This window comes from Rhodamnia argentea, chromosome 2, assembly GCF_020921035.1.
Source record: "Rhodamnia argentea isolate NSW1041297 chromosome 2, ASM2092103v1, whole genome shotgun sequence".
NCBI classification, from domain to species: domain Eukaryota; kingdom Viridiplantae; phylum Streptophyta; class Magnoliopsida; order Myrtales; family Myrtaceae; genus Rhodamnia; species Rhodamnia argentea.
The window spans coordinates 16,966,441-17,031,950 of record NC_063151.1 but is presented as its reverse complement, the minus strand read 5'-3'; the positions used below and the strand labels follow the sequence as shown (position 1 = coordinate 17,031,950).

At 39.6% G+C, this 65,510-nt stretch overlaps 6 protein-coding genes across 14 annotated transcripts; 3 read left to right on the top strand and 3 right to left on the bottom strand.

Annotated features, from left to right (window-relative positions):
* Nucleotides 1-19,229: 19,229 nt before the first annotated feature.
* Nucleotides 19,230-22,748, bottom strand: LOC115757540 (F-box/FBD/LRR-repeat protein At1g13570-like). Its single transcript, XM_030697822.2, has 4 exons — nucleotides 22,744-22,748; nucleotides 20,668-21,493; nucleotides 20,392-20,547; nucleotides 19,230-19,753 (listed from the first exon to the last, which is right to left on the bottom strand). Exons 1-4 carry the CDS (start codon nucleotides 22,746-22,748, stop codon nucleotides 19,475-19,477), a joined length of 1,266 nt encoding a protein of 421 aa, XP_030553682.2. The 3' UTR covers nucleotides 19,230-19,474.
* A 4,903-nt stretch (nucleotides 22,749-27,651) lies between these two features.
* Nucleotides 27,652-29,159, bottom strand: LOC125313876. The gene is made up of 2 exons (XM_048274780.1): nucleotides 28,962-29,159; nucleotides 27,652-28,047 (listed from the first exon to the last, which is right to left on the bottom strand). The coding sequence occupies exons 1-2, from the start codon at nucleotides 29,109-29,111 to the stop codon at nucleotides 27,769-27,771; spliced, it is 429 nt and encodes a 142-aa protein (XP_048130737.1). The 5' UTR covers nucleotides 29,112-29,159; the 3' UTR covers nucleotides 27,652-27,768.
* A 4,858-nt stretch (nucleotides 29,160-34,017) lies between these two features.
* LOC115757527 (F-box/FBD/LRR-repeat protein At1g13570-like) lies at nucleotides 34,018-37,783 on the bottom strand. Of its 6 annotated transcripts, XM_030697790.2 has the most exons (6): nucleotides 37,575-37,783; nucleotides 37,305-37,314; nucleotides 37,018-37,059; nucleotides 35,285-36,148; nucleotides 34,773-34,928; nucleotides 34,018-34,585 (listed from the first exon to the last, which is right to left on the bottom strand). In XM_030697790.2, exons 3-6 carry the CDS (start codon nucleotides 37,018-37,020, stop codon nucleotides 34,304-34,306), a joined length of 1,305 nt encoding a protein of 434 aa, XP_030553650.1. In that variant the 5' UTR covers nucleotides 37,021-37,059; nucleotides 37,305-37,314; nucleotides 37,575-37,783; the 3' UTR covers nucleotides 34,018-34,303. The 6 variants fall into 6 exon arrangements, with proteins under 6 accessions (XP_030553650.1, XP_030553653.1, XP_048130681.1 ...); XM_030697793.2 differs by having other exon boundaries at nucleotides 37,146-37,783; XM_048274724.1 differs by having other exon boundaries at nucleotides 37,234-37,783.
* A 5,251-nt stretch (nucleotides 37,784-43,034) lies between these two features.
* LOC115757526 (type IV inositol polyphosphate 5-phosphatase 11) lies at nucleotides 43,035-45,459 on the top strand. The gene is made up of 7 exons (XM_030697789.2): nucleotides 43,035-43,376; nucleotides 43,565-43,695; nucleotides 43,903-43,979; nucleotides 44,087-44,212; nucleotides 44,530-44,723; nucleotides 44,903-45,040; nucleotides 45,275-45,459. Exons 1-7 carry the CDS (start codon nucleotides 43,176-43,178, stop codon nucleotides 45,440-45,442), a joined length of 1,035 nt encoding a protein of 344 aa, XP_030553649.2. The 5' UTR covers nucleotides 43,035-43,175; the 3' UTR covers nucleotides 45,443-45,459.
* Nucleotides 45,460-54,222: 8,763 nt separating this feature from the next.
* On the top strand, nucleotides 54,223-61,471 carry LOC115757525 (protein DA1-like). Of its 4 annotated transcripts, none has more exons than XM_048274812.1 (12): nucleotides 54,223-54,701; nucleotides 55,430-55,578; nucleotides 55,944-56,034; nucleotides 56,163-56,325; nucleotides 58,486-58,606; nucleotides 58,718-58,801; nucleotides 59,439-59,558; nucleotides 59,677-59,889; nucleotides 60,236-60,298; nucleotides 60,394-60,509; nucleotides 60,631-60,689; nucleotides 60,867-61,471. In XM_048274812.1, exons 2-12 carry the CDS (start codon nucleotides 55,468-55,470, stop codon nucleotides 61,169-61,171), a joined length of 1,446 nt encoding a protein of 481 aa, XP_048130769.1. In that variant the 5' UTR covers nucleotides 54,223-54,701; nucleotides 55,430-55,467; the 3' UTR covers nucleotides 61,172-61,471. The 4 variants fall into 4 exon arrangements, with proteins under 4 accessions (XP_048130769.1, XP_030553646.1, XP_030553647.1 ...); XM_030697786.2 differs by having other exon boundaries at nucleotides 54,223-54,703; nucleotides 55,426-55,578; XM_030697787.2 differs by having other exon boundaries at nucleotides 54,223-54,705; nucleotides 55,434-55,578.
* A 677-nt stretch (nucleotides 61,472-62,148) lies between these two features.
* Nucleotides 62,149-64,099, top strand: LOC115757543 (putative pentatricopeptide repeat-containing protein At1g19290). The gene has a single exon (XM_030697826.2). It carries the CDS (start codon nucleotides 62,343-62,345, stop codon nucleotides 64,041-64,043), a length of 1,701 nt encoding a protein of 566 aa, XP_030553686.1. The 5' UTR covers nucleotides 62,149-62,342; the 3' UTR covers nucleotides 64,044-64,099.
* Nucleotides 64,100-65,510: the final 1,411 nt, after the last annotated feature.

Sequence of the window (65,510 nt, the reverse complement as noted above, 5' to 3'; positions counted from 1 at the left end):
ACCGCCTCGGCTGAACCAGTTTCTGATCACTCCTTCCATTGGTCACTACTCACTTCCCAGCAAACCACTAGCTACAAGCTGACCACCCACTGAAAGTTCAGTCTCTTGCCGACCTTCTCCAATCGGAAGCACCTCATTTGGTCACCGGAACAGTTCCGGCCGGCCAAAAGAAAATCGGTCAACGGTTTTGGAGTCGGCTTAAGGTGAGTGGCATAACTTCTTCATTTAGCTCCATTTGGCATAAAATTTTCGGCCATGGCTCAAGGTCTGATAGGACTAGGTCTGGATGATTTAAGACTGATATGTTATGTTGGGAAAAATTAGAGTTATATGGCTGAATTAGAGCTCATTATTGTAATAGTTTTACGGCCGGTTGATGCTTCCCGATTTTTGAACTGTTAGAGGTCCCAAATTCAAATAAATTGCTGCCAAATTTTTGGTAGACCTCATTAACATGTAGAATGAGGGTTTGGCAAATGCAATTAGTGAAGATTGAGTTATTAGAATAGTTAAATGGATTGAAATTGGCAGATTAATGCAAAATCGGGAATGCCCCGTTTCTGAACAAGAGAAACCGAATTGTTTAAGGGCCAAATTGAAGTCTTTTGGTCTTGAATTTAGTTGTGAGATGTCTTAATATAGTGATTAAGGTGTGGTTAAAAATTGGGCGCAATTGAAGTTCGATTTCATTAAGTTTTGGATTGATTACCATAGGCACGACTTGAGTTGTTGCTGGCCGGTTAGAGGAAGAAGGAATCCATTTGGCTTGGGCACTTGAAACAATAATAGTAAGTAATTCTTACCCTTCCTAGAACATAGATATGTTCATGGATGTAATAATTGTTGGAATATAATACAATGTGATGGGATTTGTGACTAGAATTACTGGATTAGTTATGTATTGTTTGGGCCAATGAGGTGGCATAGGGGACCCGAGGCATAGAATACGTGGGTTCCACGAATCATTAAGCTTGAGGCGTGTTTACGCGGGCGAGTTTATTGACATTGAGATCATATAGCCTGAGGCGTTTTGACGCGGGCTAATGTATTGAGTTTGAATTGAGCCTGAGGCGTTTTACGCGGGCTAAAGTATTGAAATTGAAATGTAATGCCCGAGGCGTGTTTACGCGGGCAAATGAGAGTGAAACTAATATGATGCCCGAGGCCTTCTTACACGGGCGACTTGATTTTGTTATTGAAAGTCGTGTGATGCTAGTGCGACTACTTGGGTTTTCATTTTGATAAATTGTTATATTTGAATGCCATTCATGTCGAGTTCTACGAATTGTGTGATGTTACTAAAGTTGAGTTTTCTGCTATGCCATGCTATTGCATTTCTTTCCTTTATTTTGTTTTTGAACTGGTGGTCTAGTTAAGGTTAGGATTTACTCGCTAAGATGTCAATCTCACCCCTTTATGGGACCTCCCTTTTCGGAATCCCGACATTGAAAATGGTTCTAGTCAGATTAGGCGACCCAAAGGAGAAGATGGTAACTTTTGAGGAGTTTCCAAAAAGTAAAGGTATAGTATATGTTAGAAAGTGTACCAAGGTTTGGGTAGACTTAGGAGCGGGACAGATGCAGCCTCATCCATTTGAGTCTTGGTTCCTCCGCTTGGGAGATGGCGACCTACGGGGTCCTCTCCAAACCGAGGACGTTCCGGTGGAGGTTGTTCCGGAGTGGTGCCACCCGATCCGTCCCGAGATACGGGCGGGCATAGAGATATCCGCGGCTAGATCTAGGAACATATCATAGAGGAGCCCCACCCCAGTAGACGATCGGCATGTTGTGGTGATCTCGGATTCGGAGGATGAGGAGGACACCGACGGCGAGACAGAGGAGGAGATTGTAGAAATGGACCCAGATTATGTACCGACGACTGCTGAGGACGAGAGTGGCTGGGTTATTGGGAGTTCTTCCGTCTAGCTTGAATGTTCAAGTTCGCTTTGTTAGATCTTTTGAGGCCCAATGGTTCTCTTTTGGGGCTTGTTCTCTTATTCCTACTTTTGTTCTTTTGTGGGTGCTGCATCTGGTCTCGCTGATGTTTATCACATGACTGGTGTTGTATATATTTGTGAATATTTGGTTCTACTCTTTTATTCACTTGTTCTCTTGTCGGGGTTTTAGTTACCTTCTGTTTGCGCGTTACATGTTTTATCGTATGCCGTCGTTATGTGGTAACTTGGGTTAGTAGTTTACGGCTTCGGTGGATGTATGATTGAGGAGAATTGCGGGACGTGACATCCCCATTTTGTTGGTATCAGAGCAAGGTCGGCTTGATCCAAGGTGATTGAGGATTGGAGTAATAAGGAGGAGTGAAATGTGGACAGTGGAGTAGTGAGACCTTAAGGGGACTTCTTAGAGTCAAGTGTGCATGGCATATGAATTGGCACATGTGATTGGCATCCGGCATTGTATGGATGTGATAAGTTCGTAAAGACCAAGTGTCGCACTAGCGTTTGTATCGCTTGAGAGTGTTGGTTGATATGATTGTTTTTGCTTCTAATAAGTTGCGGATGCGTCCGGACTTGAGGTATGGTTGTGTACCCCGATGTTGTGCTCTCGTGAATGCTTGAGTAATTGACCGTTGTGCCGTATTGCTACTTTGATGTGTAGCATGGATTTGTTAGATCTAAGTCTCTAATTCCTTGATTGGAATTCGGGGTCTCCGAGAATCAGAAAGAATGACTCAACGTGGTAGAGGTACTAGGGAAGCTTCTAGCTCGGGGGCGGGTAGAGGTGCTAGAGAAGTATCTAGCTCGGGGGCGGGTAGAGGTGCTAGAGGAGCATCTAGCTCGAGGGCAAGAGTAGTACAGGATCCACGAGTTGATGGAATTTTGAGGGCGCTGGAACAAATTGGGGAGTTAATGGGAAAGGAGGCGCGGGATAGGGCAACTGCAGCTCTTCGATAGGCTGAAGATAGAGCTGAAATCATTGCTCAAGCTGCTGAAGCTGCAGTGGCTGCTGTGAATATGGTGCATGAAAATAATGCTCAAGACATTGAGGCTAGAAACGCTCAAGGTGATGCTAATGCTAATCGACGGATGGGTCTATTGGTTGAACAGTTCATAAAGTTAAAACCAACCCGGTTTGATGGCACTGGAGATCTTGAGCTAGCACCAAGATGGATTGAGAAACTTGAGAAAGCTTTTAAAGTGATAAAGTGCACCGATGAAGAGAAAGTATTATTAGCTGTATATCAACTAGAAGGGACTGCCAATGATTGGTGGAATGCTTCGAAAGATGGAGTGTTTTACGAAGGTACTGTCTTGACATGGGCTGCTTTCACATTTGCTTTTAATGATAAGTATTTTTCGGAGACGATACGTGAGAGGAAACGAATCGAATTCCAACAGTGAAGACAGAATCAGCTAACCGTGGATCGATACGAGGCTGAGTTCGCGAGATTGTCAAGATATGCGCCAAGATTGGTTAAGGATCCTTGGGAGAAAGCACAGAGGTTTCGGGATGGATTCGGACTAGAGATTCGCAGTTGAATCATAACTGTGAACTTGAGAACGTACAGAGATATCTATGAGAGAAGTCAGATGATTGAAAGAGACATAAAAGAAAGAGCCAATGTTTACGGATTACGGTTCACTCCTTCAAAAGATAGTCGACAATTGGGTAAGAGGCCGGTAGTAAATAACAAACGTTTCATTCCTCCGGTTCGAGGGAACATCGGAAAACCGTCGAATCGGCCGAACCGGTCTTGCCGCCTTTGTGGTAGAAGACATGGAAGGGGGCCCTATCCCGCTAAGACAGGTGCATGTTTCGGGTGTGGTCGGCTAGGCCACCGGATGAGAAACTGTCCGAGGCAAGACCCGAGAGCTGGACCACAAGGACAAAGGCCGTAGATAGGACCACCGGCGGTAGCATGGCGGGATGAGATGAACCGACCACTGGCCCAAGGATGGGTTTATGCTGTTGCACGTCGAGATGCTTAGGAAACACCGAGAGTGGTCACAGGTACGATCTCTTTATGTGATCAATCTGCGTATGCTTTATTTGATCCCGGAGCTACGCATTCGTTTGTGTCTACTCAATTTGCGGAGTTAGGCGGCATGGCTTTAAAACCACTGAATATGTTGCTGCATGTTGCCACGCCATTGAAAGATAAGTTACTAGTCTCGATGGGATGTCCCGATTGTAAAATAGTTGTGGGTGGTCGCGAAGAAAGAATAGATCCGATGGTATTATCTATGTATGACTTTGACGTGATTATTGGGATGGATTGGCTGGGTAAACAAAAGGCCCTAGTTGATTGTGGTAATCGGATGATTCGGTTTTGTCCTATTGGTCGTCCAAGTTATGAAGTGATAGGAAGTCGAGGTGGGAACTCAATTCCTTTGCTATCGTCACTTGAAGTGGAGAAGTTGATAGTGGAAGGATGCCAAGTGTATTTGGTTGCGGTTGTTGATACGACTGTTGGGGAACTTAAATTGGAAGATATTGCGGTGGTATGTGAATTTCCCGACGTCTTTCCCCAAGAGTTACCGGGATTGCCTCCCCAGTGAGAGATCGAGTACGTAATTGAGTTAGCACCTGGGACAGAACCAATCTCGAAGGCACCTTATAGAATGTCATTGTCGAATTAAAAGAGTTAAAGGTGCGAGACGCAGGAATTATTAGACAAGGGATTCATTAGACCGAGCGCGTCGCCCGAGGAGCGCCGAGTGTTGTTTGTGAAGAAAAAGGATGGATCCTTGCGGTTGTGTATTGATTACAAGCAACCGAATCAGGTGACCATTAAGAATAAGTATCCGTTGCCATGAATAGATGATTTGTTTGATCACCTGCAAGGAGCCTCTCCGTTTTCAAAGATTGATCTAAGGATTGGGTATCACCGGTTGAGGATTAAAAAGGAAGATGTTCCGAAGACTGCTTTCAGAACAAGATACGAGCATTATGAGTTCACGGTAATGCCTTTTGGATTAACTAATGCTCCAGCTGCTTTCATGGATCTAATGCATCATGTATTTAAGGAGTTTCTGATCGGTTTGTCAATGTTTTTATCGATGACATCTTCATTTATTCAAGAAGTAATGCAGAGCATGAGAGACATTTGAGAATCATTCAGCAGACTTTAAGGGAGCATTCGTTGTATGCCAAGCTTAGTAAATGTGAGTTTTGGCTTAATACGGTGGCATTTCTTGGCCATGTGGTTTCCGGTGAAGGAATATCTGTGGATCCTTCAAAGATAGAAGCGATATCGAATTGGCCACAACCTACAACTGACACCGAGTTCCGAAGTTTTACGGGATTAGCTGGATACTATCGACGTTTTGTAGAAAGATTCTCGTCGATTGCCATGCTATTGACAAGGTTAACAAAGAAAGACACGAAGTTTGAATGGATTGATAAATGTGAACGAAGTTTTCAGGAATTGAAGCATCGTTTGACGACTACACCTGTATTAACCATTCCTTCTGGACCGGGAAGTTATGAGGTATACGGTGACGCATCACTAAAGAGATTGGGATGCGTATTGATGCAACATGGGAGAGTTGTCGCCTATGCTTCTCGACAATTAAGACCTCATGAGATGAACTACCCAACGCATGATCCGGAGTTGGCGGCGATCGTCTTTGCTCTGAAAATCTGGAGACATTACCTTTGTGGAGAGAAGTTCCATATTTACACAGATCATCAAAGCTTGAAGTATTTATTCTCACAGAAAGAGTTGAATTTGAGACAACGTCGGTGGATGGAATTGCTTAAGGATTATAACTGCGACATCTTGTACCATCCTGGGAAGGCGAATAGAGTTGCTGATGCGCTTAGCCGAAAGTCTAGTATTGCGTATTTATTAGTCGGAAGATGGTCGGTACTTGAAGGACCGAGGGACTCCGAATTCAAATTAGAAGTGAGTCAATTGGCAAGCTTGATAGCGACTCGAGAATTGAACCGAGAGATTCAAGAAAGGATAAAAATTTCACAGTCTGCAGACCCCGAAATCCAAAAAATTCTTAGCGTGAATGTATCGAAAAGGAAAGAAGACTTTCAAGTGACAGAGGATAGAATTTTAAAATTTCATGGACGTCTATGTGTACCTAGTGATGATGAGCTTAAGGAAAGAATTTTGTCCAAAGCCCATCGAAGTAATTACAATATCCACCCGGGGAGTACGAAAATGTATCAAAATCTACGCCAGCATTATTGATGGACCGGTATGAAGGTGGATGTAGTTAAACATGTAGCGAAATGTTCGACTTGCCAGCAAGTAAAAGCACAACATTAAAAACCTGGCGGATTATTACAACCTTTGGAAATCCCAAAGTGGAAATGGGAACACGTGACAATAGATTTTGTTATGGGGTTACCGCAGAGTCAAAGAGGACATGATTCAATCTGGGTAATAGTGGACAGATTGACCAAGTCTACGCACTTCTTCCCCGTGAGAAAGGACTTTGCCATGGATAAATACACAGAGTTGTACATGCAAGCGATCGTACGATTGCATGGAGTGCCTTTAACGATAACGTCAGATCGAGATCCTAAGTTTACAGGAAACTTTTGGAAAAGTCTTCAGGATGCTATGGGAACCAAATTACAGTTTAGTACAGCATACCATCCATAGACCGATGGACAATCGGAAAGGACAATTCGGACGCTCGAGGACATGTTACGAGCTTGCGTAATTGATTTTAAATGTGGATGGGAAGACCACTTACATTTGGTCGAGTTCGCCTATAACAACAACTATCAATAGAGTATTAGAATGACGCCATTTGAAGCAATCTATGGCAGAGCTTGCCGAACTCCATTGTGTTGGGATGAAATGGGAGAAAGGAGTATCACGGGCCCAGACCGGGTGGAACAATCGGTAGAAGCGGTAAAACTAATTCGCGAAAGGTTAAGAACAGCGCAAAGTCGTCAGAAGAGTTATGCCGATAAGTGATGGAAGCCCTTAGAGTTTCAGATTGGTGATCATGTTTTCCTCAAAGTATCACCAATGCGAGGATTATCCCGATTCGGAAAGAAAGGGAAGTTGAGTCCAAGATATGTAGGCTTGTTTGAAATTTTAGAACGGATCGGAACCTTGGCGTACAAGTTTGCTCTACCACCCGGTTTATCCCAAGTACATAATGTGTTTCATGTGTCAATGTTGAGAAGGTATGAACCCGACCCGACTCATATATTGAATCACGAGACATTAGAAGTGGACGACAGAGTTGCTTATGTAGAGAGGCCGATAAGGAATGAAGATCGAAAAGAACAAGTGCTGAGAAACAAGACTATTCCATTGGTTAAAGTGGTGTGGGAGCATCATGGAACAGAAGGTGCCATGCGGAAAAGCGAAGAAGCAATGAGGCGTCAATACCCCCAGTTGTTTAAGTAATGTACTTTGTTGTAAATTTCGAGGACGAAATTTTTGTAAGGAGGGAAGAATTGTGACATTCCGAAATTCTCGTCCTTTTTGAGATTTATGAATGAGGAATGATCCATCAATGTATTTCAGTTAAATTTCACTTAGATCCGATCAATCATGAGTTAACTAACCAAAAGGGAAAGGTTAATGCGCGACAAAGTACGTGGACCTAGGAAACTCAAATAAGAATTGGCATTTTGACCACAAGGATTGCAGATGGAATATTTAGAACCAAGAAAGGGCGATCTAAAGATGATTATGGAATTCATTGCTAGTATTGTACGATTGGTACACGGGCGATTCCACTTAACCAATGTATAATTTGCGAGCTTTTCCTAAATCGATTTCTGAAAATCGAAACCTATGAACTAGTAATAAACCCTCGCAATTACATGAAAACCAAAATGGCCATGACTAGAGTATGCCGAAGAGTGATGAAAATCAATAAGTCGATATGCATAACGTTGCTGCAAAAGCCACCCGTCAGTTTGAAACAAACCGAAATTACATTTGATAGAAAATGAATCAAGAAATAAAATCTCAAAATTTGGACAAATGAATTGAAGAATTCAAATTTTGGTTTTGGATTAGATGTCGCCTCATTGAAAGCAACATATGGTGAAAAAATCAAATTTTCAGCGGACGGGAGTAAAATGACCGTTTTGCCCCTAGAGTATTAATTTTTGTTTAAAGTACAAGGAAGGGCAATATGGCCTTTTGGGAATACATCTCAGCCAAAATTACCCAGAAATTAGGATTAATAATGGTTGAAAGTAATTTATGTGGTGGAGGATTTACTTGCTAAGTGTCAAATGGGGGTGGTGTGTTATTGACTAATACTTTCTTGAAGCCAATAAATCAAGAAATTAAGGGATAATAACAAAGAAGAAAGCCTGCTTCAGCTCAGAACTTCCCGTAAGCCTCCCTTCCCCTCCAATTGCAGTTTCTTCTCCCCCTCCTTACGAAGGCGAGCAAATCAGAAATTGTCTCGGCTAAACCGGTTTCTGATCACTCCTTCCATTGGTCACTGCTCACTCCCTGGCAAACCACTAGCCACAAGCTAACTACCCCCTGAAAGTTCAGTCTCTTGCCAATCTTCTCCAATCGGAAGCACCTCATTTGGTCACCGGAACAGTTCCGGCCGGCCAAAAGAAAATCGATCGACGGTTTTGGAGTCAGCTGAGGGTAAGTGGCATAACTTCTTCATTTTACCTCCATTTGGCATGAAATTTTCGGCTATGGCTCAAGGGCTAATAGGACTAGGTCTGGATGATTTGAGACTGTTATGTTATGTTGGGAAAAATTAGAGTTATAAGCTGAATTGGAGCTCATTACTGCAATAGTTTTCCGGGCGGTTGATGCTTGCTGATTTTTGAACTGTTAGAGGTCCCAAATTCAAGTAAATTGCTGCCAAATTTTTGGTTGACCTCATTAACATGTAGAATGAGGGTTTGGCAAATGCAATTAGTGAAGATTGAGTTATTAGAATAGTTAAATGGATTGAAATTGACAAATTAATGCAAAATCGAGAATGCCCTGTTTCTGAATAGGACAAACTGAATTGTTTAAGGGCCAAATTGAAGTCTTTTGGTCTTGAATTTAATTGTGGGATGTCTTAATATAGTGATTAAGGTGTGGTTAAAAATTAGACGCAATTGGAGTTCGATTTGATTAAGTTTTGAATTGATTTCCATAGCCGCAACTTGAGTTGTTGCTGGCCGATTAGAGGAAGAAGGAATCCATTTGGCTTGGGCACTTGAAACAATAATAGTGAGTAATTCTTACCCTTTCTAGAGCATGGATATGTTCATAGATGTAATAATTGTTGGAATGTGTGATGGGATTTGTGACTGGAATTACTGTATTAGTTATGTATTGTTTGGGCCAATGAGGTGGCATAGGAGACCTAAGGCGTAGAATACGTGGGTTCCACGAATCATTAAGCCTAAGGCGTGTTTACGCGGGCGAGTTTATTGACATTAAGATCATATAGCTTTAGGCGTTTTGACGCTGGCTAATATAGAGTTTGAATTGAGCCCGAAGCGTTTTACGTGGGCTAAGGTATTGAAATTGAAATGTAATGCCCGAGGCGTGTTTACGCGGGCAAATGAGAGTGAAACCGATATGATGCCCGAGGCGTTCTTACGCGAGCGACTTGATTTTGTTATTGAAAGTCGTGTGATGCTAGTGCGACTACTTGGGTCTTTATTTTGATAAATTGTTATATTTGAAAGCCATTCATGTCGAGTTCTCCGAATTATGTGATGTTACTAAAGTTGAGTTTTCTATTATGCCAAGCTATTGCATTTCCTCCCTTTATTTTGTTTTTGAACTGGTGGTCTAGTTAGGGTTAGGATTTACTCGCTGAGATGTCAATCTCACCCCTTTGTGGGACCCCCCCTTTTCGGAACCCACGACATTGAAAATGGTTATAGTCAGATTAGGCGACCCAAAGGAAAAGACGGTAACTTTTGAGGATTTTCCAAAAAGTAAAGGTGTAGTATATGTTAGAAAGTGTACCAAGGTTTGGGTAGACTTAGGAGCGGGATAGATGCAGCCTCATCCATTTGAGTCTTGGTTCTTTCGCTTGGGAGATAACGACCTACGGGGTCCTCTCTGACCCGATGACGTTCCGATGGAGGTCGTTCCCGAGTGGTGCCACCCGATCTGTCCCGAGATACAGGCGGGCATAGAGATATTCGCGGCTGGATCTAGGAAAATATCGAAAAGGAGCCCTACCCTAATAGACGATCTGCATGTTGTGGTGATCTCGGATTCGGAGGATGAGGAGGACACCGACGGTGAGACAGAGGAGGAGATTGTAGAAACGGACCCAGATTATGTACCAACGACTGCCGAGGACGAGAGTAGCGGGGTTATTGGGAGTTCTTCTGTCTAGCTTGGATGTTCAAGTTCGCTTTGTTAGATCTTTTGAGGCCCAATGGTTCTCTTTTGGGGCTTGTTCTCTTGTTCCTACTTTTGTTCTTTTGTGGGTGCTGCATCCGGTCTCGCTGATGTTTATCGCATGACCGATGTTGTATATATTTGTGAATATTTGGTTCTACTCTTTTATCCACTTGTTCTCTTGTCGGGGTTTTAGTTGCCTTCTGTATGCGCATTACATGTTTTATCGTATGCCGTTATGTGGTATCCTGGGTTAGTATTTTACGGCTTAGGTGGATATACGTTCGAGGAGGATTGCGGGACGTAACAGAGTCCTTATCTTTTTTCTTTCTCTATGTCAAATAACGTTGTTGTAGCATTTGTGTTGTTGTTGTTTCCATGTCTAGTAGAAGGTGTTGTAATAACAGCAGGTACTACTCCATTAACAACAACATCCCACATTAGATCATCCGATGCTTTGCAGAAACACTTCATCTTGTTACACCACATGTTGTAATCCTTCTCGTCAAAATATGGTGGTTTGTTGCCATAGTGCGAGTCACCTGTTCTTGAGAAATTGCTGCTAGACATAGTAGATCGTTAACTTTGAAGTAAATAACACTTCACAAATATGAGCAACTTGCTCTAACACTAATTGTTGTTGTCTAGCAATATCACCTAGATGGGGTGAATAGGTGATTCTAAACAAAAACAAATTTAATATGTAATTGAATCAGTTTGAATAAACTACTTATCAGAAACAGTAAGAACACTTGCAGAGATAATATAAATAGAAAGCTAAAAGGTCGGGGAAGAGAAGATTGCATACAGCATTTATAGTGGTTCGACTTGTTAGGCCTACATCCACTCTCCCACAATGATAGTCAATTGGCTAGATTCCACTAGAAAGAATTCAAGGAGGTTACAAGAGATGATGCTCTCAATCGCTCTTACGAAAACCTATCCAAGAAATTAACTTAAGCTCTTTAAAGGAGACGAATTTCAATTTGAAACACTCAGCCTTTTGGATTGTATGTTCTCACTTCTACTCTGTTGGTTGCCATGGATCTTCTTATATGCTCCTTTGCTTCCAAACTGGCCGTTGGACAATCCCTCAAAGGATCGCTCTTCAATCATTGATTGGACATCATCAATCGTGATTGAACAAGATTGTATCCAAGAAGATATGGTAGCCGTTGGAGTAAAGTCTAAACTCTTCATATTCAGTTACCCATACAACTAAATCTTCGGTTACCAAAAATAGAGTGAGTCAAATAAACTTCAAATCTTTATAACTAGAAGGTAATATTCAATTATAGATATTCTCCTTATTTGATTGAAGAATAATCTTGTCAATCAAAAATTATGAACTTCCATAAAAAGATACCACCAATATCGGAAACCCGCCAAACGTGGATCTTCGAATGCATGCTGGAATATATTGCTGAATCTAAACTTTATTCGAAAGCGGTCTTTAGAAATAGAGACTCTTTGAATCCGAACATACCTTGAACAGTGACTCTGAGCTCCAATAAAGTCCTTCTGACACGTCATATAACTCTTCAGAAGATAAGTCCTACAAGACAATACCATACTCCATCCGAACTCTTTCAAAAGCAAATACATGACTACTTCCATTTAAGTCCGATTGTCAGAATTGGATCAATATGAGCTTTTGTTCATTTGTTCTCCTGCAATAAAGATTTAAAACCATTATATAGATTCTCTCCGAATAAGGATAGTTTTGTTAGAATCAAAATAATCAGAATGAGGGTTTTATTCAACATTTTCAACATCAGTCAATGTTCTACTTAAGTAGTATACTGCTTGTTCTTTTCCTTATTTATTTTCCTGCGCCAACATACTTTCGATGGTCATATCAGCAGCTGACAGCTACAATTTTAAAGGAATGCCATCTTTTAGCAACATAAGACTGGAGGATTGGTCAAATAAGACTTGCTTGCATCAAATGATGCATGTTGTCTTTCTCCCCAAGAAAACACCTCTTGGTCTTTCAACCTTAAAAGCTGTGACGTTGGCTCTATCTTCCCCGATATGTTAGCAATGAAACACCTAAGAAAATTAATCTTCCTAAGCACTATTTGCAATTGCTTTTTTCATGTAGGATGAGGCAACTCTATAATAGCTTTCACTTCGTTTCGGTCAATCTCAATCCCCTCCGATTGACTAAGAAGCCCAAAAAGTCCTCAGCTCGGACACCAAAAGCACACTTAGTAGGATTCATCTTCAACTTGTATTTCCTCATCCTAAGAAAAGCTTGTTCCATATACTATAAATGACTTACTTGGGTTGACTTCACCACAACATCATCAATATAGACTTCCATGAATTTGCCGATCATGTCGTGGAAAATGAAGTTCATCGCATGTTGATATGTTGCTCCTGCGTTCTTCAATCCAAAGGGCATTACAATCCATTGGAAGGTCTCGATAGCTCCCGGGCATCTAAATGATGTCTTCAAGATGTCCTCTTCGGCAATAAATATCTAATTGTATCTCAAATGACCATCCATCAGAAACAACATCTCATTACCCGATGCCAAATCCACCAACATATCTGCCATAGGCATTTGATATTCGTCTTTCGAGGTAGCAATGTTAAGATCACGGAAATCAATACACACCCATAACTTCCCATTCTTCTTCTTCATTGGTACGATGTTAGAGAGCCATTCCACATACCTGACTATCTCAATGAATTTTGTCTTTAGCAGCCTTTCTATCTCTTCCTTGACTTTATCAATCACATCCGGGGTAAACCTTCTTGTTGGCTGCTTATATAGGTGGAATCCCTTCTTAATTGGTAAGCGATGCTCAACAATATCTCTTGATAAACTAGGCATCTCATTATAATCCCAAGCAAAGCAATCCTTATACTTTTTAATCAACTCAACCAAATCTTCTTTCATGCCCCCTTGCATGAATGCACTTATATAAATAGGTGGGTAGCATCCACGTTCTCCAATATCAATTTCTAATAAAGGGTCCGCGGTTTCTACCGACTTGCTCCCTTCCTTAATTAGTGACTCTTTCCATTCCTCAATGCAATCCGAAGCTTCAAAGTTTTGTTGAGCTACTTCCGCCAAGTGTGTGAAGTGCCTCTCACTAACTTCTCGTAATAAGGAACCGCTTTCCATACATACTATCAAATTCATTGGGAAAAGTACACTAGAAGTACCATAACTTTTGTACGGTGTTCACTTGAGTACCATAACTTTCAAAACATTCACTTAAGTACCATAACTTTCAAAAATCGTTCACTTGAGTGCCATGTTGATGTGGATGCCGGAAAAGCTGGTGTGGCGGTCAGAAAATCGACGTGGCACACCGGAAAGCTGGCGTGGCTTGTCGGAAAGATGACATGGCATGCCAGAAAGCTAACGTGGCACGCCGAAAAAGTTGTTATAGCACTCAAGAGAACGATTTTGCTCCAACATGACACTCAAGTGAACGATTTTTGAAAGTTATGGCACTTAAGTGAACGTTTTGAAAGTTATGGCACTCAAGTGAACGACGTACACAAGTTATGGCACTCATGGTGTGCTTATCCCAAGTTCATCTATTGCCAAGCTTGATTTCGGGATCCACTCAATCTTTCTATCCCAAAAGCAGCAAAAAGCGAAGGATCGTGGATCGGTCCCTGGTGGTTTGATATCCCGATCACCATACTGGTAATCTTGTTCATTTTGATGAATCTCGGTCCAACCTATTGGAACCCGTGCCGAATTTGCTTGTACATACTCCGCTCTTTCACCATTCCAAAAAGCTAATACTTGATGAAGTGTTGACGACACACATTGATTAGAATGTATCTAATCCCTTCCAAGCGATGGGTTGTATAAGCAATCTAATTCTATCACAATAAACGTGGTTCTTGAAGTCTTAGACCGTCAAATCTACTATAATCGCCCCCTTGACTTTAGTAACTTCTCCAAGAAAGTCGGATACTAAATGTTCGATGGAATTATTTCTTCTTCTTTCCTTCCAAGCTTCTTAAAATACTTGTGGGACATAAGGTTCAAAGTTGCCCCCGCATCCACAAAAACCTTACCGACAAGTCGACCATTGACCCTCCCCGATATAACTAGAGACTTCAAATATTTCTCTTTGTCTAATGGTACTTTCTCAAACTCTATCACCTCATTATCGGAGAACAAAAATTATGTCATTACTATTTCCTTTTCTGATACATGTTCGGGATCTACTTCCACAATCGAATATGTCCCATACTCAAGTGGGAGTCTTGCATGAACCATGTTGATCCTCATTGGGAAACTGTGTTCCTTCAGCATCTTCGATCGCCCTGCTCTACAACTCTTGATGTCTGCTCGTGGTGAATTGGGATTTCCTTGCTCTAACACACTTATGTGCTTTGGGGTAAGCGTTACGATAACCTGGCCAAAGTTTATCTTCGACGGCACATCCCGAATCTACTTTCCTTTAACTAATTCGGCACGAGAATGACTCTCTTGATGATCTATAATATCTCCATCTGATTTTGTAGTTTCGGTCTCAAGAAGACTGCGCCTCCAAACCCAATTACCTTTTCTCCTATAAAGCATTGTTACCGAAACCTGCAATGTCATTCCTTCTTTTCGAGCAATTTCAAAATTCCTCTATCTACTCTTCATCCTTTGAAATTACCTCTTAATGGTTCGGTAAGATGCTTGACTAGGTAGTTTGGCTACTGATCATCTCTCTTCGGGAGGGTCATATGGAACCTTAACTGTCTTATTCTTATGTACCTTCCGAATAACTGGATCTAGTGGTAGATCATCAAACTCTTCAGCCCAACCAATTGGCTCGACCGGCATTAATGGAGGTGGGTAATCCGATGTGTCCTCGTAGTACACTACATAGTCAAATTTGCCACTAGGTTCTCTAAGCAAACCCACCTTTGGATGCCCTTCCCGGTACCGTTGCCACAAACTTTTCTTTTTCTCGGGCCTTTGTGAGATCTTATCATCTTTATGATCCTAATTATTAATTTCATGCACCACAGGAACTTGTCTTGACCGACTTGAATGGATTTCTTCCCTATAAACTCGATTTTCGGTATTAGTACCCTCAAACACCCGTATTGGCTGCCTTGAGTGGACTTCCTTCTCCCTTGATGCGAAAGAGGAGTGTCTTATTGACACTATCTCGGACCTTATCCGTGGCATTTCTTATGGCATGTCTTCCCTTCAAACAAATGCGCCTAATCGGTACCTTCCTCTTGTTCCTCTCATAAATTGATACCTTGGAACATCCCGATTCCGGTTTCTCAATTCCCGATGATTACAAGTACAAAATCTCCTATCATCATATCTTGATGGCTCATGAACATTAACCATGCCGGTCATCTTTGGGAAAGGGTCCGTATCTACATCCATTGGAGCTTTACCTTTATCTTCAGCAAATTTAATCTTACCTTGCCGAATTGCTTCTTGATTTGTCTTTCTAAAGACAATGTAATTCACTACATCATGGCTTATAGAACGATGTCATTTCCAATACCTTTTGTCAGCTAACTCTTCCTTAGATGGGATTACCTGACCCTCAGCCAACTTGATCAACCCATCTTTCAACAACAAGTCAAATATCTCATCCAACCTGTGGATATCAAAGGAATAATTGTTTGTTTCCTTAGCCTTAAACTTTGAGATATCTCTTACTCTTGATGGTTTAAGCGCTAGACATATATAAGGCTTGTCGAGAACCATGGTTGCAACTACTATCTCGTTCTCTTCTTCAATCGAGTCATTGAATTCAATACTTTCTGCAAAAGCCACTGTCTGTCGATTATCTTTCATCTCTTTCTTATCTCTTTCTTTCAATAGATGCTCGTACTTGGAAACTCGAGCGGTTAGTTGAAAGAGTTCATCGAAAGCTTGTCCTTCGGACCTTTCTCTCAAATTGAACTTAAGTCCATTAAAGGCTAAGTCAATGAACTCTCTTTCAATAAGAGAGGTCAAACATCTATTTCTTGAAACGAGCAATAAACGGTCGAGTAGTCTCGTTGCTATATTGATACATCCTTGCTAAATCAGCCACCGTTACTTCCAAGATCAATCAATAAACCTGAGAATGGAATTGCCTCTCTATTTTAGCCCATGTCTGGATGGAATTTGCAGGCAAGTTGGTGTACCAGGTGAATGTTGTCCTTGACAAGGACAATGGGAATAACCTTAGCCTCAAATACTTATTGGTTACGGCCTCTCCACATTGTGCCAAAAAGCGGCCTACGTGCTCCACTGTCGATTGATCCTCTTCTCCCGTGAACACTGTAAAATTTGGTATTTTGAATCTCTTTGGATAAGGGATATTGTCAACCCATTCAGGATGAGGCTTCCAATAAACAAGTCTTGGAGTGGCTCTTTCTTCCCCCAACCGTTGGATCACCAACTCTACTACTCGGTCCGCATTCCATGGCCTCAAGTTACGTTGGCCAATCCAAGGATCTTTCCCCCTAGGGTCAATTTGTAGGTGTCTGTACATCCCTGGATTCTCCAAATTAATATTAACCGGCGGTGCTGGCCTGTGTTATGGGTTTCCCATGGCCTGTGGATATGGTGTAACTCCGAGAGGCCTTATAGGATCCGCATTAGGCACATTCAGTGGTGGTGGTATGTTTTGAATAGTTGGGTTAGCTTCCAAAGGGGCAATTTGAGGGTAGTTGTAATTGCTCACCCTATTCAGCAAGTTCATTGGGGTTGGATTCTCTGGCCTTGGTATAATTCTCACGGGCTGGGATGGTAAAGTTTGTCCCCCGTTGCCATTGTATCCAACGTTGGGTGGTCCAGTAGTTGGAAGAAATGGCATAGTGCCGAGAGAACTTATATGAAAAGGTAAAACTTGTGAAGATGAATTAGGACGCGTTATTACCTCATTTATAGCATTGATCACCATGGGCTTTATCACATCAGTCATATGTCTCACCATGTGATTGGTGAGATCATTTTGCTGCTCTTCGAACATCCTTTTCATCATGGCTACCAACGTAGCGTCGGTTGTCGTGGTACAAATTTGCTCTTCATCTAATTGTCGCGGGATAGTGGCATTCGGAACGGGTACCTCTACCGGGTTGGCTATAGAATGCTCTAATCATGCACCCTCGTCGGGGTTATTAACATTATCCGCTTACACTCCTTCAGGTTGGTTCCTAGTTCTCACCATTTCTCCAAATCCTACCACAGGCGTGCCAAAAAGATCTTTGGTCGTTTCGTGACAAGGAAGATCTTTCACTGAAATTCGTTCTTCGATTTTTATTAAGAGGGTTCTATGGCTCAATTACCGAGGAGAATGCTAGCGAGGACTGCTTGATTATGCGAATTTATGGAAATTGATTGGGTGGACATAGATGTGATATGGATTGTGAGATCAACAAGAGGTTAAACCTCTAAGGTTTACATTACAATGCTCCTAAGAAAACAGTAGATGACTGGAAAATGAACTTGACTACTTGAACCGAAAGTTCCAACAAACATAAATAGCGACGAAAGTTAAAGCGTGCAAAAGATAAATGTGTTTTTTGGGTGTTACGTTGATCTGTTTCTTCCTCATTTTCCTTGCATACTTGTACTTTCTCGCCCCTTGTCACTGCTCAATCGATTATTCTCACATTTTCAAATCTCGAATGTTGGCGCCCTCAATAGCTTCCTTTTGCCAACGTTCTTTGTTGTTTGTCCACCCAAGATTCAAATGATCCTTATTGATTCATAACTCCCGCAATAGATTCAAATTTGAAATCTTCTTAAATAACTTCCCACGATCCGCTCGTGCCAACTACTTTCACTTGTGGCTTATAACTTCCCCGTCGTTATGGCAAACCTTTCGTAACTCTTTCGGTAAGCTTTCAAGTTATCTTTAATCTGCCGAATCTTGAAGTTCAAAAACCCTATCCTCCACTTATTGAATCTTGAAAGCTAGTGACCTTGTAGTCCTTCAGTATATCGCTTTCAACTTACCGAATTTCGGGACGTAACCACTCACTTACCGAATCTTAAGAATTAGCAACCCCGCAGCCCTTTGGTGTATCGCTTTCAACTTATCGAACTTCGGGATGTAGCGATACTTTCTCTTGTTCGGTATACCATTCCCAGCTTACCGAAATTCGGGATGCGATAATGCTATCACCCGTTCGGTATTTTTATTTTTTGGTGCGAACAGTGTTCGAAGCTCGGTTAGTACCTTCATCCGATGCCACTATGTTGGGCAAAAGGACAACTGAAGTGTCAAAGTTTGTATACGACGCTCACTTTGGCGCTAAAATTATTTTTGGATCACTTATTTGAAAAACGATTATTTGAATGCCAACTCCAGTGAACTTTGTAGGAAATCTTACATGGCATCTATGTGGCCCGCCGGAAGATCCAGTCAATAATAAAGAAAAATCTAAAATATAAAAAATTAAAAAACAAAAAAAAAAAGATAAAAAAAATTAATAAAATACATGAATATAAAAAAATAAAAAAAAATATTTCTTTAACTTTTTTTAAGTTTAAAACTGATTTTTTTAATAAAATTTCCATATAGACTTTCTTTTTAAAAAAAAATTGCCATGTGGAGATCACATGGACTTATTTTTTTAATTATAAATGACTTAGCACTAAAGTTTTTTAAATATATATGCCACGTATATTATTCGAGTGGAATCTTTCGCCGTTGATAAGTAAGTGATCGTTTTTTCTCTAATTTGGCACTTAAGTGAGAGGACGAAATTTTGACATCAAAGTGAGTGCGATACACAAATTTTGGCATTTGAAGTGTCCTTATGCCCACTATGTTGGATCATATGAGTCCCATGTTAGGCCCATATCAGCCCATGGGAATGTGAGTTGGCTCACATGTACCGAGATCATACACAGCTCCTCTCTACATTTGGAGAACAAGTATAGTCATCCCAACTTAACCTATAAAATGGAAGATATATCCGAGCTTTCATGAGTACAACCACCTCGGGAAACATCATTGTTAACAGCATGTAAGGGATGCTGATAAACCCATGGATGATCAGCATATATGTAAGAATCTTACATCCCTTTTAACACCATTCTCGAAGATGAACCCCGGGAGCAATTGATACCAGTTCTTTGCAATACAAAAGAACTCTTCAACAGTATATTCAAGTTCAACACAGCATAGCAAAACAATTGCAGTGACTGTTACTCCCATGAGTGATTCAATCATAACGTGGATTGGCTTCCGAATCAACAGGATTAGATAAAGATCACCTCTGCTTGCGTTGAGGCTCGTCGGGACCGCAGCAACTCCCTGAGCAACTTACCTTCCCCACACGTGGAATTAGGCTGGATCGTCATCTTTTGTAGGTTCGGCAAGCTAGTAAGCATAAACTTCATCAATTCTAGCTCTAGCTCACTGCCAAAAATCCCACCCACCGATACAACTTGTACTTGTTCTAGGCAACACACACCATGGTCTTCCCAAAAGTCGGCCATTGTCCCGATCCTTGTAGTCTGTTGATCCTTGGCTCGATTCTGTATTTGTAACGACCAAAGAGCGACTTTAACATAGAGATGCGTAGAGAGAAAGCTTAATATGGTCATTTTATCAAAAGAAACAGAGAGCTTAATTTGTCTATTTCCTTTATTATGATGCCCATATTACAATTTTTTTTTTTATTTGATGAAAAGGATTATTCTTATATAGTGATTCACTTTTAGAATGCATAAATTTAATCACTATAAAGTACAGATAAGCTCTCTTTTTCCTCAAACCAATGATCCAGAAGCACCAAGGTAACATCATGATCACCGAAATCAAATCAAATCAAATTTACCAAATATATATTCGTAAACTTGATACAAAGTTAGAAACACTCCTCCGATACCCATTTATCTTTCTTAATGATGAACAATTTCGCTAAATGGGAAAGGATTCATCTATTTATTTCAGTATGACATCTTGTAGCATACGACTTATTTAGCAAAATCCACTTACACTACAGTGATAGGTCATTGTACTTTAAGTTTGGTTCACTATGCGCTTCAAATTGTTTGCCAACTAATAAAGCATGTGAATAAATAACACAAATAACTAAATGAGATCTGTGATAATAGTTTCAAAGAAGTACTGGATTAGTCCACTAGACGCTAATCTCAATGATCATACTCACCTGAAAGTCTACTTGTTTCAACTGAGGTGAGCTTCTAATCAGGCAAATAACAGTCAAAATCTCCTCCACACTATTGAAGTCTATGCAAGTGAAGAGGTAATTCAAATGTAGTGGTTCAATAGGCAGTGTCTGCGGAACATTTCCAATAGCCAAATACTGCACAAATCAGCCAAAATCAAGTGTCAATAGATGCCAAGGTTTGTTCAAGAACCAACATACTTTCATCCCAAAAAAATAATAGTGAACAGAGTCCTAACAATATTTCAGAATTTGTACCTTCAGTGAGTAATTTTCAAGCTTGAGACTCTGAATTTTGGGCAGATTTTGGAAGAGCTTGTGCAAACTGATCGTGTTGGCATTATCGGGTCCATGTTTGTTAGCAATATCGTCAGAGAAACCTACCGTGACTGACTTCAAACTGTTCATAACACCAAAAGCTACATCCTGAAAAGCTCCTTGAACATCAAGCCACTCAAGGTTGCTAGCTTCAAGATTAACTTGCGTAATCCCCACTAGATTGTTCAAAATCAAATGTTTTAGTAGGGGGCAGCTAGAAATCAGAGCCTCAAGCCCGTCCGGAGACAGCTCAATGAACTGAAGATCCAAACTTTCCAAGTTCTTGAATCCTTCAAACGTCGATGGAATTTTCACCAAACATCCGTACAATTCCAAATGAATCAAGTCCTGGCAATTAAATAAGGAGGTGGGAATCTTGTAAAACTGCCCGTTCCAGATGTCGAGTACGATTTCTTCAACGGAGGCTCTAGATAGACGAAGAATCCAGTGGTCAATGTCACTAGTAGCACAAAATTCTTTGTGAGAGAGCTTGAACTTCTGTATTGGGCCAATATGAAGCAAGAGGACCTTGTCAATTATCTTCACCAAGTTTTGATGTGGTTGAGAGAAAGAATCCTCCGTACATTGCTCATCAAACACAAGTACTGGAAGAGAGGACCATTTGTACCTCCACTTTCTTGACAAAATGCTGGTCCTCACCGCCTCCTTAATCGGCAGGCCCGACAGTATTTGATCCATTATGTACCCCGGTAAATTGCTGATCACGTCAAATTCATTCGTCATTCTTACGCTCACCTGCGATATTCTAGAATTTCAGACAAACAATGACGAATCGGGTAGCAAATAAATTAAAAAATCCAATGTAATTCTAAGTATAAAATGAGAAAATATATGAACTCTCAAGAAGAAGGATGGTACTAAATCTTAAATATGAAAATGGTTAGCTAGTGAAAATCGGAAAAATAGGTAAAGTTCGGCTATATTGCTCACCGGCGGAATTGTTCTTGCTTAGCGATGGATTCGCTCAGCCTTTGAGAGAGACAGAGAGGGCGAAACAACAAGGGGAGTAGTGAAGTGGAGAGAGACAGGGAAACAAGGGAAGCCGGTTTGGCCTTTTAAAGTGGAAAAAATTCGAAAAGAGGCAAAGGGCAACCCCTTCTGTGACAAGTTTACTTACTTTACAACTCCTTCGTCAACAAGTTTTTGAAAGTGTGCCCCACTCCTTTTCCAACTCTCTGGCCTTCTGTGGTGCGTGCCCTTTAACGTAAACTTATCATCAATGTTGCTCCGAAAGTGAGTTCTAGGACCTTCAGTTAAAAAAAAACCGTTGGTTTTGAAGGACTTAAAATAGCAGAAATGAAATGAAGCCGGATGACCCAAGCCGAGCGGATTGCCTCGTGATCTTTCTACAATGATCCACAATAAACTCCTTTTCTTCTTTCGGGGACGATGTTATAAGCATAGACATCTTGGCACTTCCGATATGAAACATTAGAGCCGTCGCGGACGCGTGATTAAATTTCCTTCATTCATGCTTTGTCCAGACCATGGGTTGCCATTTGATCTTTGACTTTGAAGTAAAGATTTTGCTTCCAGAAGTATTGAGCACTGAGACTCTATGTCTCGAGTTTGAGTCCGTTAGACGTAACCCAACCCGAGACTAATTGTGGATGTCTAAATATTCCAAGTAGACATGGCCGCGGGCCATGAACCGTCGGTTCCGATTTGTGGCCATGCTTGAACCGGAACCGGCCCTTGAAGGGGAGGTCCCGGGTCCGGTTCGGAACCGCCGATTCAGAGCCTCTTCAAGGACCAATTCCGATTTTCAAATTTTAAATTTAATTTAAAATAAAAAAATTATGAAATAAAAAAATAATAAATTATCAATTATAAATTATAATCAAATTGTACATTCTAATCAAATTTGGGGAAAAAAAAAAGGGAGAGAGAAGGGGCTTGAACTTAATGAATTATCATTAAGCGCTTACATATCTTCTTGGGGATAGAAGAATTAAAGACCATGTAGTTCTTTTACTTTTGATAATCTCAACTTACCTCATCGTCGGTTGTCACTACCCGTTGTAGTACCCGTGATGGTGATATCTCCACTATCATCATTGAAGAATTCGTTGTCTCGATCTAGCTCTTGTTGTAGAAATTTAGTCTATCATCGACACAAGCTTGAGCCTCCATAGCATCCTGATTTAATCTTGAACGGCGGTCGTCCAAAATTAATGCTCCAGCGCTAAATGCTTGTTCAATCGCAACCGTTGAAGAAGGGATTACTAACATCTGTCTTGCGATGAGAGCGAGAACTGGGAATTGGGTTGAATGAATCTTCCACCACTTCAGAATTTTGAAATATGTGCTATGTTTGGAATCACGAAACTCAGAAGCAATGGTTAAATAATTTTCTAATTTGGAAATATTACATGTTGCTCCCTTTTGTCTTTTTTACCGACTAATAAGCAGATTATACCCTCTATTAAGTCTACCACTCTCTTCCCTTTGTGAAGCACTAGATTGAGAAGATCCAATATCACCTAAACCATATCTATTACATAATTCATTATATAATGCTACTATAGCGTCTCTAACCTCCACTTGTATAGTTTTAATATCTACTGTTTTATTTAATTGTAAACAATCATAATAATAATACTTTAGATAATCATACAAACCATCTAATTTAGTATGTGGATCAAAAACAATACCAACCAAATAAACAATAGGAATGCAGGCATATTTTGCTTTCATTGCTATAATAGTCGAAGCTAAATGAGCCTCTTTTTCATATTCACAAAAAAACAATAGCAATATTAATACACTATTAAAAATAAATGCGTAGTAAGATAAAAAAACACCAGATAAAGTATAAATTGTATCATTAAAAACTTTCAAAAAATCTAAAAAAAAATTGTAAATAACTCAATCTTGTGGGAGTAAACTAATTTTTTAAAAATTATTTGAAATAAATGCATATAATAAATCTTTATAAGTAAAAGATTGATGAAGCAACTCGTAGGTAAAATTCTAACGAGTTGAAACCTCTTTTAGAAATCTTTTTAGTTTTTGTCCGTGTGATTTATAAAATATGCCACATTCTTTCATAACTTGGAAAGACTCCATAAAAATTTAATTACTCTCTTTATTGGGGTGGGAAAAGCTTCAAGAGTTCGTAAAGCATATTGAACACATAAATTTAAAATGTGGCAAGCACATCTAATGTGAAAAAATTGTCCGCCAAAAGAGGATTTACAAATATTTTCTAACTCGGGAGTAGAAGTGGTATTTGACGCGGCATTATCAAAACCAACTGAAAAAACTTAATCAATCAAATTATATTATTCTAAAACTTGCCTAATTATTCTATAAATATTATTGATGATATGTCTTTCATCAAACACTCAAAATGCAAGTACTCTTTTTTGAATGTTCCAATCATCACCTATCCAATAACATGTGATACCCATATAAAAATGAATTTGCTAAGGATCACTCCAAATGTCGCTACCTATATGCACACGTCCATTGAAATCCGTGAAAAAGTTTTGCAGAGCCTTTCTTTTGTTTTTTATAAACCCTAAAAGGTTCGCGTTTAAGAGTAGTTCTCGGAATAGGTTTTGCTTGCGGAGTACATGCAGTATTTATCAAAAAATTTAAATCAAATTTTTCACCAGTAGTAAATGGTAAATGTTTAATAGCAATATATTGAGCTAATGTTTCTTTATAAAGTTCATCACTGCAACGAAATAAAAGAGAAGTGTTAAGATTGGCATACCCGAACATTTATTGTTGTCTAGTGTCGATCCCCGCTTGCGTTGCATATTTTTGGGTCGGATGCCGACGGTATGTTCTATAGTCGTCTCCTTTATTAAAATTGTATGATTTCGTATAATATTTATAGTTTATCTTGTATTTGTCTCCGCCTACATGTACCTTGCCGAAGTGTTGTCATAAGTTAGATGTACTCTCCCGGGCCTGCCGTTCCGACTCTTTTGCTATCGACGTTTCTTCAACGTCGGTAAGAGGATGAAGACTTTCTTGCATTGGGACATGCTTGACGTTGGGAATACAGTTGATATTATCATCAACGTCCACCCAACATGTAAACTCATGAGGAGCATATTAATCATGAGGTTGAAGATAATCAGATTCCCCCATCCCTATCCGCATCGGGCTCTTTCCCCTATCACCGCCTACGCTTCCACTTGCTAGTTTTGTCAAAAAATTTAGCGGAAAGCCGATTCAGAAAATGGATAGAATTGAGTCCGGATTGAGAGAATTTGAGAGAATTTGATAGAATTGAAAGAAATTGTGAAAAAAAATGAAAGGGAGTAATGATATTTATAGAAAATTTAAGAAGGAAAAAAAAAAGGGAGGGGGCATTGCAACGACCCAATTTTGGGCCGTTTTTTTTTAGGAGGGGGGGAAGAGCCGTTGGCTATTTTCCCTTTTTTTTTTTTTTTGGTGGTTCGGAACCAGCCTGGAATTTCCGATTCCAGGCCGGTTCCGATTTTTTTAAAACAGGTTTCGGCCCGTGAGGGGCCGGGCCGGTTCCAGTTGTTCCACGGGGCTAATTCCGGGCTCAAATCGGCTCGTGGCCATGTCTAATTCCGAGTAGTATATATTTCCTCTTCTATCTTGATATCAAATTAGAATCCGCTTCGACAAAATAGAGAAAGAAATATATCGGATTACTGAAGTCTTTGGATTGTTATTGGGACTCCAACCAGTGGACTTGAATTGGAAATATTCGGTCAACTTTTCTTTTGTTGACCAATATTTGCTGACCGAATTTTGCACTTTACCTGGCGGTAGTATATATACATTTATGTATTTGCAAGGGTTTTCTCCGTGCATTTTGTCCGTGAAATTATATCACAATTCAAGTGTTAAAGTATATTAAATCTTATTGTAAGATTTGCATGTTAATTTATTGATAAGATTAAAAGATTATTTGGAAAAATTACCAAAAAAGTGTTAAATCTATTGTAATTGTATCAATTTAATCCTAAATTTTTTTTTTCCGATTCAATCCTAAACTTTTTTGTAACCATGTGAATTCAGTCCTTCCGATCAATTTTGACCGGCCAATACTAACGTAAACACCATCCGAAGACATAATATTTTAATATATTTTTTTGTTCTTTTTTGTTCTTATTTTTATTTTATTTATTTTTCTTTCTTTTTTTTCTCTTCCCTCCTCTTCTTCCTCTGGCCAATCACTGGCCAGAGGCGACAGTCGGCAAGCAGGCAAAGCTCGCGTAAATCACGATCAGCATAGGCGGTGCAGTGCCAGAAATCTTCCTGTCATCCTGAAGAATTAGGATTTTTCAGTTCTTCGAAGACAGCCTAGGGACTTGACTTCGAAGACAGCTCAGGTGAAGCTTGCGTAAATCACGGTCGGCATCGGCAATGCAGTGCCGAAAATCTTCCTGTCGCCCCAAAGAGGTAGGGTTTTCAAGTTCTTCGAAGACAGCTCAGGGACTTGAATCGATGAGATTCCGAGAGAGAGATTGCATGCGCTGCGATGGAGGGAGCCCTAGTAAGCGCTTCTTCAATCGCAGACCAGAGACACAGGATCGAACAGTAGAAGTACATTTTGGCCGCCGTCCTCTCCTCCAATGACATCGCCCGGGCTAAGAAGTTCATCGGTCACAGTTGAGTAATTTCTTTCGCTCATGGATGATGCCCTGCTCGTGGTCTCGCAGCAGCTGTTGCAGAACTTCGCCCAAGAGTTGGGGGTTCTGGCCCTGGATACGCAAAAGGAGATTGTGCATTACACGCTCGCCCCAATACAGCGACTGGCCAAAGGTTGAGGAAGAAGAGGGAAGAGAAAGAAAAAAAAAGAAAGAAAAAATTTAAAAATTAAAATAATCAAAAAATATTAAAATTTTATGTCATTAACGGCCGGTACCAGCCGGCGTCCACGTCAGCGTCAGCCAACCAGAATTGTCCGAAAGGGCTGAATTGGCAAAATTGCAAAAGGTTTAGGACTAGAGGAGAAAGTCTAGCATCTATATCAACATTTATCTGCTTTTTCGTTTGCTCGGCACATGCCTTCTTCACCTTTTGTCGAAGCGCCTTCTCTTCACATGTTTATCACATGTGTCAATTCTTCTCATGTTTCACTCCTTCTCGTGTTTCACTCAAGTGTCGACTCCTCGCGTGTTTTGCACGTGTGTCGACTCCTCATGTGTTCTGCACGTGTATCGATCTTCATATGCACAGCCCATGTTTTCGCAGGTGGATTTTTTGAGTGCCAACAGTAATATCTTGGAGTTTTTGTTACACACATATACATATATGTGTATATATAACAAATAAAATTTCGTAGTTCTTGTACGTGTTCCATTGCTATAACAATTAAACTAAGGGTGCATTTATTTTGCAGAAATTTTTTTGATACTGAAAACATTTTTCATAGCCGTACGACGGATCATTTTTGCTAAAAATTTTGGACTTATCTATTAATTAATTAACCTTTTGACCAAATGTACAGTATTACTCCTTTTCCTCTTTTTCGTTTTTTGGTGATTAAACGACTTCCAAATAAGACATTTAAATAGCTCATAAAGAATCATTATTAATCGGTAGAGCCATCGCAAAAGGTGGAAAAGTATCTGGCATAATATGTCTGTTCAAATTTCCTTTCACCTTTTCCTCTTCATTTTATGGCCTGGGTTTCTCTTTTCTCCTTTCTTGGTGAATGGACGACTATTGAAGTCTTCAAGCCATACATATGTTCTTTAATTTAATTCCTTCTTCTACATTCAATTCCAATATCACATGATCATTTAAGTGCCAACTCCGATAAGGTCGTCGGAATTTCTCGTTGTTAGTATTAAAGTAATCATTTTTTTCTTCAATTTGGTACTTAAATGATCCCAAAAAAAAATATTGATATCAAATTCTCGAAGATGAGACACGTGAGGAATTCATACCAGTTCATTGCACTACAAAAGAACTCTTTAACAGTATATTCAAGTTCAACACAGCATAGCAAAACAATTGCAGTGGCTGTTACTCCTATGCGTAATTCAATCTTAACGTGGGTTGGCTGCCGGATCAACAGGATCAGGTAAAGATCACCTCTGCTTGCGTTGAGGCTCGTTGAGACCGCAACAATTCCCTGAGCAACTTGCCTTCTTCACATGTGGAATTTGGCCGGATCGTCATCGTTTGTAGTTTCGGCGGGCTAGTAAGCATAAACTTCATCAATTCCAGCTCTAGCTCACTGCCAGAAATGCTGCCCATTGATACAACTTGGGCTTGTTCTAGGCAACACGCACGGTGGTCTTCCCAAAAGTCGGCCATTGTCCCGATCCTTGTAGTCTGTTGATCCTTGGCACGATTCTGTATTTGTAACGACCAAAGAGCGACTTTAACATAGAGATGCGTAGAGAGAAAGCTTAATATGGTCATTTTATCAAAAGAAACAGAGAGCTTAATTTGTCTATTTCCTTTATTATGATGCCCATATTACAATATTTTTTTTTATTTGATGAAAAGGATTATTCTTGTATAGTGATTCACTTTTAGAATGCATAAATTTAATCACTATAAAGTACAGATAAGCTCTCTTTTTCCTCAAACCAATGATCCAGAAGCACCAAGGTAACATCATGATCACCAAAATCAAATCAAATTAAATTTACCAAATATATATTCGTAAACTTGATACAAAGTTAGAAACACTCCTCCGATACCCATTTATCTTTCATTATGATGAACAATTTTGCTAAATGGGAAAGGATTCATCTATTTATTTCAGTATGACATGTTATAGCATACGACTTATTTAGCAAAATCCACTTACACTACAGTGATAGGTCATTGTACTTTAAGTTTGGTTCAGTAAGTGCTTCAAAAAAAATTCCAACTAATAAAACATGTGAATAAATAACACAAATAACTAAATGAGATCTGTGATAATAGTTTCAAAGAAGTACTAGATTAGTCCGCTAGAGGCTGATCTCAATGATCATACTCACCTAAAAGTCTACTTGTTTCAACTGAGGAGAGCTTCTAATCAGGCAAATGACAGTCAAAATCTCCTCCACACTATTGAGGTCTATGCATGTAAAGAGGTATTTCAAATGTAGTAGTTCACTAGGCGGTGTCTGCGGAACATTTCCAATAGCCATATACTGCACAAATCAGCCAAAATCAAGTGTCGATAAATGCCAAGTCTTGTTAAAGAACCGACATACTTTCATCCCAAAAAAATAATAGTGGATAAAGTCCTAAAAAAAATTTCCAATGTGTACCTTCAGAGAGTAATTTTCAAGCTTGAGACTCTGAATTTTGGGCAGATTTTGGAAGAGTTTGTGCAAATTGCTCGAGTTGGCATTATCGGGTCCACGTTTGTTAGCAATATCATTGGAGAAACCTACCGTGACTGACTTCAAACTGTTCATAACACCGAAAGCTACATCCTAAAAAGCTCCTTAACATTAAGCCACTCGAGGTTGCGAGCTTCAACGTTAACTTGCGTAACCCCCACTAGATTCTTCAAAATCAAACGTTTTAGTAGGGGGCGGCGAGAAATCAAAGCCTCAAGCCCGTCCAAAGATAGCTTAACATACCGAAGAACCAAACCTTCCAAGTTCTTCAATCTTTCAAACGTTGACGGGATTTTCACCAAACATTTGTACAGTTCCAAATGAATCAAGTCATGGCAATTAAATAAGGAGGTGGGAATCTTGTAAAACTATCCTTTCCAAATGTCAAGTACGATTTCTTTAACGAAGGCTCTAGATAGATGAAGAATCCAGCGGTCAATGTCACTCGTGGGGCAAAAGTTTTTGTGAGAGAGCTCAAACTTTTGTATGGGGCCAGCATGAAGCAAGAGGCCCTTGTCAATTAACTTCACCAAGTTTTCAGGCATTGATGGTTGAGAGAAGGAATCCCTGGCACCTTGGTCATCAAACACAAGCTCTGGAAGAGAGGACAATTTATACCTTCACTTTCTCGACAGAATACTAGTCCTCACTACTTCCTTAATTGGCAAGCATGACAGGATTTAGTCCATTATGTGCCCCGGAAACTGGCTGATCCTGTCCAACTCATTCGTCGTTCTTATTCTCACATATGATACTTTGGAATTTCCGACAAACAATGACGCATTAGAAATAGTTGGACGCGAATAAATTAAAAAAACTCTAATGAAATTCTAAGCATAGAACAAGAAATATATAAGCTAAGAAGAAAAACGAAATCTTAAATATAAAAATTGGATAACTACTCAAAATTTTTACCCAAAAAAAAAAAAATTACCGCCTAATATCTCAACGTAATTTTTAAGATGTACAAGGGAATAAACAAAGATTGTAATCTTCGAAGACGTGCGCTCCCGCCGCCTTAATTTTTCTTTCTTTTGGCCATCAATTGGAATTCCCTAAAATGCACGGCAACTTACTAGAGAAGTAAGCATTATTCTTGCACAGGATGATAAGACTCCTTCGCCGAGAAGCTCCTTTGCAAAGAAGCAGGTAACAGTGTGTTCAACCCTTTTGTTATCCCTGTTGCCTTTTCGAATCGAATCCTTAAATGATATCTACTTCCCAGGTGGAGATTTTTCGGACCTGGTCGCAAAGCCGAAGGAGATCGTCGCTACAACTATGTGGACAATCTAGAAGTGCCCGGAATTCCCCCGCTTTTCAAGTCCGCTCCTAAGCTAATGTCTCGAGTTTGAACGATTTACGGAATCAAGGATGTAGATCCATTTAATACATTAAATACATTTGAAAAGAATAGAAATCTTGGATTATAATTTCTTTTCTTGAAAGTCACATCAAATCACGTGAAGATACGTTTCCTGTTGGGTGAAAATTATCCAACATTGCCGCGCAAAAATTATTATTTTGTTGGAAAGAAATATCCAAGTTTGACCAAGATTAGGACTTTCTTGCCAAAACCGTCCAAGGGACTACTTCGTAGCCGCACAAGTTCGAGGACGAGCGTACTGAGAGCTCGCGGGTTCGGCCGCACGGACGTGAATACGGTGATTTGTGCTATGAGTTTTACATCGAGTATTATGATCGATTGTAATACATCTCATCAATAGGGAGCCAAAAGAAGCGAGCAAAATCCATTGAAAGTCCTGTCTCCGGCAGAATAATTTCATAGAGCATCAGTTCACGGAAGGTTGGTCGAGCGAATAACTTACAAGCGGTCGGAGTCCGTCAACCCAGCTGGACGACATGGCATTCTAGTTCAAATATAGCCCGGCCATATTTGTGCTACTGAGACAAAAACGGGCAGTCAAGAACTTTACATGGATTTGCCTTGATATCTTGTTCATACCGGAGTCCCCTTTTACACTTCGGTCGACACACCGTCTCTCATTTGACCCCATTGAAAGCCCATCTCAATTAGGATGAGAAAAAGACGTGCTTTTCGCATTGGCTTATTTGAAATTTGAAGAAAGTGAGAACCGGCTCAGACACGTAGGAATCCCTCAAGATCAACACGCGGAAGCCCTAGCCCTGAAAGAGTGGCTCCTCTTCTGCAGAGGAAGAGAATCCAGCTCGTGAGAATGACGAGCGCGTCTGCCATTAGTATCTATCCTGCACTCGAAGAAAGATTTTGTCCATTGTGATGTTAGGCTCCATATTTTGCTACAAATAAATAATTTAAAAAATATTTTTTTAAATATAATCATTTATATCACTTAAAATTATTAGTATTTTTATTATTGCCAATAATTTGTATCCAATATTTTCGTGAAAGATGAAAATATTTTTTGTTTGTTCATTTTTTTTTTTGTAAAAAATATAAGCAATCATTGTTAAGGAAATATTTTCCAATTATTTATTTTTGTCAAACAAACGGAGAACTAATAAATAGGAAAACTACCTTCGACCAAAAAAAAAAAAAAGATAGGAAAACTATCAAATTAGTCCTAAACCTATTGTACGGAGATCAATACGATCCTAAACCTATTGTACGGAGATCAATACGATCCTAAACCTATTGTACGGAGATCAATACGATCCTAACTTTTCAATTTTACCATTGTGGTCCTAAACTTTTGTGCAAAATTTCAATATAGTCCTTCCGGCCATGCTAGAAATCGCTAAGTCGAAAAAACTTTATTGGAATTTCACACTAATATTTAGGAATTCTTTAGAAAAATTGAAAAGTTTAGTGCTTAATTGACATTCGTATAATAAGTATATGATTGATTTGGTAATTATCCCATTTTTAAGCACCAACACCAAAAATTCAACCTTATGTCTTTCCTTTGCGGACCCAAACCTCTTATAATCCTTTAATTGAAGATGTCATTAAAGAGACCCTCTTACTAGTTACTATAGACAGCACTTAGGCTTAATTTTTTTTTTTTTTGGTCCAGCACTTAGGCTTAGTTTGCTTTGCAAAAAATGTGAGGTTTTCGGAAAATATTTTCTGAAAAGTTGTTTCCTAAGAAAATCACAATGTTTTCCGGTATTTAGCTAAAATATGAGAAAGACCCAAAAAATATTTTTCACCGTTTGATATGGAAAATTGGATTTAATTTTCCTCCATGGACTCCTTTTAATAAATTTTTTTTCTGTCTTTCTTTTCATTTTTTTTTAATTCAAATTTTTTAATTATTTATCTTTTTTTTGGGTAAGGAAAAAGAGAGAAGCCAACGCTAATTATTTATCTTTTTTATCTTTTCTTTTTTATAATTTTTTTTTCCTTCTAGTTTCTGCCGACCACAGGCGAGCTTGAGGCTTGGCCGGTCCTAGTGATCTCGAGCTCGCCCGAGGCCGACAAGCTCGGGGCTCGCTAGATCAGCGAGCTTCGAGCCTTCGCCCTTCCTCTCTTAACTCCTCTGTTTTGCTTCATGCATCTTGCTCTCCATTGCACTAGTAGCGTCATCATTTCCCTCTAAGATCCATTTGCTTAGAACATGTTCCCAGTGAAGCGCAATATCCTCCTAACTTTTTTTATCCAAGACTCTGCTTTCACGGACTAGAGCTGGTTCTACTGGCTAAGTCTGCGGGATTAACAACCCTCAAATCACTGTATTGTTGCTTGCATATCAGCCGGTTTCCCCAATTCTTCACAACACGGGATGGTCTCAGGCTAACGTAGAAATTGACTTGAATCCTTTTGCAAGACCTCGCTTACCTCCCGCAGCGCACTATGCCGGAGATACTTGAGCCAGAAATGAAGCCCTGTTTCGATGACTTCAAGCGCCTTTTGCCTTTTCTTCACAAGTCGGCGGAATCAAATTCTCCATCTGGCTTTGCTCGCGAAGCGTGAGCAAGTACTTTGAGCTAAAAATGCTGGCACCACTTTAAGCTCACCGGCCAGTGTCATAGCCGATAGCTAAGCTGCTAGCCGTCTCCGAAGTCTACGATCAGCGGAGGAAGGAGGAGAAGGAAGAAGGAGAAAAGAAAAAAGAAAAATTTAAAAGAAAAAGAAAAAATTTAAAAAAATAAAATTATAAAATAAAATCTCCAAAGAAATAAACAAAAATGAAAAGAAATTCAAAAAATAATTCTAAAAAAAAGGAAATGTGAAAGAGAGGATGAAAGAAAAATGAGGAAACTATTTACATCTTCTCAAAAAGAGGAAAACATTTCCCCCACTTTTGAAGGAATCTTTTCCCTTTGTGGAAAATATTTTTTCTAGACTAGCTTATTTTTTGTGAATCAAACGCCGAAAAATCCGTAAAACGTGTTCAGCCTTTGTTTTACAAAAAACAAATGGAGCCTTTACACAAGTTGAAGTGAATCATTTGGCTCATCAGAAAATATAATCAAGTTTCCAAAGATCCTTAAGACATTCGACTCTTGAATGTAAAACAATCATCACAGTACATTGTTTGACATCACATTTTGGCAGCATCAGGATTCTTAATTTCATTAGAAAATTGACCAAAAAAAAAAAAAACAGAATCTTTAAACGATGCCCAATCTGACGAAAACCTCCAATCAACCTTGATAAACGCCTCAAGTACATGCACATAATGAATTCAAGGTTCATAAAACTAAGGATCTTCCAAAAGAGATGTCAAAATGTACCTTTAACCATGTATATCAATTTGTAAAGTATAAATGCCATAATATAAACAAGCCGATGCTTCATAAAGTTTCTATCCCATCTGATCAATAATAGCTAGGACCTTCACAGTACAATTTAACCTCGCAAAAGAGAAAATCGTGCACAACATGCAGAGACTGCAACACATAGACAAATATTCTCTCCATTGACAATCAAAATGGCACGCCTTATGATACAATCAAGACCTTAACTTGCAGCACCCAATAATGTCCTTTAGGAGTTGACTACATGCAACAAGATAACGAACATCCCACAAAGCAAAACTTGCGAACACTCCACAATTGTCAACGAGTGAACTACTAGGTGGTCAAACGCCCTTACCACGATATGTAAGAGTCCCGAAAACTAGGACATAAAGCATACTGCATAATATCATGGCGACAATTCAATCGATCTCACTGCATGAAACACTTTAGCAAACATGTAAATCTCCAAAAAAACAATGCTAAAAAAAAAAAAAAGAGACAAAAATTAAATGTGTCACCACGGGTGAGTCATTTTGGTAACCAAAGTACTTGCCAGAGAATGCAGCTGCCAGAATCCCAAGATGTCAAGGATCCAAATAGATGATTTCTGCTCGAACAGATGCCCGCCGAAACCGCAGCAACTCTTTCATCATCAGAAATTGTCCATTGGCCGAAGCGGGCTTCATGGTCATCCTCTCAAGTGCGGGAGAAGCCAAAAGCAGGAAGCTTATGAAACCCAGCTCAAGCCTTGTTCCAGATATTCCAGAAACTTTCACCAGCCGCAGTTGGTCAAACATGCAACTCCAATGCTCGCCTTCCCAAAAGCTAACAAAACTATCTGTAGTAAACCCTTCTTCAGGCCGAGCCTACATCAAGTTTTGAGGACATCAAATATCCCAGAAGTCGTCAATTCTAGCATACAATTCAGGCGTTGTCAAAAAACCATGGACAGTGCATCTATGAATCAGCAGAATGCCCAGGTAAAATGCCAGCAACAGGAATACTAATTCGTTTGAAGTACTGAGCTCAGTTGGAGGGGTCCAGAAGACTAACCAATATCTCAAGTTCTTGTAAATTTGGGGAGCTTCTTAATAGGCATAAAGCAGCTTTATTCTCTTCCCAGTCATCAAAGTTTATGCGCACTGAAAGGTAACCGAGATCCACACATGGGCTAGGCAACTTCGATGGCACATCCCCAACAGCCAAATACTGGATAAAAAAGAATAAATACAATTAAGCACTAATCACCACCGAAAACTTGCAATAGTGTAGTGTGGAAGCCAATGAGATGGGAAAAAGAATTAAAGATAAGGAAAAATATATTAGTAAAGAGAATGGTTTTTAAAATGAGGAATTAGTACACGCTATATGGTATAGCATGAAATGAGGAACAACAACCCTTCATGATTTCACAGTTCAACTTCTCACTGAAAATGAAAATAGCTAAGATATTGTGTAAGAGGGAATAAATGGATATCACAAAATCATACAGAGCTATTACATCGATGGTTATCAATTTTGTAGACACACATAAGCTCCTGTTAAGTGGCGCGAAAAACCATTACCTTCAAAAAGTAACTCTGTATCTCAAGTCTTCGAATATGGGGCAAATGAGCAAAGAACTTGAGCAAATTGCTAGTACAACCAGGCCGTTTGCTGATCTTATCTTTGGCATACAAGCCAATGGAGACTAGAGCTAACTGGAATGTATTTATGAAACTTACATCATCAAAGACACCTCCAATGTCAAAGAACAAAAGGCTTGGTGCATCAATGTTAAGATGAGAGAAACCATCAAAATTCATCAACGTCAGTCTTTCGAGAAGAGGACAGGTTGTTATAAGATGTTCAAACACATCTTGCCCCATTGTAACGTGTTGCAGGTCGAGGCTCTTTAAATTCTTAAAACCATGAAACGTTGATGGAGGTCTGACCAAACAATTAAACAGCTCCAAATGCATCAAGTTCTGGCATGAAAACAAACAAGAATGCAGCTTGTATCTTTGGCCCTTCCATATTTCAAGAACAAATTCTCTGATAGGGCTCCTTGACAGATGGAGAATCCACCGGTCGATATCGGTGATACCAACAAGATCTCGATGAGAAAGCCGAAATTTGTACACTGGACCATTATGAAGTAAGAGAACATGGTCGATAATGCTCACAAGCTTACTCTTGATGACTACCTGGTCTTGGGAAGTAAGTGAAATACATTGGTTGTCAAATACAAGATTTGGAAGTGTGGCCCACTTGTACCGCCATTTTGTGGACAGAACACTTGTTCTTACTGCATCCCTTATCGACAACTGAGACAGGATTTGATCTATAATATGTCCTGGCAAGCGACTGAACCTATCCAGTTCAATCTCCGTCTGGCAAGGACTTTTGGGTGCTTCTCTTTTCTGCTGCAAGATTCGTCCATCATATGACTAAGAATTCAAACCAAAAGAAAGAAAACGTCAGATTTTCTTAAAGTGCATCTTGCATAGCAAGTCAGAGTATGGGTGAACACGTAGTATGATGGATCAAGATAAAATATTTCAGACATCTCCACCAATAATTCTAGGGTTGAGTCCTCTATTAAGTCTATCCTTTGACTGTAAGACCAACAGGAAAGCCATTGAAACTACTACATACAAGAAAACCGAGGTTAGTGTATGAGTACAAGCAAAGCATCTCCAAAACATAACATATTCAACTTCTTCAGAAATCAATGCCCCCTTTCCGGCTTTCCCCGTATAGAACAAAATGCCTTCACAATATCAGAAATCTTTCTAACGACTACCATTCTGAAGAATATAAGGGGTATGCAAGCAAATCACTTGTGACTGAGCTGCTGCTTGCACACATGCCAGAATGAAAACCATGCCCACTTGTGGCTTGTACTTTTCAAGAACACTCCTGGAGGCATCGTTAGATACCTCCTACTAATTGTTGTGATCAAAACTCAGAAGCACTACTGGAGTGAATCTGATTTTCCCTCTTCCCCGAAGTAATCTTTTTCATGGAGAAGAATGCAATCCCTTTTAATTTAACCAATTTTCTTTTCCTAGTGTCAAGAGTGTACGAGAGCACCTCAAACAGACCGCCTTTAATTGCATCAAACAATCAATAAGTCTAGTATCTGATGGAGCATTGCAGTAAGCAAAGATATAACTGTCAAATTTCACCTGATTCGAAAATCAATTCAAAACTTGGCCCATGGAAAGGAAAAACAATTGACATCTATAGCACTTCAGCATGAAAAGGAAAATGAAAAAGAACAATGCCATCTACAGCAAAAAAAACTCCAGCTTACCATCTTGCTTTCTTCCAGCTATGTCCAATAACCTTGCCCTTCCTGAAATTGTTTGAAAAAAAAAGTTAAAAACACAAAGTGAGAATCTTTCTCATGAATCAACTTCACCGGCTAAAACATCTGCTTACATTTGAAATGAACGGAAGCATCATAAGCTCAAAATCATCAGCAAAGGCGACAGTGCGCGAATTGGGTCCACCCAATTCAGGCGTATACCTAAAACTCCGTCAATACACTTCCTACTTTCCGTTTGACAAACATGTGAATTCAACCTCGAACATAACAACTCATAGACATTCCAAGAAAATTTTGGGTCCAGTACATACAAAAATCATAAACAATTCCAATGCCATAAGCTGACAGAAATTATTGACCGGGATGACGAACTGCCACTGCATGATGCCCAGGAAGAATTTAGGGGTTCTTTTTTTCTTTGAGGGAACGAACAAATTTCTACAAGCAAAACAGGGAACTAACCAAAAATTTGCGACCATTGACTAACTCAGCGAAATGGGAACAAATCAACTGGGGAGGCGCGCAAGAGAATGGGGATACCAAGGATTTCGACGAGGTCCGATTTAAGCTTTCCTCATGTTGGCCATTGAGTCCGGTTTAAGTCGAAGACGCCATCCGAAACCGACCGGCACACTCTTCCAGCAAGCAACTGGGATAAGCTCTTGATGAAGAAGAAAGGGGAGTTGAAATGACCGTTCCAGTCCCAGAAATTTCCGCAACCTCGCACCTGAAGGAGACTACTGTACATGCGGAGAAGGAGAAAAAGGGTATAAGAAATAGAGGATTGGGTGACAAGTGGAACTATGAAAGCAACTTTCGACCCACCAAAAAAAAAAAAAAAAAAAACACACCTGGTCCACGAACTTCGGACGCTCGTAACGTCGAACTAAGGATTTTCATGGGAGGTTTGGTTGGAGAACGTTCGTTCGATAAAACTTGTCGGATTTGACAAAATGATCGAAAAGGAAATATAACCAGTACCTCGACATGGTTTGACTGACTAATTGATACAATGTTACAAGATAATTTGCCGAGGTTGGATGGGATAACAGGACAGCCCAAATGTACAGCCAAAATTCGGGAAAGTTTAACAAAAAAATCCTAAGCCTATTACAATCGTGCAAATTCAGTCCTAAATTTTATTCAATCTAATTCTAAACATGTTGTCTTTGTGTCAATTCAGTTTTTCCAACTAATTTTGATCGAAAATCATTGACGTAGCGCAACCGACGCTAACGTGGCTAATTTTTTATAATATTTTAATATTTTTTGAATATTTATTGCTTATTTTCTTTTTCGTTTTTTTTCCTTTCCTTTCTCTTTCTCTGTTTTTATCTTCTTCTTCCTTTGACCGGTCGCCCAACCTAGCAATCAACCCGAGGCGAGGCTCGACCCCTCCAAGCAATAGCGAGGTCAAGCCTTGTGCGATCATGGCGTGGCCGACCTCACTAGGGGCGAGCTTCGCCAACCCTCACCTCTTGCTGATCACAAGGCTCTGCGGTCAGCTAGAGGAAGAAGAAGAAAGAAAAATAAATAAAATAAATATTAAAAATTGGCCACGTTAGTATCGGTCGCGTCACGTCACGTCAACGATTTTCATCCAAAATTGGCCGAAAAGACTTCGCTGGCACAAATGCAAAAGGTCTATTGACCGAATTGACACGAATACAAAAGGTTTAGAACTGAATTGGCATAATTGTAATAGATTTAAGATTTTTTTGTTAATTTTCCTGCAAAAGGCCGGCTGCATCATATGACAATTTGGAGCTCATCCGATGTTTGAATGCTATTGCAAGGTGACGTTACATTAATTAGAATTAAAGGGGCATAAAAGAAGACAGAATAATTCAAGGGCATGGACCAAAAGAAGGAAAAACGATTAAATAACATTCATTTACGTTTTCTTTCTTTCTTTTTACACGGAAGGCATCTCCTTTAATTGATCTTAGAGCTAGAGTAGATAGACCAATATTATACAAGTCAGTTACATATTGATACTTGCTCAATACAAAGTAGGTGTAACAACCGAGAAATTGAATTTCAATAGCGTGTGTCACTGACTACGTAGCCCCTTGGTGAAATGTCTGCCAACCGATCCATTGTAGGCACATAGCAAATATGTAAATTCTCGGAAGTGATTCTCGACAAAAGTGAAAATCCAACTCAATGTGTTTGGTGCAAGCATGAAACACGGGTTGAGAGCAAGGTAGGTAGTGGGGATGTCGTCACAATAAACGGCGCGATGAATAATGGGAAGCCCAAGCTCATGAAGTAAATTGCTAATCCATATAGTCTCAACAACACAATGAGCTATAACGTGAGGCTCTGCCTTCGTATTAGAAGGGGCTATAGTGAGCTGTTTTATTGGCACTCCACGAAATAAGATTGGTGCCTAGAAAGACACAAAAATCCAAGGTCGACTGTCGGGTATCGGAGCACTTAGCCTAGTTTGCATCCTCGTAAGCAGTCAATGAAGTCGAAGAATACCACTCAATAAGCAAACTAGTGAATACCAACTAAATATCGACATATACGTTTGACGCCCTGAGATGAGGTAATTGGATTTGATTTATGAACTGAATAATCAAGTTCGCTGCAAAATTGATCAAGACTAGTCATGAACATATATTGCGGTTCACCAACCTTTTGTGGATACAAAATCGAAGAGACAAGAAGCTCACCATTGTAGCGGACAACATTTCGAGGCAAAGGGGGTAGATACAAACTTGACCGATCAAACTTGCGTAAAAGCCCACAACATACGTGGCTTGGAATCACATAGTATCATTAGAGGGCTAATGAGCCCCAATGCCAAAGAAATGGTGAAGTAATCCCTAATAAACGAAGAGTATCACTGTTGTTAAGGAGATCATCAATATTCAACAGAAGATACAGACGGCCCAAAGAGGAAGCATAGACAATAGCGAAGGATCGACCTTACTTGTTATGAAGCCCAAAGATAGTAAAAAGCCGTCGAAACAATGAAACAATTCAAGTGGAGTGTTTTAAATCATAGATGTCTTTCCATAAACGGCACACATAATTCAAGAATTTAAAATGAAAGAAACCGAGAGGTTGATGCATGTAAGCTTTCTCACAAAAATGCCGTGTAAGAATACATATTTAACATTATATGTATGACTTACTATGGAAATCACAACATAGGGAACAACTTGAATTATAGTAGGTTTAAACGAATAGGCTAAAGGTCTCATCATAGTTCAATCAAGCCCACTGCTTAAACCCATGTGCAATAAGGCGAGTTTTGAAGCATTCAATCGATAGTTCTATCGAATTTTTCCTTGAACCTTAGAACCCATTCACAATAGAATAAATTCTTAGAAGGATTAGGTAATACAAGATCCCATGTGTGGCTGGCGGCCAAGGCGTTAAACTCATCTGTCATGGTCGCTTTCAAGAAGGGCCCTAGAGTAGCAAGTCAATGCCTCTTCATAAACAAAATGAAAGAGATTAATAATTTTTCTGAATTTAGAGATTTCAAATTTGACACTAGTCTACATAGAATGAGTGAGAAGAGAAGAAATGGAAGTAGGCGCAATGTTGGGAAAAAGTGATGGGAAATTGAGATTAATTGAAATAAAAGATAATGCTTAAAGAGATGTTCGAGAAGGAGAAAAAAAACTCGAGATGTGTCAGAAATTTTAGAGATAATGTTTTTTTTTTTTTTGGGTCGAAAGTAGAGATAATATTGATTTGGTTAAAAATGTTAAAAAACTTTGACGTATTTTCTTACTTTGATACCATATCAATCTTTAGAATCAGAGAGAGAATAACAACGGAGTATAGTTTGATCTTAATTAAGGTTGCATGATATGTATTTATATATTACTGTTAGGATACAAATAGAAACATAATTAAAGAAAAATACTCCATGATACACATCAATTACATATTAATACCAAGAGCATGAGAAAAGAATCAAAGAATAGAATCTGAAAATGAAACGCATGGATATTGCTGAGAAAAGACAAAATATACACGCAGAGCTTTGCCATATCGCGTTCGCTAAGCATGGAGACATTTGACTTCAACGAAAACCATAGTCCCTCGTTTGTAAAGACATGCACCATGAACAGATAATTTGGAGGGGCGTTGTCAAATTACTGGCTCTGTTTATTTATTTTGAAAAAAAAATTAATAATTTAAAAAATATTTTTTAAAAAAATAATTGCTTATATAGCTTATAAAAATGAATGAAAGAAAAATATTTTCATTATCTGCCAAATTATTAAAATATAAATTATTGTTAATAATAAAAATATTTTTTATTGATTAATAATTTTAAGTGATACAAATAATTATTTTTAAAAAATATTTATTTCCTAAATAGTATATTTTTCGAGAGCAACCGATGTTCTCCCACGTGGCGGTCCGAGAGCAACCAACGACTTCTCGGTCAACTGAGGGTGTAGGTCTTGGTTTTGGATTACCTCCCACCGTCAGGATCATAACTTGGCGACACGTGTAATTGGCAACGGTCCACGGTTCTGCGAACCAAAACGGTTTGACAAGTCGTTGGTGTCCATCTCTTCAATGGATAACCCACCTTTTGTGTTCGTGGGTGATCCGATCTCGATTGAAATGTTGCCAAGTTCGAGTCGAAGTGTCGAGGAAACTCATCCAAAATAGATAGTTTGTAATACTTGTGAAATACCCGAGTTAAAATTCATTAGGTGATTCGAGCATAACGTTATTCGTTCCAAATAATACGAATAATTAGACTATTGTTATATTTCTATATACATATTATTTGTCGTTAAATAACGTTTTGGTTTTCTTGATGTCTATTACAATATAAGTTACTTTGATACACACTATAATTGTTCCTACTTGCACATCTTATGCATTAAGAAATAACTTCATTCGCTTCTAGTTGGGTTCGGAGCATTTTTCTACTTGGCTAGATTAAGTGAGCCTCTTGCATAGATTTTATCCCGCGGTGGTGAGCACTGATACCTCAAACAGATTAAGTTAGGACTTGGCTAGCATAATGTCACCGTTACAAGCAACTTGTAATGGGGCAAGCAAGACCGTACATTCTACTTTACACAAGACAGGCAAATCGAAGCACACACGTGAAATGCGTCGATGAGTAAACAAATGAAATTCTTTTTGATTTTTCATTTCCATAAGAAAATATGCCGTGTAGACTGCACCGCCACTCTTCTAAGAGTGATAGTGACGGTGTAGTCGGCTACTTATTTTCTATCGAGTTACCTTTAGAGTCATGGTACACTACTAAATAAGGTATTCAATAGAAATATATACGATTAAAAGCCCCTTGATACGATGTTGTTGTAGCAACTTCACTTACGAAAACTTTTTTTCTAAAGTGTTTGGCGAACATCTCATAACTCGAACACCCCTAAAGCTTTAACTGCTTAAAGTCATTTAGCAAGCTATTTGACCCATTTTAAAGAAGTCGCAGCTTTTAACTATGTATTGACAAACATATTATAAATAACACTTCACATTTTCAGTACAACACAAGATAGTTACAATTGAATCATGGATATACGAAATGGGCTCCACGGCGGAACAATTCGCCTTTTCGATTGCAATGCAGTATAGGATAAATTAGTCGGTCTCGGTAAGTTCCCAAAATGTCTAGATTGCTTTGCTTGCTTATTTATGCGGTATTGCTCTTCCAATGTACAATGCAAATTCATGGACATCTTTGCTTGCTTGAGCAGCACTTTGGCCTTTTACGCAATGAAAGAGACGATAGGAAATCAAGTTTGTGCTTCATCCAAACCTATAGGTCATTGTCCTAATTCATTGAACACCTTCAATTGTCAACGAGGCCCGACCTACCTCCTAGAAAGTAGTGATCAAATGAAACAGAGACATACAAAGAAAGCTTCAAAGCCTTTGACTTTTCCTCACCTTACCCAATTTGTCAACTTCCATGTACGACAAGTATATATAGAGATAGAGATAAAGGACGTAGAGAGTTTCAATTGTTCCACGGTCTATAGGTCTCTCTAGAAGCAATCCCAACATCTCTCGATTCGAAAGTCTGTTCCACGATCACATTGTCCACATTTGATATTTCTTTCTACCAATACTGGTGCCCCGAGAAACCTCGAGTTCTGGCTTCTGCAGAATCGAGCGCGTGTATCATGATGAAGATTCTTGAAATGGGTTATTGCTGCAGAAGAAGGTCCAGGACGCAGAGATCGAACCCCACGGGCAACATGGTCAGCCGTGCCATCACAGCTCAGCAAGAAGGAATTAGGACGGTTCGGTCGTGCAATTCATGCGACTTCTCGAGTGACCCCGACTTCTGCATTTGCTTGGTCACTTGGAACATGAATGGCCAGGTGCGTTACGTACTACTTTGATGACGATCTTGAGATATCCCGCTCATCTATGATTGATTCTCTTTCGAAGGAATTACTGCCCGTTGCTTTCAGAGAGTTGCTTTTATTTTCATAATCAGAAGGTAACCTAAAGCACAGGTTCATGCCAATTTCGAAAGTCAGCTGAAGGACTTGTTATGTGTTTGTAGGTATCTTATGAAGATCTTGAGGAGCTGGTCGGGAGCAAGCGGAAGTTCGACCTGCTGGTCGTGGGCTTGCAAGAAGCGCCGCGAAAGAGCATCTCAAGAATGTTGCAAGCAACTTTGGCCAAAACACACACGTAAGAAAGTTGCCATCGGCATTTCTTTCTTCTTCCTGGTTTCAAATTATTTCATGCCTAATACGTTCATGATCCAATTGTACTAGAGAAGCTTTTGATCGTTTCTATACCTTCACCTTGTAATGCCCTTAATTAGTTCCATTTTCCAGATTTTTAGATTTTTGCTGGTTGGTGATGAATATTGACTCTTTTGTGTGGAAATTGAAGCTTGTTAGGAAAAGCCATCATGCAATCCGTGCAGCTATATGTGTTCGGACCCAAGAACTCTGACCTGTACACCGAAGGTACGTTCTTAGGGTTTATTTGGTTGTGTCGGTCAAATTCACCATTAAGATTGAGAAAAAATGACAGCTTCAGTCATAACCACCCCCGTCAAATTTCGTATTTGCAGAATTGAAAGTCGACAAGCAATCCGTCGGGGGACTCGGAGGACTGATTAGGAGGAAAAAGGGAGCCGTCGCGATTCGCATCAATTTCAGAGGTATCCAAATGGTGTTCATCTCCTGCCATCTCTCTGGTAAGTTCTTCAGATCCCAGCTGCTTTTCATATTGAAATGGCGGCACCATATATTGCGCTTATATATTTGAATTCAAAAGGAATATAGGGCATTACTTGTTCCTTTTAAATTAGGTTTTGAGGGGATAAATACATCCACAACTGTTCCGCAACCAGACTCTAAGTCCGCTACATGATTTAAGCTCGATTACTAATCTGATAACAAAATAATAGGATGCATTCGCGATCAATGTTTACGTCCAAATCTTCGCTCCTATTGTCGATCTGAGACCTTTCTGGTTACTTAGCATTACTGTCAACTCGTTTTCTGTAAGCAGCTCATGCACACAATGTGGAGGAGAGGAACTCGCAGTGCAGGCGCATATCCCACTCCCTCTTCACCAAGTCCAAGCACCGGAACCCTTATGCGCCGCCCGCCCAACTCACCGTCTGGTTGGGCGATCTCAACTACCGACTGCAAGGCATCGACAACCAACCCGCCCGAAAGTTGATCCGCAAGGATCTCCACAAGGTGAGTGACTGTTCACCTGTTCATTGAACCCAAGACAACATCGTCTGTTCTTCGCGAGATTATATTGGAAATTATCGCGTCTGTAATATTGAAGCCGGTTTCTGAACTCGCGATCAGATAGCGCGCTTCATGATGACGCTGGACAAAAACCCTAGACAGTATGAATTGTGTGGGTGCAGATGCTGATAGGAAAGGATCAACTCTTGCAAGAGGCTGAGAGGGGAGAGGTATTCAGCGGATACTGCGAGGGTACGCTCAAATTCAAGCCCACCTACAAATATGATGTCGGAAGCAGCGACTATGATACAAGTCCAAAGGTACGACCACACCGTGAAACCCACCAGCTTCCCCAGCTCCCCTATCCACCCTTTTCAAAATTATATCGGTACGATATTATCCAGTAGACCCTTCAACAGCAAATTTCTTTTAGATCAAGTGATGACGACGAATTACGTTTAGAGTACAATTTCTGGTTTGTGCTGTTATATATGTTCTGTTCTTTCTCCTACCGAAGTAAAGAAAAAATGTCTGACCTGTTTTTTCTGGTGCAGGTACGAGTGCCATCATGGACGGACAGGATCTTGTTCAAGATAGAAGATGCCGACAAAGTCAAAGCAATTTTACGGTCCTATGAATCGGTGGACACTATCGAGAGTTCTGATCATAAGCCAGTGAAAGCCCATCTGTGCTTAAAGCTAATCCCTAACCACGATGAATGAAAATGAAGAACATAAAGTTTTTAGGGTGCGTTTGGTTCAACTTTTCTAAAGAGCCTTGGGAAAATGCAAATGAGATTAGTGTAAAGGGCTTTGGAGAAATGTAAAAAGTGTTTGGTGAGCTGTACTTTGAGAAGTAACTTTAATAGAAATGCCGTTTGATAGAGGCTATTCGAAAAGTCCCTTTGAGTGATTAATTTTTTTTTAAATTTTAATTTTTTTTAAATTAAAGAATAATGTCTGCTACTTTTTTTCATTTAATATTGGCAACGATGTTAATGATATGTACTAACAAAGTTATTAAAAAATATGTTTTTTTGTCTAAAAAATGTAAATGGAAAGAAATTAAAGAGCAATTTCATTAGAATAAATGTGGTAGCATATGTCTTGAGAAAAGAAATTCATTCTCCTCAAAAATTAAAAACACATTAATGCTACACAAAGGAAAAATAACTCGGGAAAATTTCAAAGAAAGACTCGACCTGAAACCCTCTCATTTTCTCAAATGAGGGTTCCAAGTAAACCTTGTTTCAAATAAAGGCATGAAGCGCCGTTATTTTCTCAAACAAGGGTATGAAATGAACGTTGGTTTAAATAAGGGTCCGAAGTTGCCATAAAATCTCAATAATAAAAAAAAAGGCCCGCTTTCGAGGGCATTTTCGTCATTTTTTATTTACTTTTTCTTTTTTATTAGACTTTTTTCTATTTCATTAAAATAAATAAATAAAAGACAACATGCGAGAGGCGAGAGGGGCCCCGACAAGGTTGTCGGCGCCTCGACGAGGGCCGATAACCCCGCCGACTAGAGGCGAGGGCCTCCTAGCCCTCTCTAGGATGCGGGCGAGGGTCATGGATCCCCGTCCTAACCAAGGAAGGGCCGGCGGCCGCCCCCCCTGGTATGGACGAGGGTCGTCAACCCTCGCCCAAATCCGAGAGAGGGCCCGACGCTCTCCCGATTTTAGTGAGGGCCAGAAGCCCTCTCCTCCGGTCGGCGGGGACGCCGGCCCTCGTTGAGACGCCGGCAACCTGGCCGGCTAGAGGCCGCGCCCGTCGACCCCACTAGCGGTGGGTCGGTAGCCACATGCAGAAGGACAACCCTCCTGCTTGTGTGTAGCTTTTTTTTTATTTTTTATCTTTTAATTTTTTTTAATTTAAAAAAATAGAAAAGCAAAAAAAAATAGAGAGAACAAATCGTATGATCCTCCCATCTATTCTGGAATTTTACAAAAGAGTCTAAGATCTATGATCGGGCAACTACTCCCTTAGTTGAGCGTGACGGAACTTGAGCCTACGATCGGCACCGCGGTGAAGTCCATTGGTTGCCATGGCTTCCAACTCTTTGAATGGCATTAACGGTGCTAATCGAACTAGTCAAGGGAGGCTTCAGTACAACAACTACTTCCTTGATCTTCGATTGCTACAGAACACATACATAATCAAAGGCTGGACAAAACATGACATGCTAAGTTCGTGCTGCCACTAGTTACTTAATTTGCTAAAAAAACAAAGGCAGGGAAAGATTGTACAACGAGCCTTTGTACAAAGCTACAGACAGGAACGCTGGTCTAACTACCCATCACAGTATATTCATGGCATTCAAACAAATGATTTCCTCTATACAATGAGGAAATCGACGCAATTGAACTGTTAATGAGCTAATTTCGTAACAGGAAGCTTTTGGTGAGGAGCACAATAGGCAATTCTCATTGTAATGCAGCAATTTCTCTAGGCTAGCGATCTCATGTTTGTGAGGTGAACGAAGAGAGGCAACTGATGTCACACTCGTGAGGTGAACGAAGAGAGGCGAGCGAGACGGGTTTCGTTAGGCGAGCGCACGAGCAAAAAGAGGTGATGGAAGAGAGAGGCATTAGATCAAAGGGTCTTTTTTTATGTTGAAAAGGGTAAATGTGGAATTATGATCAATAAGTGATGGTAATATCGAAAATTCAAAGAATTCATTAATTCAGGACAATTGCATGTCGAGAAAGCTAAAAAGTCAAAGCAGGTGTGAGAGAGCCTTGAGCTAAGGGCCTTTCTAAAGGCCTTGAAAAAGTTAGCATTTGGGAAATGGACTCCCAAAAATAAAAGCCAAAAACTCTAGCATTTGGCCAAGGGCCTTTAGAGGTCCAAAAGACTTTGAAAAGCTATTCCCAAACGCGGTTGTACTTTAAGTCCTTTTCCCCAGTTGTATCCCTTCGCTCGAAAGATGCTCACTTCCAATCGTCAACTTGACAGTGAAAATAATTGCGCGTCAACCAATCAACCATCCCGGCCTAACATCGCAGTCCTTGTGCTTCGACTTGACGATTCATTTTACAACAAGAAAGGAACAAGAACTTGATGATTGGTTCGAAAAATTAATGAAAGGACACCATCAGTAACAATACAAACCATTTCAGGAATAAGAACAAGTGTTTGATTGACAAAGGTAAATATACAACTAGAATGACCGGAAATAAATTGTGGGAACGAATGGAGATAGATTGGAAGGAATTAAAGTGGGAAAATTACTAGAAAAAGTCTTAAACTTATTACAATTATGTCAATTCGGTCTTAAGCATTTTTTTTTGGATCAATTGAGTCCTAAATCTTTTGCATTTGTGCCAATTCAATCTATTCATCCAATTTTGGCCAATAAACAACGACGTGGCGTGGCCAAAGGCGACGAGGACAACTCTTAATAATAGTTTAATAGTTTTTTTCAAACTTTTTATTAATCTTTTAATAAATGTTTCTCCTGTCTTTTTTTTGTCTTTTCTTTCTCTTTTGTTAAGGCTGGCAAAAGGCCGCCGGCCACCCGCCGAGGCCCTATGAGCCCTTGCCAACCGCTTCTCAGACCAGATCTCCTTTTTATGCTTGTTGTCATCCATAATAGCTCCAAAGCATTCGTTAACTATTGGTGGTAATTGTTCGGGGAGTTTTTCGTGTAGATATGACAATAATATTACGAGAAATATATATATATATATATATATATATATATTTTTGGCTACGAGAAATATATTCAATCTCTGAGCATTTAGCACTAACTATTAGAAAGAATGCTCTCTCTGTGCTCGTAATTTTCTTCATTCGTGCCCATTTTTGGGTATAAATTACCAAACTTGTAATTGGCATTTTGGAATTTGGTTTCAGGTAGAGGTAATTAATGAGCGGGCTCAGGCCGGCCGGGCCGGGCCTAAAATATTGCACCAAACCGCCCGTTGATTAAATTGAACATATAACAATCATGCGGTTGTGGGTGGGCTTGGCTCAAGCCCAATAGAGCCAGGCCAGACCTTAAAACTATGGGCCCTTTCAGGCCTGTCAAAACTTGCCTTCAGACCATTGTAGCTCGGGCCCGGCCCTTGGGCCGCCGGATGATCATGTCTATTTTTCGGTAAGTTTCGAAAGAAAACCGAGTATCATGCACGACTGTTTTGTTCGACCAAAAGAAAAAAAATGGACGACCGTTTTGCATTATTTTTGCAAGTGACTGCAAAAAAAAAAAAATTGATGTGAATTGATAATGCTGGGTCGAAATCACATTAACAAGGAAATTTGTTGCAAACTATATCGACTTACGGTCAATGATTGTGCGATCATTTTGTCTTAGAATATCACAACCTCACCCTTTCTGTTTTAAGATTTAATCGATGGTCAGCCTGTTCTTCAACAAATACTATTGTCCCAATCGCAAGAAATTTGGGGTGATTGTGTCGAGGGAAATAATGAGTGGTTATATAAGAAAGCAAACTTAATAGGAAGTTACTGAGGATTCGGTATTCATGGGGATTCTCTAAATACTCCATTCCAAAAATAGAAAGTTTGAAACAATTGGAATTTTTTTTAGAGATTGGATGGGGTTACTAATTCATGATCTGGCATGTACAGAATGAAAACCTCATTCTCGATTCTACGAGAATTTTTATGAAAGACTTTCATTTGCTTCTCTTTGTTGGAAGTTTCATTTTCCCAAAATGTATCCTAATTTTTGGCCTAATTCTTCTTCTATTGATCGATTCAACCTCGGATCAAAAAGATATACCTTGGTTATATTTCATCTCTTCAAAACGTTTAGTAATAGCATAATAGCCCTATTGTTTCGATGGAGAGAGGAAACTCTGATTCTCTTTTCAAAAAATTTCCAAATGAACATTTTCAATGAAATCTTTCAATTTCTTATTTTACTATGTTCAACTCTATGTATTCCTCTATCCATAGAGCACATTGAATGTATAAAAATGGCTATAACAGAGTTTCTCTTATTCATATTAACGACTACTCTACGTATTTCCTTTCTTGTCCTTTAATTATTTAAAGGATAATTATATAAATAGTTCCTATACTTTAATTTAATGTGCAAAGTTGTCCTTAAACTTTTATTTTGTTTAATGTGATCTTGAACTTAAGTCCAATTTGAAATGTCATCTCCGAACTTTTAATTTGTTTAATTTGGTCCTTAAACTTTTGATATGTATGCAATCTAGTCCTTGAACTATATGAAAATATTCAATGTTGTTTCTGAACTTGAACTAATGGAATGACAGCATTGGGCATTTTTATATAGTTTAGAGACTAAATTGAACATGCACAAAATGTTCAAGGACCATTTTGAATAAATTAAAAATTTAGGGAGGACATTGCACATTTGGCTAATGGTCGAGGACATTATCGAATAAATTAAAAGTTCAATAGTGATATTGCACATTAGGCCAAAGTTCACGAATCATTTTGTGTAATTTTTTCATTAATTAATACAAGAGTAATTCAGAAAAGTTAAGACAAAAGGCACTCTCGACATTATAAACATATATAGATATGTCACGGAGCAATATTTAGAACCATCTTTTTTTTTTTTTCTTTTCAAATTAGATGGTGTCAAATACAATAAATGTTGGGAAAAAAAACCCACTTTGGATGATTAAAACTAGGGAGGAGCAAAAGATTAAATGTGGGTAATATTTTGCAGCTTGTTTCACATAGAATAAATGATTCGTAAAATACTACCCTAAATGTGATTGATTGTATCGTGTGAAAATACTTAATCGGTGAAGACGAATGTATATTTCTTTCGCTCGGTTTTTAGAGGCGATCCATATCGATCACTTTTTTTCTAAAAATTTTCAAATCATTTATTTTTCGTGAAACATTTAGGGCTCTTACTTTAATCTTTCATTATTATTATTTTTTTCAAATCATTTATTTTTCGTGAAACATTTAGGGCTCTTACTTTAATCTTTCATTATTATTATTTTTTTTCAAATAATTAAAGATGGTAACTTGCTCCATTTGGGTTTGTGATAAGTTGACTTATTCAAGGAAAAAAGCAATGGCTATGATGGAAGGTGTAGAGGGACGCGGGCGGCGAAAATCCAACTGCTCTGCTCCTTTCCCATTATAATCAAATTGAATTCCCAATTCTTAGGCATTGACTTTCATTTAAAGGAAATTGATTTAGCCATCTTCTTTGACCTTCTCTCTCTCTCTCTCTCTCTCTCTCTCTCTCTCTCTTTTGGTCGAAATCTTCTTTTGACGTTCAGACATCAACCCGTCTCCCAAAAAAATAAAAATAAAAAATAGAAGAGAGAGAGAGAGAGAGAGAGAGGGAGGAGAGAGAGAATGAAGTTGCTTTTCCTTACCGCTTAGGTTGGGGGTTCGACACGTGAAGGACGAAAGTTGTTACGGTGAAACGAGGAATCGACTCGATTGTGTCCCAAATGATTAAAATTTGCCAAAACAAAGCACCAACTTTGGCCGTTATCCCCAAATTCGGCACATCATTGGACCCTTTTAAAAGGTCTCTAAGGGCCTTTCAGTCCAAGACTGATCTGGGGACACTTTGGATTGCTGCATTTTCGGAATGCAAATAGACTTCTTTTTTTTTCCTTTCAATTTTACCCTCGCTATGCATTCATAATTACATAAATGTCCTAAAAAATCCTAACCTCTCCGGTGAAGACCCTCAGCTACCGGCCACGGTCGCTGCGTTTCGCGCAACCCAAGTGAACAGCCACCCGGGTCGCACAACTCAAGACTCGCTTGAGGTCACGCGACCTCGAGCAAGGCCGGCGGTGGAAGATTGGCCTTGCCGGAGTCTCGTCGTCCATCCGCCGGTCCTTAGTCGATTTTTAGGATTTGTTTTAATATAAAAGCAAAAGGGTTTTGCAAAGCGTGCTTTTTTTCAAACACTACTTTAATCAAAGTTGCATCCCAACGTGTTTTTAAAAGTACACTTTACCAAACAATACTCGCATCTTGAAAAATCTCTTCGGTCCAAAGGTCTTTGTATTTTCCCGAGGGCATTCCTCCAAAGCCGAACAAAACAGTCCTAAAACGAGTACAGAATTGCCATCAAGTCCGTAGTTTTCAATTGTTCACCTTTTCCACCTCCAGTCAATAGCTCCTGGGGAATACTACCCAGCCAAGAACAAATCCTACTATAGCCATAAACAGAAAAACAAGGAACATCAAGTCTCGTCGCATCTGATTATTACCCGAGTCAAGCAACCCGTGTGAGCCCCTGTATATGACGGAGACAGAGTGCCAACCGTTGGCAGATAACAAATAACATGATAACCAGACTAAGAGTAGCGTTGATTACAATTTTGTTTGATGGCAAGGGAAAATATTCAATTCGTGGACAGGTGTCAGGCTTCTAGTTCTAGGAAAGATCAAAAGCAAAACGCCCCTTAACCCTTCTAGTTTTATCGCCTGATTAAAAAGACCGTGAGGAATTTTTATGTTTATCTATGTATTAATATTTTCATGTCCCGAAAAAATTACGGGAAAAAAGTTTCGAAAAAGTCCTAAACTTATTGTATTGATACCAATTCAATCCTAAATATTTTATTAATGCCAATTCAGTCCTAAACATTTTATATTTGTGCTAATTGGATCAATTCGGTCAATTTTGGCTGGATATTGCTGATGTGAACAACGACCGTCCTATGTAGCACCGTCGGCGCCGACGTTGATAGTTTTTAATAATTTTGTAATGATTTAAAAAAATTGAATTTTTGTAAAATTATTAAATAATACTAAAATTATCAAAATAAAAATAAAAAATGTCACATTAGCGCCGGCCATTCCACTCAAGACAATCGACGTCCACGTTAGCGATTTCCGATCAAAATTGATCGAATGGACTAAATTGACACAAATATAAAATGTTTAGAACTACATTGACACTAATACAAATGGTTTAGGGTTAAATTGGTACAAATATAAAAGATTTATGACTTGATTGACATCAATATAAAATGTTTATGACTGAATTGGCACAAATGTAATAAATTTAGGGCTTTTTTGACACCGTTACGTGTGGATCACAAGATTCTAAATTTTTTTTTTATCGGAACAAGATTCTAATTAAGTAAAAAGTAAATATTAACCGAAACACACTTTGAATCACCCTACACTTTCAAACCCCAGCAAACGAAAGATTTTCATAGTTCACATCCTTCCGTTCTTATTTTCCTCTTCGTCTCCCTCAAAGTCGAATGCTTTCTCGATGCTTTGTGACCATCCTTTGGCATGTAATAATTCACTTAAAGTCCGCAAGGTTGAACATCAAAGTAATTCTCCATGAAAAAGTCATAATCAACCTGAATTTGTCGCAAATCTTTTTCTCTGTTCTTATCACCCCCACCATCGTTGCATTCCTTTGCGATGTGCAACCGCGTCAATGAGTAATTCCTTTTATATATCGTGATTTTCTTAAATGAGTAATAACATTGATGATCTTGCAATAAGTTACTTTTCCTTGTTCTTCATGAGTTACGCCTTGCGAAATCATCCAAGTGGTTCTTTTTTTTTTTTCCTTTTGATGATCTTGCAATAAGTTACTTTTCCTTGTTCTTCGTGATTATATACGATACAAACCTTAAGACCCTATTTGGTTCAGTATTGAAATGAGTATTGGGGCTCTAAAGTCCCTTGGCTAAATGTAAATGGTATTTGATTTATTTTTTTGGCTCATTTTAGAAAGATGCAATTGCATCTTAAATGCTCTGTAAAGTCATTTAGCCTAAAGTACCTCTAGAGGTATTTTGGGCTAATTTTTATTTATTTATTTTCACTTTGTCACCTTCTTTTGCCGCCATCCTTCGGCCCCCTGCCTTTAGCCGCCATCACCGCCCGCTCGCCTATGGCTGCCGCCGCCGCCCTCCCACCCTTTGCCCACCTCCGGCCGCTACCCGCCCGCCGGCCCGGCGGCCACTGTCCACCACCCGCCGCTTGTCGCGGCCGCCGCCCTCCCGCGCCCCCCAAGTTGCCCGCCGACCGCCACCGTTGCCCGCCATTGCCGCCGTTTTTTTTTTTCGAAAAGTAAAAATACTTTAAAAGTTCATTTTTCACCAAACAACATTTACGTCAAAGTTGATTTCCAAATGTGTTTTTAAAATACATTTTACCAAACACTACTTGCATTTTGAAAAAGGCTTTTAGCTCAAAGGTATTTGCATTTTTTCAAAGTCTCTTGGCCAAATGCTAAACCAAACGAGGCCTAAAATTCCCCGGGCTTTCATGGAAAAATCTTTTGTTTTTTTTATTTTTAAGACAATATTCCTAGGAAAGCTTGCACCTTAAGCTCGCTGGCTCGCTGGCTCGCTCGCTCTCTCTCTCTCTCTCCTTTTCCTTAAAAAAAAAAAGAATTTGCAATTTTTATATAATTAATCGAAATTTGGCGAAACAGCGTTAGAAGTCGCAATGACCGAGAATATTCAAAAACTCCAGCTGGGTGGGTTGAGGAACCTTCATCAAATTAATCCACGTTGGGACCGCGTGACAATCATCAAACTGCCCAAGTTTTTTGTATTTCGTGAGGGCTTTTGGCTTTTTGTCCGAATTTGACTTTGAATTTGCGTCCTGTTCAAGCACTCTTCTCATTCCCGTCCACACTTGGTATTTCCCTCCCTTCTTCCACACAATGACCCTATTGAGGCAAGTCAATGTCATCTCAGAGATTGCCCTCCGATATTGATTTCGCCAAAAACCCAAACGAACGCAAAGACCTCCTTTTCTGGTCTGACAAAGAGAGCCCAGGAGCAGGTATCTCTGGCTTTTCTCTTTCTAGTTTGCCAATCTTTCCGCGAGCCGGAGAGAGAAAGATCAAAGAGGGAAAAGAAGAAAGGGGGTGGGAATTAAGATTATAGGGTGTTGATCGAGAACGTCTCTGGGACGACTTCGCCGGTGCTCTTTTTGGCGAATCAGGATATTATCTCATCTGGGTCTCGTCAAAGTTTCCATCTTTACGCAGTCTCCCTCTGTTTTTCAATTTGAGGCGGGGTCAGTCCTTTTAACCCTTTCACTTTCTCTTCTTCCATGTTGCGAATCTGAAGCTGAACTCTGCGAATTCATGTTTTTTTTTTCCTTAACGAATTGATGTCTGTTTGTTTGTCTCCACAAGTACATAAGATGTTCGGGAAATTCCTCATGCATTGTTCAAACAAGTCCCAGGTTGTCTGCTTTTTGAGCTCCGTGAAGCTCTGGTTTTGTGATGGCTGGTGGGTGATTGCATTTGCTTGTTTTACTTGTGTATCTGCCTGCTGAAGAAAAATTCAGTATTGGCTTTTGACATTTAATTGTGGAACATCTGCTTGCTTGAGAATTGCAGATTATAAATGTTGGTATCGTTGCTTGAGCTTTGAGGATTGATAGACCCTATCTTCCCGGTTCAAGAATCGAATCCGTGCTATCATGTACATGCATTCATCTTTTTATTGCCATAAGTTGTACTTGAGCTGATTCTTCTTACTGGAGAGTAATTGAAGAGAGTTCTGCATGGTCGTTTTTCTTGTTGGGTTTCCTTGGTCACCTGCCACAAAAATGTAAATTTACCTGATGATGCTCCTGTATTCCCTATTGGTTGCTCGCAGATGATAAACACCATGAACTGTTTAAATCCATCTAGTTATCATGGAAAACAACATAATCAAGAGTCATTATCTTAATCTAATTAACCTATAAATTTTCTTGTAGTTACTTGACTGAATAAAATGTCTTATTGGTGCAGATATCAATGACCATGAGCAGATAATGTATGCATCATGAGTTGGCTCAAGAAAATTTTCAAAGGTTCCAGCCATAATATCACAGAAGGGCATATCCGGGGACATTATGGGGAGCGTCCCAATTATAACGCTCCTTCCACTTCTGGGGTAATCACATCTATGTGTTCTTGCCATAGTCCTTCAACATAACCATGTCTATCATGTGTTAACTTAGTTTTGGCTTTGTTTTGCTTGTCTCATCATCATCCCACTAGGGCCTGGATTTGACTCGCACTTATTTCTAAAATGAGTTAGATCTGAATGACTTGTCTTACATGTTCAAATGAACTGATGGAGTTAGTTCATTATGTAATTGGCGCTTAATGTGGGAATTTCAGACATTATACTATTACAGAACGCAGTAGTCATCCTATTTTCCTTGGTGTTGACTCCCGGAATTAAATATCTGTAATGCAATTCAGGTTCCCGATTTGCTTTCTCCTTTTAACCATTTGGTGAGCGACTAAATGTAGGATGCATGGTGGGAGCATGAGAATCAAGATATAGATCGTGCCATTGCATTATCCCTTTCAGAAGAGAGCCAAAATCAAAAGAATGTGATTGGTAAGTGATATGGCTAATTGGCCAGTTATTTCATTGGATCTTTAAGCTATGATTTGTGGATGTCATCTCTGTGTTCAAACCTTTTATTCTGAAATTCCAAGTACTTTCTAATTGAACTATTGGATCAGACAATCAATATCAATTGGAAGAAGATGAACAACTGGCTAGGGCCATCCAAGAAAGTTTGAACGTTGAGTCTCCTCTTGGTAGAGGAAATGGACACTCTCCTTTCCCATATGCAAATGTTCATGCACATCAACCTTTACCATTCTCCTATTCCACAGGTTACAGGTATTATAGCTTTTATATTGTGGAAAATTTGTTTAAATTTCAATTTGACTCTACTTAAGTTCTGTTTATAGAAAATTTGGTCCTAGGTTAATGGGAACTACATGAGTTTGAGTGTAATCTTGCAGTAGGTAGGGGATGAATAAACTTTTTACCCTTAAATTACTTGAACAAGGTTAAGCAAATGTTATACTTGGATGGAATGGTTTATTTTCTCAACCTTATTCCACAGAGTTTGATTGTGTGACATGCGCTATCTTTCTTATTGAGGTCGTTGTGAACTTATGCCTGGAAACTATGAACTTATTTGGATTTTAAAAGTTGAATAGGGAAGGACATAGGAATAGTTGAAGTTTTGCACTTGATTCCTCTTTGATTCAATTAGATTTGTATTAGTACAGAGATCGTGTTAGCCATTAGTGGAGTGGTTATGTTAATAAGTTCACTGAGGAAATTAATGAAGCATTTCTAATAAGGAATACTCCCAATTTATAAAATACTAGTTACACATATTTGAAAGCTCCCTTTCACAGTTGCTTGACAAGTGCCCTTATGGTGCTATGTTAACAGAACCTTATGATGTTTCATGACAAGCTACATTTTCACTAAATTCTCACACAGTACACAAGTTTCACCCTTTCAAAACTTCGAATTTTCAACGTTCACATTTTCCAACGATTTGAACTCGTGTAAAACATGAAGAGGTGTGTTGAACATGAAATGCAGCCTTGTTTTAGGGCTTATGCTTTTAGGACTTTGTGTACATCATATCACAGAGCTTCCTGATGTATGTAATACCCTATCATTCCAGTCTTTTGAAGTTAAGCACCTACATTTCAACATGAATAATTTACAGCTTGAAGTTAAAAACAATAGGCCATAAAATGCCGCTTATTACCATAAAGGAGACTGGTGGTTTACGATTTCCATTTATTATTTCTGTTGAAGTCTCTCTCTCTCTCTCTCTCTCTCTCTCTCTCTCTCTCTCTCACTTTACTAAGACCCATCATCCGTTGAACTGCAAATCTCCGTTATGCGTCCAATATTCAAATTGTATTTTGAGCTATGACTAACACTGACATGACTCTCTGACCTAATCTTACTCAATAAGGGAAAGATAGCGTGTCATTTTCTCCAGATTTTTCACCAAGAAGTGGGCCATGGCCTTTTTCACGTGAACATCCATCATAAGCTTGTCGATAAGGGAACGGTGTTTTCTCCAAGCGTTAAACCAAAGAAGAGATGCTTACTTGTGTTTAGAACCTGAAGCAAAATGGGTCAAGCCCCTTTTTACCAGAGGCACTCTTTGACGTGCTAGCTTCTTGTTATAGTTTTAAATATATTGGTAGTCAAGATAATTTATGATTAAAGATGTAAAATGTTTTCTTATCAGGTAAAATTTCCTTTTACCCTTTTGTTACACGAGTCAACTATTTTCGAATAAACTGCACTGTTGTGGTACCTATGCCTCTGTATATTATCTTGTGATGTATAAGATGTTCTATGGTACATTTTTCTTTTTCCCTTTCGTTGCAAAAGAGTCCAAGTCAACTATTTTTTAAGGAAAACTTTACACTTTTGTCATACCTATACATGGGTATATTTTCTTGTAAAACTACTATTTTAGTCCAAAAAAATGTGATATAGCCTTTTCTTTTGTATAGTATGTTAGGTTTTACCATTCCCATTATAATAGTTGAGGATGTAAAGGCTTAGACCGGGGTGATGAGATAAAAGGAATTTGAAATATCCTGTAGAAGAAATCTTACATGACATTACATAAAATTACTAAAAGTTAAAGTGTGCCTATCAGACGGGAAGGACAGCGGCCCATGCGAAGCCCCTAAGGTCTGTCATTGTGTTAGTGGGGCATAGCTGTGTTTGTGATTTTTGTCAAATTCCTGTTACCATTATATTAGAAAGCCAGATTGACTTGCAATAAAATATTTCCATTTGTGTCAATATCCAATTTAAATGTACTGTGACTTCACTCATTGTGTCGTGTAAATGATAGGTGTCCGATATTGGTAACTCTTTCATCCTTGATTGTGACAAGAATATAGTTTAATCAACTTTTATCCAGCATGCCTTAATTCTCTTGTGTCTTTCTTCTGAATTGATTATAGCAGAAACATGACTATTGAGTGCCTCTCAATTTTGTAGAATTTGTGCTGGGTGTAATATGGAAATCGGTCATGGACGGTTTCTAAACTGTATGAATGCTGTTTGGCATCCGGAATGTTTTCGATGCCGTGCTTGTGGTCTACCGATTTCTGATTATGAGGTACATACTAACCTAAATTATTTCATTGAAGAATTTATACATTTCTGGATCTTGAGGGTTATTTGGGTGGTTTACACTAACTAATCAAGCAAGATTATTTGTGAATTGTAGTTTTCTGTATCAGGAAATTGCCCTTATCATAGGTCTTGCTACAAGGAGCATTACCACCCAAAGTGTGATGTTTGCAGGCATTTTGTAAGTGTCATAGAACATACTTCTCTGAACTGGCTATTGGTTCCCCCTCATTGGATGTGCGCATATGATCTTTCAGTTCCATCTGTATTGAACTGACTGACCCTACTCTTTATTTTGATCTCTATAGTTTGACTGTCAATAGACCCAGAACTCATGTTCATTTTGTAAATGATTCCATCTCTCTATTGTGTAGTAAGGAACTAGAGTTCGCTCATTTTTGTCGGCAGTAATTCTTAAATGAAGAATGACGAGAATTGTCAGTTTGTAGTAAAATCCTGCTATGCTGAAGAAGGAATCGAATTGAATATAGTGAGTATTCTGTTTCATTAGGTTCACCAGAAGCAGTGTTGAAATGAGAGGATGCAGATGACATTATCAAAATCTCAGATAAATAAAATTGTGAAGTAGAGCAAAAGAATTGAGCGACACTAGGAAGGAATAAGCGTAAAATTGGAAAGTATGGTCAAACCTTCCAACTGACCATGCCGTATATTTCTATAAATGTGGAATTTTGGGCGTTATAGATTGAAAAGCCTTCTTATGCTTGAGGATGTAAGAAGATGGTATGCCATCTAAATACTATGAATTATATCTTTTGAGAGGCGCCACTCATATCAGAATGTGTCTCCGTTGGCAGATTCCAACGAACCCTGCTGGTCTTATTGAATATAGGGCACATCCTTTCTGGGTTCAGAAGTACTGCCCTTCGCACGAACATGATGGGACTCCTAGGTGCTGCAGCTGTGAGCGAATGGAGGTCAGTCTAATGGATCCACTCTATCTCCCAAATTAGCATCTCAGCTCTACAAAAGAGATCGAGAAACCTATATTTGCTAAAAAATTCATAGATTGTGATATTTTCTCCTCACGTGCAGTCACGAGAGACGCAATACGTCGCACTTAATGATGGTCGGAAGCTCTGTCTAGAATGTTTAGACTCGGCAATCATGGATACACATGAATGTCAACCGCTATATCACAGAATACAGAAATTCTATGAGTTTTTGAACATGAAAGTGGAGCAGCAAGTTCCGCTTCTCTTGGTGGAACGTCAGGCTCTAAATGAAGCGAGAGAGGGAGAAAAAAATGTAAGGTTCAATCTTATGCATTCCCTCTTACTGGCATGTTGATATACTGCATAACTTCTAAGACACCTAACCATTGACAGTCTCATCTGATGATAACATGAAGACATAGAAACGTAAAGAATCTGTTCGCGAGGCAAAATGTACATGAATTGTCTTTCCTTCTAGAAAAATGGTTATGCTGACATAGTATTCAACAAAGATGTGATGGCAAGACAGTCTTCTTTCTATAATTTCTGAACATGCTTTATAGTGACGTGTCTCCGGGTGTATCAATCGTGATCGATGGCACTTTTTGGGTTACATTCTTTTTGCAGTTAATCACTTCTGAACATTACTTTTTGATCAGGGCCATTACCACATGCCTGAGACAAGAGGACTTTGCCTCTCGGAGGAAAGAACCATCAGTTCGGTAAGAACCCTGTAGAATTCTCAGTGCGTGAGTGTGTGAAATGTCATGTATCCATCATCTATCACTCTCATATAACTTTCTAACCGCTATGGCAGATATCACGGAGACCAAGGATTGGGGGAGGCCGAGCTACGAACATGATAACAGAGCCCTACAAGCTAACACGATCTTGTGAAGTGACTGCCATTCTCATCTTGTATGGTCTTCCCAGGTATTGTTTGTGCGTGACATCTCTAGAACTCCATGCAGGAAGTCATTTTTTGGATATATCTGTTATGCTGTTGCACTCTATTGCACATATCCGACTTACTAATCCAAATGTTTGGGAACAGGTTGTTGACTGGATCAATCCTAGCTCATGAAATGATGCATGCATTCCTTCGTCTTAATGGTAATTTCCTAGTCTCTGCCATTTATATAATGGAATTTGCGTGCTTTTGCTGATTGAATGGTACATTTTCACGATCTCTGATGCTCAGATGACTGAATTAATTATATCATCGTATTAGTTCCTGTAAAGTAACTTGTTAGTGACTTGGAGTGACATATTCATCACCTATGCTTTAAGGTTTTCGGACTCTCCGCCAAGATGTCGAAGAAGGCATCTGCCAAGTGGTGGCCCACATGTGGTTGGAGGCGGAGCTCAACTCAGAATTGAGCAGCCACAGGGCACCATCCTCTTCTCGAGGGCTGAAGGGAGGCCCCAAATCTCAATTTGAGCAGAGGCTCGGTGAGTTCTTCATGCACCAGATCGAATCGGACTCGTCCCCAGTTTACGGCGACGGGTTCAGGGCAGGCCGGCAGGCGGTGAGGAAGTATGGTCTTGGAAGGACCCTCGATCACATTCGGATGACAGGGAATTTTCCTTACTGATGCGAGATTCATTTATTTTTTTAATCAGCAGAGTTGAGGATGATTGGCCGTTCATATTGTTAGAGACGGTCAATGCGCAGGGTTTGGTAGTTGGTACATAGTAGCTTAGGTCCTTAGGATGACACTCAATTCCTTGTGAGAGTTAATAATACACATTCTTTGTCCATTACAATAGAAACCACAGGATCAGGTCAATACTCCTAGACATTATTACATGGAGATTCTTTTCACCCCTACTCCACATATACCTTGTTTGTACTTCTATTTCTTCGAGGAATCGAATATCCAGGTGTTCGCGAACGATGTGAGACAATTGACAGACAACGGTCACTTTCCCTTTTTCATGTGTACAAATTCACAAAGATGAAAACATGTTGGCAATTTCCTAGTTTTCTTGATTTCAACTTTTCGAAAGAGGAAAATTGAGGAAGACGGTCAAACGCCTGCTTTTGAAATGAAAACAGGAAATGAAAGATTCCCAGAGGCCAACCGAGCACACCCTCAGTTTTTCCCATTCTGCCTTCGTATGTTGTCTTCATTTCTTGGTTTCTTGACAAGGCTTCAGCAAAACTATCGCTAGCAAGGTACTCCAGTCCAGGCTGACTCAATGACACAGAGAGAGATGGACAATCTTGTCCAAAACCCGAACTCGAATGGTTCAATAATACCTCGAAGCTAACTTAAACTCGAGTTGGCTTTTTCAGTGTAGGAACTACGTACCCGATATATAACTAGATGCGATATCGAGACAGGACCCCGAACCTGTAACCCGATCTGATTATAACCTGTTATGGTTCGGACGGGTTGAAACCCGACTAAACCCAATCCGAGCCGCCTCCAGAAACAAATGCGAAACGAGGGCGCTAATTGAGAAGAAATGTTTTCTGTTGGGGGCAACACGAGATAAAGGGCAAACTACAGGGGCTAAAAAGTAAAATTCGGGCCATAACGTAAATTCGACCGCCGTTTTTGTGCAACGGAACAGAGCAACTCTAACCTCGGCTTGCTCATCTTCGTCGACTGTCTCGGCCACAACGGTCGTCGCTCTCTCTCTCTCTCTCTCTCTCTCTCTCTCTCCATCTTCAACATGCCATACCGAGTCTCACAATCAACCCGACACCCATCATAGTCCAACGCTCATCGCTCCACAATCTCTCGCCTCTTCACCTAAATGCTCAGACACTTGTCAAGATCGCTCCTTCCCTCCAACCCCCGTCGAGTCCGACCCTTCCACGCGTCGTCATCCCTTCGCTGGAACCTCCGGGAAGAGTCCAAGCTGAGCCGGCCCGAGCTCCTCGACCGGATCACCCGAATCCTTGTCCTCTGCCGTTCCAACGCCCTGAAATGTCTGCCCTTCGCGTTCTCCGATGACCTCCTCGACTCTGTTCTGCACCGTCTCCGCTTGAACCCTACTGCTTGTTTGAGGTTTTTTGAATTCGCCTCCAAGCAACAGGATTACCGGCCTGATGTGAAGGGTTACTGCAAGCTCGTTCATATACTGGCCAGAGCCAGAATGTACGAGGAAACCAGAGCTTATGTGGATGAACTGGTCTCTCTGTGCAGGAACAATTATGTTTCGTTTGTTGTGTGGGATGAGCTCGAGAAGGTTTATCGGGATTACGGGTTCTCGCCCGTTGTTTTTGATATGATACTGAAAGTGTACGCGGAGAAGGGCATGGTGAAGAATGCGCTCTACGTGTTTGATAAAATGGCCAAATGCAGTCGAGTGCCGAGTCTGAGGTCTTGTAATTCTTTACTTAGCCGGTTGGTTAGAAAGGGTGAGAGTTACGCTGCTGTTCTCGTGTTTGATCAGATGGCGAGGATGGGGATTGTGCCCGATATGTTCACTTGTGCGATAATGGTGAATGCAAATTGCAAGAATGGGCGGGTTGACAAGGCCATGGAGTTTGTGGAGGAGATGGAAAATGCTGGTTTTGAAATGAATATGGTGGCTTACAATAGCTTGATTGATGGGTATGTGAATTGTGGGCATATGGAAGGAGTTGAGAGGGTGTTGAAGATGATGGCCAACAAGGGAGTATCAAGAAACGTAATTACGTACACGTCTGTGGTTAAGGGTTATTGCAAGCAATGTAAAGTGCAGAAAGCAGAAAAGGTTGTTCAGGCAATGGAGGATGACAAGTCCATCGTTCCAGATGAGCGTACTTATGGCACACTGTTGGATGGTTATTGTAGGATAGGCAAAATGGATGATGCTTTAAGAATTAAAGATAAGATGCTGGGGCTAGGTTTCAGTTTGAATAATGTCATTTGCAATTGTTTGATCAATGGGTATTGTAAATTCGGTCAACTTTCTAAAGCAGAGGTCTTCGTATCGCAGATGAGAGATTGGAACTTAAAGCTGGACTCCTATGGTTATAATGCTCTAGTAGATGGCTACTGTAGAGAAGGCTTGACAAGAGAGGCTTTCAAGTTATGCGACGAGATGATTCACCAAGGAATTGAGCCATCTGCTGTAACTTATAATACTCTTCTCAAGGGTCTATGTCGGGTTGGAGACTATGATGACGCCCTAAATCTGTGGCGTTTGATGCTGGAAAGAGGTGTGGCACCTAATGAAGTCACCTTGTGCACATTGCTTGATGTGTATCTGAAGATGGAGGATTTTGAAAGGGCACTTTTGCTGTGGAAAGAAATCTTGGCTAGGGGTTTCGCCAAATCGAGCATTGTCTTCAACACCATGATTCACAGATTGTGTAAGATGGGGAAAATGGCCGAAGCAGAGGAGATTTTCCGGAGAATGGAGGGACAGAGATGCTTACCTGATGAAATAACATATAGAGCCCTGAGAGATGGGTACTGTAAAGTAGGGAATTTCGAACGAGCTCTTGCTTTTTCGTCGAAATGCTAGACTGTATAACAGAATATACAATCCCCGGCTCGAAAGAAGGTCATTCTTTCATTTTTTATCTGGCTGAGTTAGCTTTCCCTATAATGAGCTTCAAGCATCTTCTGAAACTCAATGTCACTTAACCTAGATGAGCTTGTTTAGAGTACAATGAGGCTTGCACTGGGTTCTAGCAGACATTGTTAGGTATTTAATGAATTAATGCTCAATAACCAGGAAAGAAAGCCATCAGGAAGAGCTCCAAAAGGAAGGGTAAGGGCCATCTGGTAAGGAAGTAATTGAGGCAAGTAAAAAAACAAAACATTCGGTCGGAGAGGCAAGGAATAGTTGAGGTACTTGTTTTAAAAAGTGTATACCTTTTTTGTCAAAAGAACTAATTTGAAATCCTCACAAAGAATCACTGGAATTTGCCCCACGGCCACTCTTCACTTGGGAAGGGGAAAGTGGGGGGTTCAAATCCCCACCTTCGGGGGGAGTTGGGGTGGGGACACGTGAGGAAAGAGAAAAAAAAAAAATTGTTACTCACTCTCCTGAACTTTAGGTACGGGAGAGAATGAGGTTATTTTCAACCTCCCTAAATCATATAGAGCTGCAACTACTCATACAATACTATTGAAGTAAATGTACTATTCATGAATTCAAAATAAGCAATATAATTAAAAGCTAGCCAAATTTTCTTTATGTAGTTGTTTCAAATAAAAGAAATTATAAACTAGTGAAATTCCAATCGGGGATTGATCACATACCTATCTCGAGTTTTTTTTTTTTTTTTGGTTGGATTTATTTCGAGTTAGAAAGAGATTTAAAACACAGACCGCCTATGTGACACCAACGAGTCAAATCTCCTTGTGCTTCAAAACCCCATGGTAACAACAAAGAATGGGCTAATACCATCTTAAACGGGTCATGATGGCATCCTAACTAATTTTTTCCAAAGAGATAAGAGAAAAGAAAAGAAAAATAAGAGAAATTCAGAACCGAAAAAAGAATTTTTTTTTTGAAAAAGACTAAAGTCCGTCGTTGTCAGCCCTCTTAATACGTTGTGGACCTCAGCTCGAAGTGGACACGAAGACTTCTACTTCTTGGCGGACGTGTGATTCTAGTCCAAACAATAATCTCATCAGCAATAAAATAAATTGAAATCTCTCACTCGTGACATTCCCTCACAAACCCACAATTCCATTGACTTTGACTTTATTGTTTCATCCTTGCTTGTAGACTTTACAAATTAATTTTGAACTTATTCAAACAAGGAGATGTTGTAATTTATTTAAGTAATTTTTTGTAGTCATTTCCCTTTGAACCCACGGGATCATGAATCGTTTACACAAGAGCGTATATTAATCTACATTAAAAAGATCATCTAGGAATAATCATCCAATTAGTCGTGAAGTTACTCTTCTTTTGGGGTTGAAAGAAAATTGTATTCATTACTTAAAAGGATGCATGAGAACTTCCATAGCAAAGCCA

Excerpts from the sequence above, each read along its gene's own strand:
- LOC115757540 (XM_030697822.2), bottom strand. Across the intron at positions 20,548-20,667 it reads TTGAAAATTACTCACTGAAG|TATTTGGCTATTGGAAATGT; the intron begins GTACAAATTCTG and ends TGATTTGTGCAG. Across the intron at positions 19,754-20,391 it reads TGAAACAAGTAGACTTTCAG|AATCGAGCCAAGGATCAACA; the intron begins GTGAGTATGATC and ends TTACAAATACAG.
- LOC125313876 (XM_048274780.1), bottom strand. The coding sequence starts at position 29,111 with ATGAACAGTTTGAAGTCAGTCACGGTAGGTTTCTCCAATGATATTGCT. Across the intron at positions 28,048-28,961 it reads TTGAAAATTACTCTCTGAAG|AATCGTGCCAAGGATCAACA; the intron begins GTACACATTGGA and ends TTACAAATACAG.
- LOC115757527 (XM_030697793.2), bottom strand. Across the intron at positions 34,929-35,284 it reads TACAGAGTTACTTTTTGAAG|TATTTGGCTGTTGGGGATGT; the intron begins GTAATGGTTTTT and ends TTTTTTATCCAG. Across the intron at positions 34,586-34,772 it reads TACAAGAACTTGAGATATTG|GCTCGGCCTGAAGAAGGGTT; the intron begins GTTAGTCTTCTG and ends AACTTGATGTAG.
- LOC115757526 (XM_030697789.2), top strand. The coding sequence starts at position 43,176 with ATGATGAAGATTCTTGAAATGGGTTATTGCTGCAGAAGAAGGTCCAGG. Across the intron at positions 43,696-43,902 it reads ACTTTGGCCAAAACACACAC|CTTGTTAGGAAAAGCCATCA; the intron begins GTAAGAAAGTTG and ends TGGAAATTGAAG. Across the intron at positions 45,041-45,274 it reads ACTATGATACAAGTCCAAAG|GTACGAGTGCCATCATGGAC; the intron begins GTACGACCACAC and ends TTTCTGGTGCAG.
- LOC115757525 (XM_048274812.1), top strand. The coding sequence starts at position 55,468 with ATGAGTTGGCTCAAGAAAATTTTCAAAGGTTCCAGCCATAATATCACA. Across the intron at positions 58,802-59,438 it reads GTGATGTTTGCAGGCATTTT|ATTCCAACGAACCCTGCTGG; the intron begins GTAAGTGTCATA and ends CTCCGTTGGCAG. Across the intron at positions 60,690-60,866 it reads TGCATTCCTTCGTCTTAATG|GTTTTCGGACTCTCCGCCAA; the intron begins GTAATTTCCTAG and ends CTATGCTTTAAG.
- LOC115757543 (XM_030697826.2), top strand. The coding sequence starts at position 62,343 with ATGCTCAGACACTTGTCAAGATCGCTCCTTCCCTCCAACCCCCGTCGA.